This window comes from Salmo salar, chromosome ssa07 (assembly GCF_905237065.1).
Source record: "Salmo salar chromosome ssa07, Ssal_v3.1, whole genome shotgun sequence".
In the NCBI taxonomy this organism is placed as follows: domain Eukaryota; kingdom Metazoa; phylum Chordata; class Actinopteri; order Salmoniformes; family Salmonidae; genus Salmo; species Salmo salar.
This window is the reverse complement of record NC_059448.1, coordinates 21192538-21264626: the sequence shown is the minus strand read 5'-3', so window position 1 is coordinate 21264626 and position 72089 is coordinate 21192538. Positions and strand designations below refer to the sequence as shown.

The 72089-nt window shown below is 43.4% G+C and overlaps 3 protein-coding genes across 4 annotated transcripts; 1 reads left to right on the top strand and 2 right to left on the bottom strand.

The window, feature by feature from the left end:
• Positions 1–2837: 2837 nt before the first annotated feature.
• LOC123743749 (uncharacterized) lies at positions 2838–8345 on the bottom strand. Its single transcript, XM_045721715.1, has 19 exons — positions 8207–8345; positions 8066–8121; positions 7855–7944; positions 7474–7601; positions 7116–7259; positions 6944–7015; positions 6671–6847; positions 6342–6438; positions 5915–6138; positions 5582–5735; positions 5286–5497; positions 4979–5096; positions 4600–4805; positions 4390–4507; positions 4114–4283; positions 3491–3588; positions 3266–3381; positions 3039–3183; positions 2838–2932 (listed from the first exon to the last, which is right to left on the bottom strand). The coding sequence occupies exons 1-19, from the start codon at positions 8227–8229 to the stop codon at positions 2926–2928; spliced, it is 2355 nt and encodes a 784-aa protein (XP_045577671.1). The 5' UTR covers positions 8230–8345; the 3' UTR covers positions 2838–2925.
• A 29353-nt stretch (positions 8346–37698) lies between these two features.
• On the bottom strand, positions 37699–42992 carry LOC123743748 (uncharacterized). 2 transcript variants are annotated; one of them, XM_045721713.1, is made up of 18 exons: positions 42831–42992; positions 42696–42751; positions 42485–42574; positions 42136–42263; positions 41905–42048; positions 41722–41793; positions 41467–41643; positions 41147–41243; positions 40734–40957; positions 40403–40556; positions 40109–40317; positions 39839–39956; positions 39468–39673; positions 39254–39371; positions 38985–39151; positions 38224–38306; positions 37994–38107; positions 37699–37774 (listed from the first exon to the last, which is right to left on the bottom strand). In XM_045721713.1, the coding sequence occupies exons 1-18, from the start codon at positions 42851–42853 to the stop codon at positions 37768–37770; spliced, it is 2187 nt and encodes a 728-aa protein (XP_045577669.1). In that variant the 5' UTR covers positions 42854–42992; the 3' UTR covers positions 37699–37767. The 2 variants fall into 2 exon arrangements, with proteins under 2 accessions (XP_045577669.1, XP_045577670.1); XM_045721714.1 differs by lacking the exon at positions 41722–41793.
• An 18614-nt stretch (positions 42993–61606) lies between these two features.
• On the top strand, positions 61607–67119 carry LOC106608796 (uncharacterized). Its single transcript, XM_014206944.2, has 19 exons — positions 61607–61750; positions 61836–61891; positions 62013–62102; positions 62356–62483; positions 62698–62841; positions 62942–63013; positions 63110–63286; positions 63520–63616; positions 63820–64043; positions 64223–64376; positions 64461–64672; positions 64862–64979; positions 65153–65358; positions 65451–65568; positions 65675–65844; positions 66369–66466; positions 66576–66691; positions 66774–66918; positions 67025–67119. The coding sequence occupies exons 1-19, from the start codon at positions 61728–61730 to the stop codon at positions 67029–67031; spliced, it is 2355 nt and encodes a 784-aa protein (XP_014062419.1). The 5' UTR covers positions 61607–61727; the 3' UTR covers positions 67032–67119.
• Positions 67120–72089: the final 4970 nt, after the last annotated feature.

Sequence of the window (72089 nt, the reverse complement as noted above, 5' to 3'; positions counted from 1 at the left end):
GCTATGAGCGCATCACGGAGGTACTGATCATACTGGACCAAAATATAAACGCAACATACAATTTCAAAGATTTTACTGAGTTAGTTCATATACGGAAATCAGTCCATTGAAATAAATTCATTAAGCCCTAATCTATTGATTTCACATGAATGGGAATGCAGATATGCATCTGTTGTTCACAGATACCTTTTAAAAAAGTAGGAGCGTGAATCAGCAAACCCATCAGTATCTGGTGTGACCACCATATGCCTCATGCAGTGTGACACATCTCATAGAGTTGATCTGGATGTTGATTGTGGCCTGTGGAATGTTGTCCCACTCCTCTACAATAGCTGTGCGAAGTTTCTGGATATTGGAGGTAACTGAAAGCGCTGTCGTACACGTCAATCCAGAGCATCCCAAACATGCTCAACGGGTGACATATCTGGTGAGTATGCAGGCCAAGGAAGAAATGGGACATTTTCAGCTTCCATGAATTGTCCACAGATCCTTGCGACATTGGGCCGTGCATTACCATGCTGAAACATGAGGTGATGGCGGCTGATGAATAGCATGACAATGGGCCTCAGGAGCTCGTCACAGTATCTGCGCATTCAAATTACCATTCATATAATACATTTGTTTGTTGTCCGTAACTTATGCCTGCCCATACCATAACCCCACAGCCACTCTGTTCACAACGTTGACATCAACAAACCACTCACAAGATGTCTACCATCTGCCCAGTTCATTTGAAACCTGGATTAATCCGTGTGAAGCACACATCTCCAGCATGCCAGTGACCGTTGAAGGTGAGCAATTGCAGTCGGTTACAACGCCAAACTGCAGCCAGGTCAAGACCCTGGTGAGGACTACAAGCATACAGATGAACTTCCCTGAGACTGACAGTTTGTGCAGAAATTCTTCAGTTGTCTAAACCCACAGTTCCATCAGTCGTCTGGGTAGCTGGTCTCAGATGATCCCGCAGGTGAAGAAGCCGGAGGTCCTGGGCTGGCGTGTTTACACGTGGTCTGCGGTTGTGAGGCCGGTTGGACGAACTGCCAAATTCTGTAAAACAACGTTGGACGCGGCTTATGGTAGAGAAATGAGAACGTTCTGGCAACAGCTCTGTTAGACATTCCTGCAGTCACCATGCAAGTTGCACACTCCCTCATAACTTGAGACATCTGTGGCATTGTGTTGTGACAAAACTACACATTTTAGAGTGGCCTTTTATTATCCCCAGGGGTTTAATCAGCTTAGACATACCACAGCTGTCCGGTGGATGGATTCTCTCAAAGGAGAAATGCTCACTAACATGTAAACACATGTGCACAAAACCAGAGAAATAAGCTTTATGTGCATGGAAAGTTTCAGAGATCTTTTATTTCAGCTCATGAAACCAACACTTCACATGTTATTTTTATTGTTCAGTTACAGTCCCTATACCCACAATGTCTGAAAAAGTGGGTAAACTGCCTGCCCTCTCAGCAGAGGCAATTTTACACAAACACATGCCAAACAGGTAGCCTACATTCAATATAATATGAGTTCAATCAAAACGTTGACACCCTAGTTCATGAGCTGTCCATAAGTAAGGAGTTGAATGCCTGGACTCGTCCCCGATTATGCGACCGAACACTACCTTTCCTTACATTATGTAATTAAGCATTTGATTGCATTAGAAAATTGAACTTACAATTCCTGGATCTCTGAAAATGCCTACGGTCACATTTGTCTCACTTTGAGAAGAGTTCTCATGTGCACAAATCCAAAAATAATGTATGCCTATGACATTGCAAAATCAAATGCTTTTAACCAAAAGTAAACTACAGGCCTACCATTGTTGGATGAGTATTGGTGTCTAGCTGTCTGGAGCAATTTGACCAGTCAAATGTGATATTCTGATTATCAAAGCAACTATGCCGTGACTCAAGTAGCCTGTTGATGACAATTCCATCAATGAACAAGCTGGAACAACGCCAACTTCAAAGATTTTAAATTGGCTGATGCACTTCTACCAGGATATGACTTGTGCCACCTGTAGTAGTGCAATGTAGACCTATGCCACTGTCTGATGGGACCAGTTACAATTTAGCATTTCAGTCACATGCAACTTCACACTGGCTAATGCATTGTATAAGGTCAGAATTGGGGTACCTGTTATTAACAGCCTTATAGCATCCAGGTACAATGTATATAACTTGACAGTGTATGAGCCATAAATTCTAGGCATAACCAATTGGTTAGACACTCATGACAAGTGAAATTCTACACATTCTAGCAACCACCTTATGAATTCTCACTGAAGACATTGAAATAACATGAAGAGAAGCAGCAATAGCCTTTCATGGTTCTCTATAGCAAATATGCTCAGCTATGCAGGCCATGTGCCATTTCAAGTTAAATACTAGAAAAAAAATAATGTCTACAGAGGCTTTATACGTTATAGAATGATTAAGGGGGAATCTGTAGTTGAGCCATTCATTTTTAGAATATAACTTAATGCCTTGAGCTTTCTTTACTGAATTTCTAGTAACACTAGCCTCAACATGGTTAATTATTTTGATCTCACGGTCATGCCTTGCTGCCAAAATGCAGTCTATGAATCCGAGTGCTTAAATTAGTCAAGCCCCATCCTGTAGCAGTTGACTAAAAGTGGCAGGGTGGACATGGTTAGAACTGCTCATCACCCCTTAAAGGCCAACATGCATTGAAAGAGATTGAGATTAGTTATTCAAACATGTCACACACAGCATTTACCTAGCCAACTTAGTGTATGCAAATAAAGTCCTCACTTGTGATACAATACCTGAAACTGGATGGAGCCACATCCCATACCAATCAGGACAAGGTAATGATTGTAAGAAAATATTTATTAAATACCAGACTTATTTATATTCAAAAATAACACCGCAATCCCTCCCAATTCAGTCAGTGGTTTCATTAGTTCCTGTGGAGAGAATAAAATAAAGTTAGGCCTCATCTAGAACAGACTTCTCCATATCATACCATTGTATGGAAGGTGACTGGGGTCTGGGCCTAAGTGGTTAATTTACCGGTTGAAGACTTTGACATATTTAGCCCTAGGGTGGATGCCAGGCATTTCCCTCCCAGGACTCAGGCCTGTGTTGGAAGTAGCTGTGGACGTCAATGGTCTTCTGGTGGTGGTTAAGGTAGTGGGTGGAAAGGTGGGCTGAAATACTTTGATTGGACAGAGAGTCAGGTGTAAAAAGCTGTAGCAGTTTTACCACCCTCTTTAGCTGCACGACAATAGAGCACTTACTTTTTACAGGAACTCTAGTCAAGATGGTGCCAACTCCTGGAGAGTCTGCGTCAAACCGCCAATATGCAAACAGCTTGTATAGGTCACTCAGTGGATAGACACACCGCACTGTCACCCTAAAAAGAGAACTGAACATTAAAGCCGCAAGTGCCTGTAGTGAGAGTTAATAACTAAGGTGAATATTTATGTCAACCAATGAGGCAATAGATTAGTGAAGTCACGTACACAGAGGCAGTATCCCTGGTTTTGACTGGTTCTGTCGCAGATTGGATCGTGTGCTCAACGTTGATCTCATTTTCGTAGGTGACGTGCTGATGGTCAACCTGGAAGACAACAGGACGTCACAAGCCTGAATGTAATTCAATGACAATTAAACTGTTGCAAGCCATGTCTAAAAACTAATGTTGTTCCCTTGTCAGGCCTCATGAGAAACAGACATCGGTGAAAGTCTGAATATTTAAAAATTCAGCCTTTATGCTGACGGATTGAGATGGAGGCTTGCTAATCTCATGGACCGATTCTGCGCATGAACCAATGACGGGATGGAATGCATTGATAACAGCAGTAGTTCCGGTGTTTGTTTTTCTTGCAGATTGTTTGGCCGCATCAGGATAGGGGGCGAAAGCGGTGCTTGAACGATTGATGGTAAACATGTGAAATTAGGGGGACTTTAGCTGAGACGTCACACTAGAAGTGGCAATGTCTAAGACGTATGTACCCAGAAAGCAAGTTCAGTTCTGGGTTACCAGATAAGACGCTGACTGGAACTTTTATTTGAAGTAGTCACTGGTAGGGCCAGTCACTTGATCCTTTTAATGATTAAAATGTTATGGGTTAGACAGTTATACCTGGACCCTGGTACCACAGGTATGGAGTCCAAAGCTAAAGAGAACCCTGGTGTCATCTGTCTCTTGAGGCCTGCAGGTAGAGTCCAGGAGGAAGGTTGCGTTGGGTTCAGCTCCAGGGATGGCCAGAGCCACATCAGTAACCACTGTCAGCACCCCTTCAGTGGAACACACTAGAGAAAGTTGTTAGAGCTGGGCTAGAACAAAGGGAATGAGCAACACCATAAACAGTCAGGCAATAAATTAAGCTGCAGGCAAAGTTGAGGCACTAGTAGTTACCTATGACCTCAGTAGTCTGGAAGAGACAAGCCTTGGCCAAGGAACTCGTCACCTCCAAGGTCTTGGGAAGTCTTGAGTGAATTTCAAAAGAGCCGTAGAACTGCTTCAAATTGATGTCCTGGAGAAAAAAAAGGTACATTTTAAATCAATATAACGCCTACTTTACCCAACGACAAGTCAGTTTAAGCACTTGCCCAATGAGCATCTCACCTTATAAGTGTAGCCAACAGAGAAGAGGGGCACTTCCAGGGTCAGACTCTTGCTGTCATTCTGCATGATGTAGCCCCGCTTGGCTGCCAGATTTGGGGTCAGAAGGTAAGGGCCAACACCCACCTCCCACAGGTAATCAAATGGCTTATGGCCCATAAGGAAAGTGATGCTTTCCTCATTGCAGACACCATTGAAGAAGGGAGGAACTGGTGAAGAGAAGAACGGCCCAATAGTGCCAAGATAACATCAGGGGTAAACAGTGGTAGATCCCTGGGCTGCATCCACATTAGGCAGTGGTCAGAACCAGAAGGCTAGGAAGACCATCGTGAGGAATGTCACTTCCAGCCCAGGTCTCTTAATAAAGTTCAATTCAACTTACAGACATCATTGAACTGAGCCACAACTGAGGCCAAGTAGTAGTAGGGCTCCTCTTGAGGCAGGATGACCAAAGTGTAGTTGATGTCCAATGAGAACTGAAGAAGCCCCTCGGTAGAGTACTATGGATATGAACACTCATTGAGAAACAAATTCTTACATCAACATACTAGGAGTGAATCTCAGGTCCCCAAAACCCATTGCACAAAGTTTGAGGGGAGGAACCGTGGATCTCCTCCAATGAGAAGTCATGAGGAAATGCTGAGAAACCACAGTAGTTCATTAAAGAGTAAATATAAATTGTTCTTTACCAGCTTGTGAACAACAGCATCCTCAAATGGCACCCTGAGAATGTAGGCATGTAGGGTACTGTCAGGCTGGGGGACCATGGTTATGACGAGGCCACTTTTTTTCGCCTCTAGTATGGTGAAGTTCTGACCATTGAGCTTCACAGCCACCAGGTCAACATCGTAGGAGAGGTTCCCCAGGTACACAGTAAACACACGATCCTCAAGGACTGTTTCTGTGGTGGGCGAAGGACAGGGTCTTTAGCAACCATGACCATGGAGCTGAAGAGCCACTTTGGATTGGCTAGTAGAACTCTTACGGTTAATGATGGAGAGGTTCTGGATCAGAAGGGGGGTGTTCATGGGCCTGTGGAGGCGGAGTCTGGTCTCCACACCACAGTCATCAAGAAAGATTTGTTCATAGTAGAGACGGACCACATAGAACTCATGGTACATGTTGTCCATCACAAAGCTCTGGAAGAGTTGAAACCGTTATGAAGCATCTGCCATTAGGTTATATGCTACAAAGAAGAATATTGAAAATGTGTACAGAGGACATGAGTAACTGAAGCCATTTGCAGCTTCCCTACATCAGAATACAAGGTAAACTTCTGCATGTTAATGGTCAGATGTGGGCCTAGTATGCTAATGACTTTTCTGTATCCTCCGGCAGCGTTGAAGGGGATGCTGATCTGGACGGTGGTGTCACTGATGTCCAGGCTGTAGCCTCGCTCTGCTGTGATGGGCTCATCCAGGAGCTGCCCATCCACCCCCATTGTGATCTTGCTGCTCTCCAACCCAGAGAGGCCAGAGACCAGCGGGGACAGCAGAGTGGGGGTCTGCCAGACCAGCTGCACCCCATCATACATCCCTTCATCTGGATAGAGATTACAAGTGTTAGGACCCAATGAGCAACTCTTCCTTACCAACTGTGTGATCAAAACATCTCACTGATCTGAAATAACTTCATAGGTGAAAGTAGTATTTGCTGAATTGAGCCATCACTATTGCTTAAGACTATCCAGTCCCTTCAGATCTGAGCCTTGATTATGTGGGGGATGATATTTCCCTGGAACTTACTAGTGCTGCACGCAACAATCCAGTCCACCATCATTACCACCCATCTCTGCCTGGAGAACAGTATGGGATGGACCACCTCCACCAATGAGCCATTCACCTGGAATTAAAGAATGGATGAAGTGTCCTTGCCAACAGTACGAAAGGGGGCATTTCAGTAGCCCAAATAAGTGGCTTCCTTCCCATCCTGCATAACCAGGTTTGAAACGTTAAGCAATATAAGACCCTCTCGGAATAGAGCCGCCACTCTAGGTAGTTAATGTCAAATTAAGCAAGCCTGAAGACACACCCAAGACAAAGGAAGCCATTGAACAGGACATTTAAATCCTCACCATGGAGACAGACCCCATGACAGACCGTGGTGTGTAGGGTGAGCGGAACACCAGCCTGCCCTGGGTGAGGTGGAACACGTAGCCCAGCTCCCGAGCCTCTGAGAAGGACATGGGAATCAGCTCCTGCCCCTCCTGCTGGAACATCACCTGCCAGGTAGACGTGGCAGAGCTGTGGGCCTGATGGGGAACAAGAGACAGGGCAGGCATGGTGGTATGGGGACAAACTGGTGCAGCTCATCTAATTGAGAATTTGCCAAATAGCCTTAAGCTTACTGTAGCAAGGGCAGCAGTCCAGGCATCCGTTGTTGTACCATATAGACAGGACACATCACTCCTCATTGACACCTACAGGGTAACATAACAGATCACTCTCCTATAAGAATACACAAGCCCACCTCAACCTTAAAGAGCCCTGGATACACATTCTAGATCCATGTATCAGTACCTCCATATAGTTCTCCTCACAGCTGACTTCTCTGGGTGACCAGGGTAGAGGGAGGGAGCAGGTTGCATTCACAGTGTAGGTCGTTTCCACTCCACTCGCAGCAGTTATGATCAAGTTAAAGCGTAAAGTGAACAGCTCATCATCCTAAGACACAAAAAGCAAGACCTTCAACAGATACCTGGTAGCAATTTAACTAGAAAATATCTTTCAAAAGCCCTTCCCATGGGCACAGATAGCAATTCAATGTCTACTCCACATTGGTTCATTGTCATTTCATTGAAATGGAAATGTTGATTTATCCAGTGAGCCCATGGGGTGAGGCTTTGACAAGACTACAATGCACAGAAAATATATGGACCTGGTTGTCAGTGTGGCAGGAGAAGTAGGAGGCTCTGAGCTCAGCATGGCCAGGCAGAGGGAGGATACTGAACATGTAGCCACACTCTGACCCATACTGCTTAGTGATGGGGTGAACACCATCAGCATCTAGTTGGGGGTAAAGGACTGGGTCAAATCAAATGATTTGAATATGCTCAAGTAGAAATCTAAATAAATATCAATTTCTTCTTAAGTGGTCAGACAGGCACAGCAAGAGACTGAAATATACTGCAGGGAGAGACTTCCTGTCAGCACCAGCTACCAAACACTGGCCAAGACATGTTGAGATGCCAAGTTCATGAGCTGACCAAACCTGATTTCAGGCCCATTTGGCATCAGATAAGGTTAAAAGGCTACTTACCAACCGCTTCAAAGCGAGGTTCGTTCCCAGCAAATGAGAGTTGCGTTGTCACTAACAGGTATCGATCCCGACATGCAGTCTCAATGGCCCCTATATAGACACACAAGGTGAGAATCTGAAGGGTGGAAGCTATTTGATTCTGGCCAACGAGTAATACCAGTGTTCTATAACTTGTATAAAAGGCTAATCTGACCCAATTTAAGTTTCTTACCTTTTGGAAGGTCAGAACATCTTACACTAGGCCATACAGACAGGAGTATAAATACTCTAAGAAAAGCATAAGCACAGGTCAACATAGTGTGCCAGCATCAAAACACTTAATCAAAACATTTAAGCCCACCACCAAACTTACCCCAACCAAAACCCAAAAGCCATTGCTCCGTAGAAGTGTCTAACCCTAGCCAGGAACAGCTAGTAAACTACACCTGCTAGTTAACACAACATCAACTACCACGTGCTGACAGTATCCTAGACAAAACAACAGTTGATGAGTAGCATGTTTTCTCTCTGGCACTTTTATATGGGGGTGGTGCTGTGATTGAGGTAAATAATTAGCTAATTGGGTCACATGGTTGGCCAGCTTGCCAGAGCCTAGGGCTCGCAGCAAAATAGTCTGAACTGGATTCCTCTCCTCATCTTCTCTCCTTCCCCCTTTCTTAGGATGTGTTTTCCATCTCCACTGAACAACAATATAAACAGATCATGTAAAGTGTTGGTTCCATGTTTCATGAGAAATAAAAGATCCCAGACATTTTCCATTCGCACAAAAGGCTTATTTCTATCAAACTTTGTGTACAAATTTGTTTACATCCCTGTTAGTGAGCATTTCTCCTTTGCCAAGATAATCCATCCACTTGACAGCTGTGGCATATCAAGAAGCTGATTAAACAGTATGATTATTACACAGGTGCACCTTGTGCTGGGGGCAATAAAAGGCCACTCTAAAATGTGTCACAAAACACAATGCCACAGATATCTCAAGTTTTGAAGGAGTGCAATTGGCATGCTGACTGCAAGAATGTCCACCAGAGCTGTTGCCAGAGAATTGAATGTTCATTTCTCTACCATAAGCCACATCCATCCGGCCTCACAACCACAGACCACGTGTACGACGTTGTGTGGGCAATTGGTTTGCTGATGTTAACGTTGTGAACTGAGTGCCCATGGTGGCGGTGGGGTTATGGTATTGGCGGCATAAGCTACAGACAACAAACACAATTGCATTTTATCGATGGCAATTTGAATGCACAGAGACACCGTGACGAGATCCGTTGTAGTGCCATTTATCCACCGCCGTCACCTCCTGTTTCAACATAATAATGCACAGCCCCATGTCGCAAGGATCTGTGCACAATTCCTTGAAGCTGAAAATGTCCCAGTTCTTCCATGGCCTGCATACTCACCAGACATGTCACCCATTGAGCATGTGTGGGATGCTCTGTGTTCCAGTTCCCGCCAATATCCAGCAGCTTCGCACAGCCATTGAAGAGGGGTGGGACAACAGCCTGATCAACTCTATGTGAAGGAATTGTGTTGCGCTGCATCAGGCAAATGGTGGTCACACAAGATACTGACTGGTTTTCTGATCCACCCCCTACTTTTTTAAGGTATCTGTGACCAACTGATCCATATCTGTATTCCCAGTCATGTGAAACCCATAGATTAGGTCATAATTGATTTATTTTAATTGACTGATTTCCTGTAACTCAGTAAAATCTTTGTTGCATTTATATTTTTGTTCAGTATACATAGTCTATGATATATTTATACGTGTCATTTCATATTCACGGTACAGATTAATCCTTCACTATGGCTGCGTTTACACAGGCAGCCCAATTCTGATCTTTTTTCCACTAATTGGTCTTTTGACCGATCACAGATATTTTCACATCAGATCTTCTTCAGAGCTGATCTGATTTGTCTCAAAAATATCAAAATTGGGCTGCCTGTGTAAACGCAGCCTTTTTGGTAAGTTTAGTGACCCAAGTTATATTTTCACTTGGCAATGGGCTCATTTTATGAAATACATTCAGTTGGGATTTTAACCAACTTCACAAATTTGCAAACATATTTTATTGGGCATTCAACAGAGCATCTTCCCTGTAGCAGAAATCAAAGCTCCCATCCCAACTATCGCCACACCCACATACTGCCCACTGCCCTGACCTATGTTGGAGACTAGTGTATTAAATAGGCAGCAGAGGTTAGAGGGCAAAGGTTGAGTTGACAGGGTGCTCAATAGAGACAGTGACGGTGTCATTGGCAGGGTAGGGACACTGAATGGTCAGCCTGAAACAAAACACAATTGTTAAGAGAACTGAACATTTTAATGTTAGTGTGTAAATAGTGTGTGTGCGTGCATGCATGTGTGTTACCTGTAGGGATAGTGTGGATGAGGCCCTCCCTCACCCTCCCTTTGGCAAATCAGACCATGACTATCTACCTGCATCCTGTTAACAAACAAAATCTCAAAAACAGGAAGTACCAGTACCAGGAAGTACCACTTCACTCAGAGCAAAGCTCAATACAGAAGTTGTCCGTTGAAGCAGACACAAGGCTACAAGACTGTTTTTCTAGTACAGACTGGAATATGTTCTGGGATTCATCCAATAGCATCAAGGTGTTTACCACATGTTATGAGAATTATGTTCTCAATGTTAACTTCAAGTAAAATACTCAGTCTGCCACCCAGAATGTGTAAGATTCTGGTTGAATAACACAGACGGAGGCCCAGCTTACAAGAATCAGAAGTGTTTATTCACGAGGGCGCTCTGAAGTCCATGGTACAGAGACATCATTATATACCAGGCTCCGTATTTACGCACACACATACACTCAAACATTAAGGCCCAGATCTCTTAACACTGTAGATCATTACCCAGCCGACAGTTTCATTCCTCTGAGATTAGGGAAACCTTGAGGGGGACTCCCTCTCATATCTTAAACCCTCAGAGTTCAAGCTAGGGCAGGTCAACCACAGTTTAACAGTTCTTAGTGTTTACTAAACACACAGACACATTCTTCTCTTATCCTAGTCCAACCTCGTTAGGCTTAACCCTTTAGTTACTCATTCTACATGCTACATAGACCATATCCCTAATAGTTAAGTCTCAGGGTAGAATTATTTAATCATTACATTCAAACATAAATCCCTTTACAATCCACCCCTAATGACTAAATAATACACTCTGATACATCGACCTCTATATGGAAACAAATGTTACATAAGACTAAACAAAACCAATACATGTATTTACATTCGATACACATCAATGATTGTCCCAGGCCTACATCCAATTCTAACTCTTCCGGTTAGGATTTTTATCATAATTGTCATGAAAGGAACAATCAATCTAAACATTGAAGATTGGCTCCTCGTAATTGAATGAATCCTCCACCAGGGTCGGCTGCATGCATTTGTCGTCCCACTGGTCTGACCTTGGGATCGGTCCGTATCTCACCATCTGTTGCGTCATTGATCTCTCCAGAGTCCTATTAATCGAACCACTCACACAGGGAATCAGAAAACAACCACTCACCAATAACACTCATACAGGTGAAAACAGCCCATAACACAGTGATTCCAACATTTCTCCATTTCCCAAACATACTATCGAACCACCCTGTCAGGGAAGTCTCCACCCCAGAGTTCTCTGCTAACTTATTTGCCAATGTGGTTAAACCAGCCAGGGCCTTGGTCACTGATCCATCTGGAGCTTTGTTTTTTGGGATGAAAGTACAGCACATTGACCCGAATATCACACACACACACACACACACTGTGGTAGCTAATTTCTGCATTACCAAATGAGGATAGTTAAACACACCAGTCCGAGTTAACTACATCTTTAATACTTAACCTGTTGGGGCTAGGGGGCAGTATTTTCACGGCTGGATAAAAAAACGTACCCGATTTAATCTGGTTACTAATCCTACCCAGTAACTAGAATATGCATATACTTATTATATATGGATAGAAAACACCCTAAAGTTTCTAAAACTGTTTGAATGGTGTCTGTGAGTATAACAGAACTCATTTGGCAGGCAGAACCCTGAGACATTTTCTGACAGGAAGTGGATACCTGATGTGTTGAATTACCTTTAAGCCTATGCCATTGAAACACACAGGGGTTGATTAATGTTTTGGCACTTCCTATTGCTTCCACTAGATGTCACCAGCCTTTACAAAGTGTTTTGAGTCTTTTACTGTGAGATCTGACCGAACAAGAGCCATGGAACGGTGATGGCCGATTAGACTCTGGCGCGCGAGTTCATGTTGGGTACCCTCGTTCCAATACGTTATAAAAGAGAATGCATTCGTCCACCTTGAATATTATTCATGTTCTGGTTAAAAAAGGCACTAATGATTTATGCTATACAACGTTTGACATGTTTGAACGAACGTAAATATATTTTTTCCCCTCGTTCATGACGAGAAGTCCGGCTGGCTTAGATCATGTGCTAACAACACGGATCTTTTTGGATATAAATGATGAGCTTTTTTGAACAAAACTACATTCGTTATGGACCTGGGATTTCGGGAAGTGACATCTGATGAAGAGAATCAAAGGTAATGGATTATTTACATAGTATTTTCGATTTTAGATCTCTCCAACATGGCCGTTTGTCTGTATAGCAAAGCATATTTTTCTGGGCGCAGTGCTCAGATTATTGCAAAGTGTGATTTCCCAGTAAGGTTATTTTTAAATCTGGCAAGTTGATTGCGTTCAAGAGATGTAAATCTATAATTCTTTAAATGACAATATAATATTTTACCAATGTTTTCTAATTTTAATTATTTAATTTGTGGTGCTGACTTGACTGCCGGTTATTGGAGGGAAACGATTTCCTCAACATCAATGCCATAGTAAAACGCTGTTTTTGGATATAAATATGAACTTGATAGAACTAAAAATGCATGCATTGTCTAACATAATGTCCTAGGAGTGTCATCTGATGGAGATTGTAAAAGGTTAGTGCATCATTTTAGCTGGTTTTATGGTTTTGGTGACCCTGTCTTTGAATTGACAAAACATTACACACAGCTATTGTCAATGTACTCTCCCAACATAATCTAACTTTATGCTTTCGCCGTAAAACCTTTTTGAAATCGGACAATGTGGTTAGATTAAGGAGATGTTTATCTTTCAAAGGGTGTAAGATAGTTGTATGTTTGAAAAATTAGAATTTTGACATTTATTTGGATTCAAATTTGCCGCTCTTGAAATGCACCTGCTGTTGATGGAGTGCACCACGGGTGGCACGCTAGCGTCCCACATAGCCCCAAGAAGTTAACATATGTTAGAGTAAAGTATTGACATACGTAACTTCGGTATTGAATAATAAAAAAACATACCCGATTTAATCTGGTTACCACTCCTACCCAGTAACTAGAATATGCATATACTTATTACATATGGATAGAAAACACGCTACATTTTCTAAAACTGTTTGAATGGTGTCTGTGAGTATAACAGAACTCATTTGGCAGGCAAAACCCTGAGACATTTTCTGACAGGAAGTGGATACCTGATGTGTTGTATTACCTTTAAACCTATCCCATTGAAAAACACAGGGGCTGAGGAATATTTTGGCACTTCCTATTGCTTCCACTAGATGTCACCAGCCTTTACAAAGTGTTTTGAGTCTTCTGGAGGGAGATCTGACCGAACAAGAGCCATGGAACGATGATGGCCCATTAGACACCTGGCGCGCGAGTTCATGTTGGGTACCCTCGTTCCAATACGTTATAAAAGAGTATGCATTCGTCCACCTTGAATATTATTCATGTTCTGGTTAAAAAAGGCCCTAATGATTTATGCTATACAACGTTTGACATGTTTGAACGAACGGAAATATATTTTTTCCCATCGTTCATGACGAGAAGTCCGGCTGGCTTAGATCATGTGCTAACAAGACAGAGATTTTTGGACATAAATGATGAGCTTTTTTGAACAAAACTACATTCGTTATGGACCTGTGATACCTGGAAGTGACATCTGATGAAGAGAATCAAAGGTAATGGATTATTTACATAGTATTTTCGATTTTAGATCTCCCCAACATGACGTCTAGTCTGTATCGCAACGCGTATTTTTCTGGGCGCAGTGCTCAGATTATTGCAAAGTGTGATTTCCCAGTAAGGTTATTTTTAAATCTGGCAAGTTGATTGCGTTCAAGAGATGTAAATCTATAATTCTTTAAATGACAATATAATATTTTACCAATGTTTTCTAATTTTAATTATTTAATTTGTTACGCTGACTTGACTGCCGGTTATTGGAGGGAAACGATTTCCTCAACATCAATGCCATAGTAAAACGCTGTTTTTGGATATAAATATGAACTTGATACAACTAAAAATGCATGCATTGTCTAACATAATGTCCTAGGAGTGTCATCTGATGGAGATTGTAAAAGGTTAGTGCATCATTTTAGCTGGTTTTATGGTTTTGGTGACCCTGTCTTTGAATTGACAAAACATTACACACAACTCTTGTAAATGTACTGTCCTAACATACTCTAAATTTATGCTTTCGCCGTAAAACCTTTTTGAAATCGTAAAACGTGGTTAGATTAAGGAGATGTTTATCTTTCAAAGGGTGTAAAATAGTTGTATGTTTGAAAAATTAGAATTTTGACATTTATTCGGATTCAAATTTGCCGCTCTTGAAATGCACCTGCTGTTGATGGAGTGCACCACGGGTGGCACGCTAGCGTCCCACCTAGCCCTAACAGGTTAAGATACTTTTGCAAACGTACTTGACCTTCAATAATGCACTCTCTCGAATAAACCATTGAACAAGGTGATTACACAATGGCTACAGGGATCTTTTATAGCAACGATACACCCCCTTCAACGTACATTGACAAACCACAGATACTTAGTAACAGTTCACAAAGGTTAGGTTTTGTATGACAGATATCCATAAAACACAACAGACAGTAACTGCTATGTCAACAGGATTAATGGTATAGCCCAGTATCTGGTCTCCTTAGAACCGTACCTCCCTGGTACTGTATTGAACAGAACTATTTCATCCAATGGCATATATCAATTGTCAAATCTAGATACTCCCATCTCAAGCAAACCCCCTCTTGACCCTACTCCTGGACAGGCTCACTGGAGGGAGTGAGCCTCTAGGCCATATAATATCCCAGGATAAGTGCGAGATCTAACAGAGGACATACAAGGGTCCAGACACTGCCATAATCCTCCCCACAATAAAGAAAAGGAGGGAGTGACTTGCTCACAGACATTGTGGAGACAAGTCATTGGTTCCCCATTAATCACGCCATCCCTTCACATGGTTTAAGAATAAGTAAAGACACATTCCCATGACGACAAATCTGACCTCTCCCCTCTCTGGGCCCCAAGTGTCTGAGCCCCGGCTAAGGTAGACATGCAACTGAAAAGACACCAGAGTCCAATGGACACTTTCTAATGACAAGTACCTCAAATAAGCATATTATACTAATAAAACATCTTAATTATCTATGTTACCCAACTAATTCTGATTCGTCCACGACAACACACACACACACACCTCCCTTCTCAGCCAGTAACATATCCAATGCTATTCTATTCTGCCAAGCCATCAAACTAGTGACCTCCATCTGTTCTGCTAATCCTTTTATCGCATCTCTAGTATAGTTGATGAAGCGCTGTTGATTATAATAGATATCATTTATCCAATCCACATTCTTATTTAAGGTGGACCACCAGAAAACACTTGATTCTAACCCTGCTAATATTTGGTTTCTTGCTTTAAATTCACCTGGCACCCCTCGTGGAACCCCAATAATATCAATGTATACTCTATCGTCGAAGGACCCTGACGGAGCACTCCTCTCTCTTCTACCTTGCTCTAGGTCTTTGTGTTGAATAAGGGTGAAAGGCATGCCTAACTGTACTAATGCACCAATACCTGTCCAATTCACAGGTAAATTCGGCCACAGTTTCACTCCCCCACACAAGATTGGCTTCTCAATCTTACTGAAGTCCTCGGATCTCAACCATCCTGTCAGATCCCTCAGTCTCATCAGTAGTAACATTTTCAGTCCTGTTACATCTTGCCACCTCCCCCACGTCTCTCCCATGATTATTGTACCGGCCAAAGAGTAATAGTCTCCTCCTGCCACTACGAAGGGGGGAAGCCTAGATCTTATAGGCACATAGCTGTACTGATCTACATTATCTGTATCCCTATCATTGTCAGGCTTTCCTGCTTTCAGGAAAAGCTTTTCCATACACGTTACCCCTCTAGGTGAATTAGTTCCCTCAAGTGGGAATGGTGTAGTCGTTAATTGGGGTTTGGCTGTTCCACAGGCATAACCTTCTTCCTTAGCCATAGACCTTGCTGTATATTGGATCCACTCCATCCATACATTTATATCCGCGAACCCTGTTTCTACCTCTATAACTTCGTTAAGATCTGTAGTTTGAACTATCCTCACCGGTCCTTGATTCTGAATGACTCCCCGTGGGATGTCCATTTTATCAGGGGTATTGCTTGTATCCTGGCTAGTCGTAGAACCATCTCCTATTTTGACCTCTGCTACCCTGAATGGTACCATAGTGTCATCCAAGGGCTGGTCAAATCCCACATACCATAACCCAAAATCCTCTTGCTTTACGCCTTTAATGGTAATTCGTACCTTTAACCTGTTAGGGCTAGGGGGCAGTATTGACACGGCTGGATAAAAAACATACCCGATTTAATCTGGTTACCACTCCTACCCAGTAACTAGAATATGCATATACTTATTACATATGGATAGAAAACACCCTAAATTTTCTAAAACTGTTTGAATGGTGTCTGTGAGTATAACAGAACTCAAATGGCAGGTCAAAACCTGAGAGATTCCTTTACAGGAAGTGGCCTGTCTGACCATTTCTTGAACTTCTTTTCCATCTCTATCATTTACTAAGGATCTCTGCTCTAACGTGACACTTCCCACGTCGTCCATAGGCGCTCAGAGCCCGGGAAAAAACAGAATGTCGTCATTCCAGCCCCAGGCTGAAACACATTATCGCCTTTCTCAAGTGGCCGATCAAGGGACACTGGGCTTATGCGCCTGACCCGACCGCCCCCGCCTTTGGGATTTTTTCCTCTGTTTGCCGAAAAGGAGATTCCCTGTCGGAATATTATCGCTTTTCTACGAGAAAAATGGCGTAAAAATTGATTTTAAACAGCGGTTGACATGCTTCGAAGTACGGTAATGGAATATTTAGAATTTTATTGTCACGAATTGCGCCATGCGCGCGACACTTCTTTACTATTTCGGAGAGTGTCTGGAACGCACGAACAAAACGGCGCTATTCGGATATAACGATGGATTATTTTGGACCAAACCAACATTTGTTATTGAAGTAGCAGTCCTGGGTGTGCATTCTGACGAAGACAACAAAAGGTAATCAAACTTTTATAATAGTAAATATGATTATGGTGAGTGCTAAACTTGCCGGGTGTCTAAATAGCGAGCCCGTGATGCCTGGGCTATGTACTTAGAATATTGCAAAATGTGCTTTCACCAAAAAGCTATTTTAAAATCGGACATATCGAGTGCATAGAGGAGGTCTGTATCTATAATTCTTAAAATAATTGTTATGCTTTTTGTGAACGTTTATCGTGAGTAATTTAGTAAAATTTTAGCGAATTCCCCAGAAGTTTGCGGGGGGTATGCTAGTTCTGAACGTCACATGCTAATGTAAAAAGCTGGTTTTTGATATAAATATGAACTTGATTGAACAAAACATGCATTGTATAACATAATGTCCTAGGGTTGTCATCTGATGAAGATCATCAAAGGTGAGTGCTGCATTTAGCTGTCTTCTGGGTTTTGGTGACATTATATGCTGGCTTGAAAAATGGGTGTCTGGTTATTTCTGGCTTGGTACTCTGCTGACATAATCTAATGTTTTGCTTTCGTTGTAAAGCCTTTTTGAAATCGGACAGTGTGGTTAGATTAACGAGAGTCTTGTCTAACCTGTTAGGGCTAGGGGGCAGTATTGACACGGCTGGATAAAAAACATACCCGATTTAATCTGGTTACCACTCCTACCCAGTAACTAGAATATGCATATACTTATTACATATGGATAGAAAACACCCTAAATTTTCTAAAACTGTTTGAATGGTGTCTGTGAGTATAACAGAACTCAAATGGCAGGTCAAAACCTGAGAGATTCCTTTACAGGAAGTGGCCTGTCTGACCATTTGTTGAACTTCTTTTCCATCTCTATCATTTACTAAGGATCTCTGCTCTAACGTGACACTTCCAACGTCGTCCATAGGCGCTCAGAGCCCGGGAAAAAACAGAATGTCGTCATTCCAGCCCCAGGCTGAAACACATTATCGCCTTTCTCAAGTGGCCGATCAAGGGACACTGGCTTATGCGCGTGACCCCGACCGCCCCCGCCTTTGGGATTTTTTCCTCTGTTTGCCGAAAAGGAGATTCCCTGTCGGAATATTATCGCTTTTCTACGAGAAAAATGTCGTAAAAATGGTTTTTAACCTCTATGGGCTAGGTGGGACGCTAGCGTGCCACCCGTGGTGCACTCCATCAAAAGCAGGTGCATTTCAAGAGCGGCAAATTTGAATCCGAATAAATGTCAAAATTCAAATTTTTCAAACATACAACTATTTTACACCCTTTGAAAGATAAACATCTCCTTAATCTAACCACGTTTTACGATTTCAAAAAGGTTTTACGGCGAAAGCATAAATTTAGAGTATGTTAGGACAGTACATTTACAAGAGTTGTGTGTAATGTTTTGTCAATTCAAAGACAGGGTCACCAAAACCATAAAACCAGCTAAAATGATGCACTAACCTTTTACAATCTCCATCAGATGACACTCCTAGGACATTATGTTAGACAATGCATGCATTTTTAGTTCTATCAAGTTCATATTTATATCCAAAAACAGCGTTTTACTATGGCATTGATGTTGAGGAAATCGTTTCCCTCCAATAACCGGCAGTCAAGTCAGCGTCACAAATTAAATAATTAAAATTAGAAAACATTGGTAAAATATTATATTGTCATTTAAAGAATTACAGATTTACATCTCTTGAACGCAATCAACTTGCCAGATTTAAAAATAACCTTACTGGGAAATCACACTTTGCAATAATCTGAGCACTGCGCCCAGAAAAATACGCGTTGCGATACAGACTAGACGTCATGTTGGGGAGATCTAAAATCGAAAATACTATGTAAATAATCCATTACCTTTGATTCTCTTCATCAGATGTCACTTCCAGGTATCACAGGTCCATAACGAATGTAGTTTTGTTCAAAAAAGCTCATCATTTATGTCCAAAAATCTCCGTCTTGTTAGCACATGATCTAAGCCAGCCGGACTTCTCGTCATGAACGAGGCGAAAAATATATTTACGTTCGTTCAAACATGTCAAACGTTGTATAGCATAAATCATTAGGGCCTTTTTTAACCAGAACATGAATAATATTCAAGGTGGACGAATGCATACTCTTTTATAACGTATTGGAACGAGGGTACCCAACATGAACTCGCGCGCCAGGTGTCTAATGGGCCATCATCGTTCCATGGCTCTTGTTCGGTCAGATCTCCCTCCAGAAGACTCAAAACACTTTGTAAAGGCTGGTGACATCTAGTGGAAGCAATAGGAAGTGCCAAAATATTCCTCAGCCCCCGTGTTTTTCAATGGGATAGGTTTAAAGGTAATACAACACATCAGGTATCCACTTCCTGTCAGAAAATGTCTCAGGGTTTTGCCTGCCAAATGAGTTCTGTTATACTCACAGACACCATTCAAACAGTTTTAGAAAATTTAGGGTGTTTTCTATCCATATGTAATAAGTATATGCATATTCTAGTTACTGGGTAGGAGTGGTAACCAGATTAAATCGGGTATGTTTTTTTATCCAGCCGTGTCAATACTGCCCCCTAGCCCTAACAGGTTAAACAGCGGTTGACATGCTTCGAAGTACGGTAATGGAATACTTAGAATTTTATTGTCACGAATTGCGCCATGCGCGCGACACTTCTTTACTATTTCGGATAGTGTCTGGAACGCACGAACAAAACGCCGCTATTCGGATATAACGATGGATTATTTTGGACCAAACCAACATTTGTTATTGAAGTAGCAGTCCTGGGTGTGTATTCTGACGAAGACAACAAAAGGTAATCAAACTTTTATAATAGTAAATATGATTATGGTGAGTGCTAAACTTGCCGGGTGTCTAAATAGCGAGCCCGTGATGCCTGGGCTATGTACTTAGAATATTGCAAAATGTGCTTTCACCAAAAAGCAATTTTAAAATCGGACATATCGAGTGCATAGAGGAGGTCTGTATCTATAATTCTTAAAATAATTGTTATGCTTTTTGTGAACGTTTATCGTGAGTAATTTAGTAAAATTTTAGCGAATTCCCCGGAAGTTTGCGGGGGGTATGCTAGTTCTGAACGTCACATGCTAATGTAAAAAGCTGGTTTTTGATATAAATATGAACTTGATTGAACAAAACATGCATGTATTGTATAACATAATGTCCTAGGGTTGTCATCTGATGAAGATCATCAAAGGTGAGTGCTGCATTTAGCTGTCTTCTGGGTTTTGGTGACATTATATGCTGGCTTGAAAAATGGGTGTCTGATTATTTCTGGCTTGGTACTCTGCTGACATAATCTAATGTTTTGCTTTCGTTGTAAAGCCTTTTTGAAATCTAGCCCATAGAGGTTAAACAATACTTCCCTTGCTCCGGATTACAGTCAAAGACCCTGATTTTTACTATGCTCCCTCTGCTTCTATATTGAGTGTGTGGATTGACATAGCCCTCTCTCTCTCTGTGTGAGCTATGACCTGCTTCCATGAGTTACATGGGGATCTACATAGATATCTTCCCCATGAAGTCAGAATCCTAGATTGCCATGAGGTTAGGGACCCTATTCGGTCCACATAGAACTCAACCGACACATCCTTTCCTAACTCTACTCTCACTTCCTTTTTATCCAGATTAACCTGTTAGGGCTAGGGGGCAGCATTGACACGGCTGGATAAAAAACATACCCGATTTAATCTGGTTACCACTCCTACTCAGTAACTAGAATATGCATATACTTATTACATATGGATAGAAAACACCCTAAATTTTCTAAAACTGTTTGAATGGTGTCTGTGAGTATAACAGAACTCAAATGGCAGGTCAAAACCTGAGAGATTCCTTTACAGGAAGTGGCCTGTCTGACCATTTGTTGAACTTGTTTTCCATCTCTATCATTTACTAAGGATCTCTGCTCTAACGTGACACTTCCCACGTCTTCCATAGGCTCTCAGAGCCCGGGGAAAAAACAGAATGTCGTCATTCCAGCCCCAGGCTGAAACACATTATCGCCTTTCTCAAGTGGCCCATCAAGAGACACTAGCTTATGCGCGTGACCCCGACCGCCCCCGCCTTTGGGATTTTTTCCTCTGTTTGCCGAAAAGGAGATTCCCTGTCGGAATATTATCGCTTTTCACGAGAAAAATGACGTAAAAATTGATTTTAAACAGCGGTTGACATGCTTCGACGTACGGTAATGGAATACTTTGAATTTTATTGTCAGGAATTGCGCCAAGCGCGCGACACTTCTTTACTATTTCGGATAGTGTCTGGAACGCACGAACAAAACGCCGCTATTCGGATATAACGATGGATTATTTTGGACCAAACCAACATTTGTTATTGAAGTAGCTGTCCTGGGTGTGTATTCTGACGAAGACAACAAAAGGTAATGACATTTTTATAATAGTAAATATGATTATGGTGAGTGCTAAACTTGCCGGGTGTCTAAATAGCGAGCCCGTGATGCCTGGGCTATGTACTTAGAATATTGCAAAATGTGCTTTCACCAAAAAGCTATTTTAAAATCGGACATATCGAGTGCATAGAGGAGGTCTGTATCTATAATTCTTAAAATAATTGTTATGCTTTTTGTGAACGTTTATCGTGAGTAATTTAGTAAAATGTTAGCGAATTCCCCGGAAGTTTGCTGGGGGTATGCTAGTTCTGAACGTCACATGCTAATGTAAAAAGCTGGTTTTTGATATAAATATGAACTTGATTGAACAAAACATGCATGTATTGTATAACATAATGTCCTAGGGTTGTCATCTGATGAAGATCATCAAAGGTGAGTGCTGCATTTAGCTGTCTTCTGGGTTTTGGTGACATTATATGCTGGCTTGAAAAATGGGTGTCTGATTATTTCTGGCTTGGTACTCTGCTGACATAATCTAATGTTTTGCTTTCGTTGTAAAGCCTTTTTGAAATCGGACAGTGTGGTTAGATTAACGAGAGTCTTATCTTTAAATGGCTGTAAAATAGTCATATGTTTGAGAAATTGAAGTAATAGGATTTTTAAGGTTTTGAAAATCGCGCCACAGGCTGGCAGTGGCTGTTACGTAGGTGGGACGAATTCGTCCCGCCGGTCCCATAGAGGTTAAGTGACCTTTTGTACTTTAGTAATACAAAATCATCATCTTCTACCTTATGGGTCAAGTTAACACCTTCTGGCTTCGAGTGGTTCATGGTGTATTAGGAATATGGCTCCCACAATCAGACAGCTCAGACTGATCAGTACCCCTGTAAAGCCCCACCCCTTCCCGGAGAACATATCATTGGCTAGAGGTCAACCCATACTTTCACTTCTATGAATGCACACAGTGAGGATCGGGCGGGTTAGGGAATCTTCGTTAGAGAGGTAACCCCCAAACCTTATTGGTATTCGGTTCTTCTCCTAACTCTGTGATTGTTCGACAGTGTCAGTGTGTCTTACCCTCCTGCAATGTGTGATATGAACCCAGGTAGCTCTTTCAGCTATTCTTACGGCGAAGGCTGTCACCAGGAGTACTTGGTATGGTCCCTCCCACTGTGGGTGCTTCCAGTCCATTTTCTTTAGTGATTGGACCCAGACCCAGTCTCCTGGTTGGATTGAGTGAATCACCTTCTCCTGTAATTCACCTGTTGGACACAAAATCTTGGACATACGGCTTTGGTTAACCTCTGGACGGGGGACGGACATCCAGCGAAAAATCCTATCGCCATTTGCATAACAAAATATATATATATTTTTTCAAATATAGGACTATTTTATATCGTTTAATAGATACACCTCTCCTGAATCGAACCACGTTGTCCGATTTCAAAAAGGCTTTACAGCAAAAGCAAAACATTAGATTATGTTAGAGAAGTATATCGTAAAAGTAGCCACATAGCCATTTTCCGACCAACCACATGCATCACAAATAACCAAAAAACAGCTAAATGCAGCACTAACCTTTGACAATCTTCATCAGATGACACTCCTAGGACATCATGTTACACAATACATGCATTCTTTTGTTCGATAAAGTTCATATTTATATATAAAAACAGCATTTTACATCGGCGCGTGACGTTGACTAACTATTTTCCCTCATAAGCGTCCGGTGAAACAGCGCTACAATTTACTAAATTACTATTCGAAAACATTTTTAAAATGTAATATTGTCATTCTAAGATTTATAGATTAGCATCTCTTGAAAGCACCTGCAATGCCAGATTTAAAAATAACTTTACTGGGTAATCACACTTTGCGATAAAAGGGGATGCGATACTCAGAAAAATAGGCTACCGTTACAGGTCAGCGCCATCTTGGAACAATCGCATATCAAATCTAGTCTTGTATACTATTGTCAATAATCCCTTACCTTTGACTATCTTCATCAGAAGGCACTTCCAGGTATCCCAGGTCCACAACAAATATATTTTAGTTCGAAAAAGTTAATCCTTTATGTCCCAATAGCTTGTTGTTGTTAGCGCGTTCTGAAGGCTGCTCCAAAAGTACCGTCGTTCGCGGGACTTCTCTCTCAACAAAATGCATTTTTTTTTATTTAGGTTCGTTCAAACATGTCAAACGTTGTATAACATAACTCTTTAGGGCCTTTTTCAACCAGAGCTCCAATAAGATTCAAGGGGGACGGTTGCATTGTCTTTCTAAACTTTTCGAAAGGGGAGGGTAGCCAGGGGCACCGGCGTCATAATGGTGATGGCCCTCTCCATGTGACCACTTTCCACAGACTCTCATTCTGTCAGTTTTCACAGTAGAAGGCTCAAACCACTTTGTAAAGACTGGGGACATCTAGTGGAAGCAATAGGAAGTGCTCAATGAACCATAGCTCACGGTGTGATTTATAGGCAAAGTGATGAAGTTGAGTCCGCAATTCAGAATTCCACATCCTGTTACGATCTGTCTCGGGATTTTGACTGCCATATGAGTTCTGTTATACTCACAGACACCATTCAAACAGTTTTAGAAACTTTAGGGTGTTTTCTATCCACAAGTATTAATTATATGCATATCCTAGCTTCTGAGTTTGAGTAGAAGGCCGTTTAAAATGGGCACAATTTCATTTCAAAAATCGCTGTAGCGCCCCCTATCCTAGGCGACCGTCAAGAGGTTAACAAACAGTCTTCTCATGTGTTCTGCTAGTATATCTTCAACTTCTATGTCTACCCGTTCTGGTCTCTCTAACTCTGGCATTTCTATATGGTCTCCCTGATTAGCTGAAATGCAATCCATTGCTTGAAGAAATAGATCCTAGTAAACCAACTCTAGGGATAATATCTGGACCTAATATTTTAGCTACCATAATCGTGTCCGCCAAGTAAGTTGGGAACACTTTACCCATTTACTATTCTTATCTATTATTGCTAAACACCCTTCTTTCCCTCACTTTGGAATAGGTTATAACATATATCAATGAAGTCCATTTTTAATTGTTGGAATGGATATTTTTCCTGGGGTGTATTCTCCCAGTGGTGCTCTTCCTCTACCTTGATGATTATTCTATGCACAAATAACATATCTTGTACAATTATTTTTTTTCAAGTAATTGTAATTCCGTATGTAACGAAGTGTTTCCTAATTATTTCCATCATCCCCCCTGTTGATACATGGCTTTGCCCACGTATCAATATTGCTGCATATCTGAACAATGACTTCGGTAGTATGGGTAACTTATCCCTGTACCAAATCCCATCTGTATAGACCGCTCCTAACTTTTCCCATTTTGAAATCTCCTTAACCTGTTAGGGCTAGGGGGCAGTATTGACACGGCTGGATAAAAAAACATACCCGATTTAATCTGGTTACCACTCCTACCCAGTAACTAGAATATGCATATACTTATTACATATGGATAGAAAACACCCTAAATTTTCTAAAACTGTTTGAATGGTGTCTGTGAGTATAACAGAACTCATTTGGCAGGCAAAACCCTGAGACATTTTCTGACAGGAAGTGGATACCTGATGTGTTGTATTACCTTTAAACCTATCCCATTGAAAAACACAGGGGATGAGGAATATTTTGGCACTTCCTATTGCTTCCACTAGATGTCACCAGCCTTTACAAAGTGTTTTGAGTCTTCTGGAGGGAGATCTGACCGAACAAGAGCCATGGAATGATGATGGCCCATTAGACACCTGGCGCGCGAGTTCATGTTGGGTACCCTCGTTCCAATACGTTATAAAAGAGTATGCATTCGTCTACCTTGAATATTATTCATGTTCTGGTTAAAAAAGGCCCTAATGATTTATGCTATACAACGTTTGACATGTTTGAACGAACGGAAATATATTTTTTCCCCTCGTTCATGACGAGAAGTCCGGCTGGCTTAGATCATGTGCTAACAAGACGGAGATTTTTGGACATAAATGATGAGCTTTTTTGAACAAAACTACATTCGTTATGGACCTGTGATACCTGGAAGTGACATCTGATGAAGAGAATCAAAGGTAATGGATTATTTACATAGTATTTTCGATTTTAGATCTCCCCAACATGACGTCTAGTCTGTATCGCAACGCGTATTTTTCTGGGCGCAGTGCTCAGATTATTGCAAAGTGTGATTTCCCAGTAAGGTTATTTTTAAATCTGGCAAGTTGATTGCGTTCAAGAGATGTAAATCTATCATTCTTTAAATGACAATATAATATTTTACCAATGTTTTCTAATTTTAATTATTTAATTTGTGACGCTGACTTGACTGCCGGTTATTGGAGGGAAACGATTTCCTCAACATCAATGCCATAGTAAAACGCTGTTTTTGGATATAAATATGAACTTGATAGAACTAAAAATGCATGCATTGTCTAACATAATGTCCTAGGAGTGTCATCTGATGGAGATTGTAAAAGGTTAGTGCATCATTTTAGCTGGTTTTATGGTTTTGGTGACCCTGTCTTTGAATTGACAAAACATTACACACAACTCTTGTAAATGTACTGTCCTAACATACTCTAAATTTATGCTTTCGCCGTAAAACCTTTTTGAAATCGTAAAACGTGGTTAGATTAACCTCTTGGGGCTAGGTGGGACGCTAGCGTGCCACCCGTGGTGCACTCCATCAACAGCAGGTGCATTTCAAGAGCGGCAAATTTGAATCCAAATAAATGTCAAAATTCAAATTTTTCAAATATACAACTATTTTACACCATTTGAAAGATAAACATCTCCTTAATCTAACCACGTTTTACGATTTCAAAAAGGTTTTACGGCGAAAGCATAAATTTAGAGTATGTTAGGACAGTACATTTACAAGAGTTGTGTGTAATGTTTTGTCAAGTCAAAGACAGGGTCACCAAAACCATAAAACCAGCTAAAATGATGCACTAACCTTTTACAATCTCCATCAGATGACACTCCTAGGACATTATGTTAGACAATGCATGCATTTTTAGTTCTATCAAGTTCATATTTATATCCAAAAACAGCGTTTTACTATGGCATTGATGTTGAGGAAATCGTTTCCCTCCAATAACCGGCAGTCAAGTCAGCGTAACAAATTAAATAATTAAAATTAGAAAACATTGGTAAAATATTATATTGTCATTTAAAGAATTATAGATTTACATCTCTTGAACGCAATCAACTTGCCAGATTTAAAAATAACCTTACTGGGAAATCACACTTTGCAATAATCTGAGCACTGCGCCCAGAAAAATACGCGTTGCGATACAGACTAGACGTCATGTTGGGGAGATCTAAAATCGAAAATACTATGTAAATAATCCATTACCTTTGATTCTCTTCATCAGATGTCACTTCCAGGTATCACAGGTCCATAACGAATGTAGTTTTGTTCAAAAAAGCTCATCATTTATGTCCAAAAATCTCCGTCTCGTTAGCACATGATGTAAGCCAGCCGGACTTCTCGTCATGAACGAGGGGAAAAAATATATTTCCGTTCGTTCAAACATGTCAAACGTTGTATAGCATAAATCATTAGGGCCTTTTTTAACCAGAACATGAATAATATTCAAGGTGGACGAATGCATACTCTTTTATAACGTATTGGAACGAGGGTACCCAACATGAACTAGCCCGCCAGGTGTCTAATGGGACATCAACGTTCCATGGCTCTTGTTCGGTCAGATCTCCCTCCAGAACACTCAAAACACTTTGTAAAGGCTGGTGACATCTAGTGGAAGCAATAGGAAGTGCCAAAATATTCCTAAACCCCTGTGTTTTTCAATGGGATAGGTTTAAAGTCAATACAACACATCAGGTATCCACTTCCTGTCAGAAAATGTCTCAGGGTTTTGCCTGCCAAATGAGTTCTGTTATACTCACAGACACCATTCAAACAGTTTTGGAAACTTTAGAGTGTTTTCTATCCATATATAATAAGTATATGCATATTCTAGTTACTGGGTAGGATTAGTAACCAGATTAAATCGGGTACATTTTTTTTATCCAGACGTGCAAATGCTGCCCCCTAGACCCAACAGGTTAAGGAGATGTTTATCTTTCAAAGGGTGTAAAATAGTTGTATGTTTGAAAAATTTGAATTTTGACATTTATTCGGATTCAAATTTGCCGCTCTTGAAATGCACCTGCTGTTGATGGAGTGCACCACGGGTGGCACGCTAGCGTCCCACCTAGCCCATAGAGGTTAACTGGTGCTCTAGTTTGACAGTTCTGTAATACTGTTTTGTCTATGTTCACTTCTTTTAACAACTACTGTTTAAATGGCTTTGGTTTAAGACTGGCCTTTTTTGCTTCCTCATCTGCCTTCCTGTTGGTCTTGCTAATTTTATCTGTTCCCTTAGAGTGCGCTTCATACTTATAAATAGCTATCTTTTCTGGCAGCTCTACCACATCTAATAAATTCAAAATCAACTGGGCTTGTGTAATAGGTTTACCAGAAGTGGTTACCATTCCCCTTGTAACAGAATCCTCAACTACCCGTACTGCCCCCCCCCACTCTAAATCACTCCTTATAGTAGCTGAGTCTATATAACATTCTTCAGTCATACCTCGGGGCTGCTTTCTTCACCAAAACATTGGAGAATTGCATTGTGCATCTCTTTCTCTAATTACACCCCCCTCTAACAAGTCCTCAAAGGTGGGAGTAATCTTTTTTATGTCCTCGGCTTTTCTGTGGGGGTGACAGCCATATTCAACAGGTTATCTAACCATTCTGTGTCACTTCTATCCTCTACTCCTCCTGGCCCCCCTCCTTTCTCCCTACTACTTCCAAACCATCAAGGTACCAGCAGTGCAGGGGAGGACTTCTCTGTCTTCCCACAAACTATCTGTCTGTCGCTCTCTTCTTATCCTGATATGGATAGGGGGCAATATTTTCACAGCCGGATGAAAAAACATACCCGATTTAAACTGGTTACTACTCTTGCCCAGAAACAAGAATATGCATATTATTAGTAGATTTGGATAGAAAACACTCTGAAGTTTCTAAAACTGTTTGAATGGTGTCTGAGTATAACAGAACTCATATGGTAGGCAAAAACCTGAGAAGATTCCAAGCAGGAAGTGTAGGATCTGAGAAATGTAGTTCTTTCTAGTCCCTTTCGAAACTACAGTATCTGTGCTGTTACGTTGCACTTTCTAAGGCTTCCATTGGCTGTCTAAAGCCTTCAGAAAGTGGATTGAGCCTTCTCCTGTCTCTGGGCAGAGTTTAGGAGCTCAGTTACTGAGTGGTCTGCCTGAGGACAAAGAGATTGGATATGCGCGTTCCCGCGAGCACGCTGTTTTTTCTTTTCCTCCTTGAATGAATACACTATTGTCCGGTTGGAATATTATCGCAATTTTATGTTAAAAATACCATACAATAGATTTTAAACAGCGTTTGACATACTTCTAAGTACGGTAATGGAACATTTTGACTTTTCGTGTCTCGAATTGCGCTCGCGCGTTACCCTTTGGATAGTGACCTGAACGCACGAACAAAACAGAGGTATTTGGACATAACTATGGATTATTTCGAACAAAAACAACATTTCTTGTGGAAGTAGCAGTCCTGGGAGTGCATTCTGACGAAGATCAGCAAAGGTAATTGTCACGCCCTGACCAGGTGAACTCGGGTATTTTGGGTCAGGGTGTGTCATGTTGGGTATTTTTCCTTGGTTTGCTTTCTATGTTTGCGTTATAGCCTTGTGTTAGCTCTATGTGGGTTATTTCTATGTTGGGTTCTGTCGATTCCCAATCAGAGACAGCTGTCGCTAGTTGTCTCTGATTGGGATCACATTTAAGTTCCTTTTTCCCCACGCTGTTTGTGGGGTGTTGTCTCTTTGTTTTTGAGCAGTTAACGTATCAGCATTTTCTTGGTTTTGTGTACGTGTTTATTTCAGTGTAAAGAATAAACATGTGTTCGCTCCCAGCTGCGTTTTGGTCCGCTTCCTCATCACCCGACGACGATCGTTACAGTAATACAATGTTTCTAATACTAATTCTGAGTTTAGGTTGCCCCAAACTTGGGTGTCTGAATAGCTCGCCGTGATAGCTTGCCGTGATGTACTCAGAATATTGAAAAATGTGCTTTCGGCCGAAAAGCTATTTTAAAATGACACAGCGATTGCATAAAGGAGTTCTGTATCTATAATTCTTAAAATAATTGTTATTTATTTTGTCAACATTTATGTTGAGTATTTTTGTAAATTCACCGGAAGTTTTTGGTGGGAATACATTTTCTGAACATCATGCGCCAATGTAAAAAGCTGTTTTTGGATACAAATATGAACTTGATTGAACAAAACATACATGTATTGTATAACATAATGTCTTAGGAGTGTCATCTGATGACGATCAAAGGTTAGTGCTTCATTTAGCTGTGTTTTGGGTTTTATTGACATATATGCTTGCTTGGAAAATGGCTGTGTGGTTATTTTGGTCTATGTACTCTCCTAACAATCTAATGTTTTGCTTTCACTGTAAAGCCTTTTTGAAATTGGACAACGTGGTTGGATTCAGGAGAGGTTTATCTTTCAAATGTGGTAAAATAGTCGTATGTTTGAAAAATTGAAATTATTGGATTTTTGAGGTTTTTGTATTTCGCGCCATGCGATCCCATTGGCTGTTGGCTAGGGGTTCCGCTGGCAGAACGCCTAGATGTAAGAGGTTATAACAGTCAGTATCAAATATGGGTTGTTTCCAAATATTGACTAAATGTCTCCCTGTTGGCTCTCATGGATATTTAGAAAAATCAACATGTCTCTAGTAGTAATCTCTGAGATTATTCCATAGCTACTTTATAAACTTATTCAACAACAAAATATAATAATACTATTATATCAATTTCACAGCCCTGTTGTGTTAAATTTAATACACTGCCTTCTCATGTGCTTAAATTACTAATTTGTCTAAGAACTCTTAACTCTATCATAATTATCAATTACACAAATTACCTTAAAAATCAGTATTACAAATGACCTTAAATTTACTATCCAAATGGCCCTCCCATGAGGCTGATCAGACCACAAAGGAACGCCATGATAGAGTTCAAAAGTCATACCACCCCTTCACTGAAGTGTTTGTTACTTTCATAGACAAATTAAAGTTTACTTAAAACTCAGAAAATAAAACTTCTAAAATTCCATGTGTGTATACTCCTTTAAGATATCGTGGCTCTAGGAAACTTTCCTAAGAGAGACGATGAAGCACTCATTTTCCCAGAGAAATAAAAACAAACACTTGGTCAGCATTCATTATACTACACTGATTCAGAAACCCAAAAGTTAACTACAAACAAAACCTAATAATAATTCCACTGTACTCAAATCATTAATTTTAAACTTCCTAAATGGTTATGTGTACTTAATTGAACATGCGCTACCCTTGGATACAATACTGTACTTCAAATTTATGAAACTTCCCTACTTAACATACTCCTTGACTAGTTTGGCCCAAGCTTGCTTTACAACCTTAAATCCCCTTCAGTCTGTCTGCAAACAGGCTCTCAAAGTGCTTGATAGGACTACCATGCCATTAGACCCACACAACTGTGATTGATGTGCACTGTCCCTGTAAAATAAAATTAACTCAACCTGCAATTCGCGTCACTGACCTGACGTTGTTCCACGTAACGGAAACAGATTATGTTAGAATACATTTACTTCCTGTTCAATTCACTGGTGTTACTAAACAATCAAACCAAGAATCAATAACCAGAAACTTTTACGATTCAACTATCCAGACCCGAATCACTTACAGCCAATATATAGCCCAGCGAGCGCGACTAACTCACCTATTCTTTCCAGTAGGCAAAATATAACCCCTACTCAAACAATGTTCTGCCTTACCTCTATTGTAAGATTAAAACATGTGTTACAACTTTCTCCTCTCTTTCGGCTTCACACGTATGAAATGTCTACGACTTTAAAAGTACCATGTAAATCGCCAAATGTATAAAATACTTCATTCAACTCCTTTCAACTAAAAAACACATGTCGGTGGGTACTACTCTATCGCAATCACCTATCCGCTCATTATAATCCATTAGATTTAGGTAACTGTCTCTTCCTTGATTCAGTTATTTAAATACAACTCCCATTCTCTATATGTCCTCGCAGCAGGCCATTTAGACAGACAACAGACAACGTACTTTATCGAATTCGTCTTTCAATTTAAACTAAACAAGCTATCAAAACGTTCAGTTTATATCTTAAACACTAACAACCGTATCTTTCCAGGCAAAACATACCAACAGTTGGGTCTCCCGCATGGTAGGAAAGTATTCTACCTCTGAACCACCAATGCTATTGCTAAGTGTGGCAATTTCGGTGGTTTTGACCTACTCGGTCACAATGTTTACAGGGAGCCTTACCTTCTCAGGCGAAATGCTCTGTTTTATTGCAATTCGAACACTTTCTATGGTCTGGTTCCATCCAGTTTCTACTCTCCCTGTTTCCCCTTCTTCTGACAATCTCGGTTTTTATGGCCTGTTTTGTTACAATATTTACACGGTTCCTCACAATCCCTTGCATAATGCCCCGACTTCTGACAGTTGAAACATGTATTTTCATTATTCCTATCCATTTTTTTCTTGAACACAGTTACCCGATAGTTACTGTTAGATGCTCAAACTCAACCGGTTCACTCTTTTTACAGTCTCGGTGATTATGGCCTACTTTATTGCAGTGTTTACACGGTGCCTCACAATCTCTAGCGAAATGACCCGGTTTGTTACAGTTATAGCATCTATCCCCTTTTCTCGACTTTCTCAATAAGTTTGCTAAATCCTGTTCTCCTTTCTGTGTCTCTGTGGGGGCCTTCGGAGTCCTCTCCGTCTGAGAGGATTTACTACTCATGTTCGTTCAATTACTATTGTTGTTATTCTGCTTCTCCTCACAATCTGTGTGCGTTCTATTACTCTCTATGTGTGTGCTTTCTATCGTTATTATCCTTAACCTATGTTGATAAATACATACCGTTAATCTTTCCTAGAATTTTAGAATAATTATTTGTATGAATCCTGATATATTATTTAAATCTCACACGTATACGACCATAAGTTATACTTCTTTTTATGTCGTTCCTTGCGACTTTTGACGGTTCAATATATCTCTTACACGCAAATAATTCTTATTCTGTGTGTGCTTTTAAAACTCTGATTCAATTACTTCTGTGAATTCCTTACCTACTGTTAATTTCCTCTAGGATCTTAGAATAATTATTTTTATGACTTTTGATAGATGATTAGGTCTCATATGTATACAACAATAAACTATTTACCTGAGGTTGTAAGGCCCTAGTCAACAGCCCATGTTTCCGTTGTTCCTTATGGCTTTTGACTGATCAATATATCTCACACGCAATTATCTTCTTAACCCCGTGGACATTTCCAATGAGTATTCTATTTACCTTCTATGTGTATGTGCTTCTACTCTCTTACTCAATTGCTACCGTCTTTTTCTAATGTATATTCTCACAATCTATGTGCATGTCTTCTTTCTTTTTTTACAGTGGTAAATACCTTGTCATTATGGCTTGTATAATATATCCTTGATCAGGTTTAACAAATCGTTCTCTTAGATCTCAATATTAGCTAGTTTACACTGGTAGTGCAGATACCCTGTCATTTCAGACAAAGTCACTGAGGACTTAACAATTCCTAGGTGGCTTCTACTCCCAATTCCTATCTTCCAATTGCATAGAATACTACCTATATCAGGGTTCTCTACACAACATTCTAAAGATAGGTCACCAGGTTAGAATGCGCAATCAGATCTAGAGGTCAATGTCCAAACCACACAAGAATCATTAAAAAATTACCTTAGGAAGACAGGGACAGATTTTGGGATTCGGCTCAAAGGACCAGTTGTTATGAGAATTATGTTCTCAATGTTAACTTCAATTAAAATACTCAGTCTGCCACCCATAATGTGTAAGATTCTGGTTGAATAAGACAGACGGAGGCCCAGCTTACAAGAATCAGAAGTGTTTATTCACGAGGGCGCTCTGAAGTCCATTGTACAGAGACATCATTATATACCAGGCTCCGTATTTACGCACACACATACACACAAACATTAAGGCCCAGATCTCTTAACACTGTAGATCATTACCTAGCCGACAGTTTCATTCTTCTGAGATTAGGGAAACCTTGAGGGGGACTCCCTCTCATATCTTAAACCCTCAGAGTTCAAGCTAGGGCGGGTCAACCACAGTTTAACAGTTCTTAGTGTTTACTAAACACACAGACACATTCTTCTCTTATCCTAGTCCAACCTCGTTAGGCTTAACCCTTTAGTTACTCATTCTACATGCTATATAGACCATATCCCTAATAGTTAAGTCTCAGGGTTGAATTATTTAATCATTACATTCAAACATAAATCCCTTTACACCACATCAGTCACGGGCTTTATCAATAAGTGCATAGATGACTTCGTCCCCACAGCGACTACGTGAACGAATCCAAACCAAAAAAAACATGGATTACAGGCAATATCGGTGCTCTGCTAAAGGCTGTAGCTACTGCTTACAAGAAAGCCCGCAACAACCTCCGATGAGACAAACATGCAAAAGGACAATATAGGAGGAAAGTGGAATCCTATTAGACCCGGATCTCACTCTCCGTGGCTGACGATAGTAAAGCTTTTAAAAGGTTTAAAACTCACAAGGCCACCGGGCCAGACGGAATACCAGTGAGCGTTCTTGGAGAATGTGCAGATCAGCAAGTGTCTTCACTGACGTTTCCACTCTCTCCTTGTCCCAGTCGTTAATCCCAACATGTTTCAAGTTACCACCATTGTCCCTGTTCCCAAGAACTCCAAGGTAACCTGCATGAATATCGCCCTGTAGCACTCATCTGTAATTATGAAGTTCTTTGAAAAGGCTGGTCATGACACACATCAACACCATTCCTAGACACCCAGAACCCACTCCAATTTTCATATTGCCCCAACAGTTCCACAGATTACGCAATCTCAAATGCACTTCACAATGCCCTCTCCAACCTGGACAACAGGAGATACAACTGTGAGAATGCTGTTCATAGACTACCATTCATAGACTGATGGGCCAGCCCCAGGTGGTGAGGGTAGGCAACAACATCTCTGCCACGCTCTGTTGGTGGGCAAAAGCAGTCTTGGCTCTGGGGAGAGAGGAACCTGCCAGTAACCACTGCAGAGGTCTAGTGAGGAGAGCTAGGAGGACATCCTAACCAGGTTCAGTGACTCATCGATACATAATATAGGGTATGACTCCTTCCAGGTTACCGCATTCAGCCGCTTGTAGTCCGCACAAAACCTCAGCTTATCCCCCTTCTTAGGAATCATGACTATAGGTGCCGCCCAGGGACTGCCTGAGGGCTCAATGAAGTCTGCCCACTGCATCTCCAATGGCCTTGTCTGCTGCCTCCTGGTGTGCCAGTGGGATATGGCTGGGATGCGTCTTGACGTGCCGAGCTTCCCCTCGTGCTGCACCAGAATCTGACTCACCTCTTCACTCAGAGCAAAGCTGTCTCTGAATTCCAACAGCAACGGCTGTTCCTGCTGCTCTGGGTCAAGACCATCACAGTTCCTCTCCCATCTCTCTCTCACTGCGGACAGTGTCCTCTCCTCTCCCATCTGGGGTGGCACAGGCTCACAGAGGGACGTTTCATGGAGGTAGCTGGGGAAAGTAACACACAGATGGGGGAGGGGGGGCTGTGAAGAGCTGCACAGTTGTGGGCTTGAACCGAGTCCAACCTGGTACAATGTCCGGCCTCACCAGGGTTACTGTGGACTCAGTGTCCACCAGGGCACGGCACCCCCTCCACAGTGACAGCGAAGTGACAAAAGTCCCCAACACAAGTCCGGCCCACCACAACAACAGGCTCCAGGATCCTCATGAAGTAGTCTGCTTCTGGGGGAGGTGGAGCCTGGCGATGGTGGGGTTTTGGAAAGAGCCAGGGGTCAGCGCCGCCCCATCTATGCGGACCCCAAGCAATATCCCTGAGCTCTGTGGGACATGGGGTAATCCCTGCGCAGATGGCCTGGCTGGCCACAGCCCCAGCAGACCATGTGGCCAGAGCGTGTGCTGCATGCTGTCTGTAGTTTAATAGAACAATTGAGTTTAGTTATTTTCACGCAGGCTTTTCCAGCTCTGGGCTGCTCTGCACCACAGCCCACACAGTGGGTGTACTGTATCGACACACCCCCACTGAAGCTCCAGCCCACACAACCTCCCTCTCCAAAGTAATCTTCAAGGCTTTCTGTAATGAATCAAACACGACAGTGTCTAGGGTTTACCGAGAATGGTGCGACCCCCCCCCCCCCCAAAAAAATGTTTTATTCAGCTGCAGTCCTGTAGGCAAAAGGGTGGGGAATGGAATTATTATATTTTTTTCAGTGGAGGGGGGGGGGGTGTCTTGGTTGAGGGGCAGCTCTCTGGGAACTATGGGAGGGGGGTGGATCTTGGGGGCCGGTAGCTGATGGGGTCCCGAACCAGCAACCTGTTTCTTGGCCTTGTGGGAGATCTATCAATGTGCCCTTGATTAGGGCGTTGACCCTGGTTGCTTCTGTGGGTCACTCTGGAAGACAGCTGATGTGATGTTGAGCAGCTTCACTGTAAGTAGATATCATTTTTTTATTGAATATTACAACAAAAAAAATAAAGAGTTGTGCAAGCTAATATGCAGGCCACAAACTGGCAAATAACGGTGCAGTACAAAAGTGGTGTGCAAAATGGCATCTCGGAATGCACAACTCATCAGTGCGTGTCAACGATGGGCTATTGCAGCAGACGTCCACACCGGGTCCCACTCATATCAGCTAAAATTAAGAACTGGCTCCAATGGGCATGCAATCACCAACACTGTACAATTGAGGAGCAGAAAAACATTGCCTGGTCCGACAAATCTAAGTTCCATCATGACGGCGGAGTCCCCATTTGGCTTAAGTAGCATGAGTCAATGGCCTCATCCTGTGTTGACAAGTGGTGTAATGGATGTTTTCCCGGCACACGTTAGGGCCAACACCGTTCACCTGATGACCGAGGTCAGCCTGCAGGCGCCCAGCCTGCCACAAGGAGTCACTAGAGCGCGATGAGCCAAGCCAAACCCTCCCCCGGACGATGCTGGGCCAATTGTGTGCAACCCTATGGGACTCCCAATCACGATCAAACCCAGGTCTGTAGTAGCGCCTTAGACGGCTGCACCACACAGGAGGCCCCTTTAGCGGGCTCTTGTTTGCATCCATGTCCTGTTCCTTGTAAGAGGTAGATTAGCCTTTAGCCCAGCACTGATATTGTCTGCAATCCATGGTTTATTTTGGATACGTTCGTAGTCACGCCAAGAATCAGACAGTATCAACGTCACCGTCAGTCCGCCCACTGGAATCGACACCCATTCCATCCACCTAGCAGACTTGAGCCCTGATGCCCTTGCCTCAGCCAGATCTGATGTCCGTCCACAAGCATTCCGGTGATCCTCCACTCAGGCCACCTTAAACATTGTCCCTTTTCACTGCTAGGCTAATCCACATTGCCAGCCACCGTTGTCCAGTAGTGCAATTTGTTCACCAAATGTAATGAGCAAAATGTCCACAAGTTGAAAATGAATGACAACCTGTTATTTAACCTGAATGCAGAGGCTACAGTAACCCACAAACACCCTAAAGAAACAGCACTGTCGTCAGGACTAGAGATAAAAGAAAAGGCGTGTCATAACTTGCAGTGCCCCTCGTCAGATTTACATCTACCCCAGTTTAGGTTGGTACCATAAGAGTCCTGTTAGAAGTTGAATGGTGGGGTGCCCACCTGTTTAATTGCCTCTTAAAGCAACAGGTTTTTACAGGGGCAGTGATCAAGTCATTTCATTACCATTTCTGTAATGTAGGATCTTTGAGACACTTTACATAAGTAGTAGTCTTCCAATTCATTCAAACACAACACATTTTACCAGTCCACTTAAACCCTGTTTCCACTGGCACTTACAGGGCCAAATAGCTTGCTCCCTGGGTTGACTTTAAAGTGTTAACCAATTAGTATTCACTTGGATATAATCCCCAAACTGAAACCACATCCCATCCCCATCAGGACAAGCTACAGAGATTTGCAAAATTATATTTATTAAGAGATTTACACTCAATACTCTTAACAGCATTCACGCCAATTCATTAGTTCCTACGGAGAGAGGAAAAAAGGTTGGGTCAGTGTGAAGTGTAACACCATGCTAGTCAGTCATAAAATTGTGTTGTGACTGGTGTGGGCCTAATAGTTCATTTGCCAGTTTAGGATGGCTGGCAAGCATTTCTCCCAGGAGTCACTCCTGTTTTGGAGGGTGAAGGTATAATGGTGGGCTGAAATAATTTGTGGACAGAGTCAGGAGTATTGAACACTTACTTCACAGGAACTCTAGTCAAGATGGTTCCAAATCCTGGTGAGTCTGCTTCAAACCGCCGATACGCAAACAGCTTGTATAAACCACTCAGTGGATAGACACACCGCACTGTCACCCTAACGAGAGAACAATTGTACATTAAAGCCACAAGTGCCTGTAGTGTATTGTACATTTGTTTCAATAAATGAGACAGTAAATTATTAGTGAAGTCATGTACACAAAGGCAGTATACCTGGTTGAGACTGGTGCTTCCACAGATTGGCTCGTGTGCTCAATGGTAATCTCATTTTCGTAGGTAAGGTGCTGGTAATCAAACTGCACCACAAGAAGTCAAAACAAACCCCAATTTAATAATTCAACCATTAACCTGTTGAAAGCCATGTCTTAAAGCTTACGGTTGTTCCCTTGTCAGGCCTCATGAGAAATCAAGACAGTATAAATCTGAATATTAATTTAAATAGTCGGCCTGTATGCTGAAAGTTCTTGAGTTAAAGCAGAGTTTCCCCAAACTCTGTCCTGGGGCACAATTTTCCCTGGCATTACAGATTCAAATACCAACTCAGCAAGCTTTGAATCAGCTGTGTAGCGCTTAGGTTAAAAAATAAAAGTACCAAGGGCCCTAGAATAAAGTTGGGGTACACTGAGTTAAGGCACACTAACCACTTGGACCAATTCTACAGATACAGGATAACTAGATGCGGTTATTCTGGTGTTCAGATTAAGATATGGGGCAAGGGCAGTGCTTAAACAAGTTAAATTAGGGGGGGCTTCAGCTGAGTCCTTTGGCAAGAGTGGAGGCTTCAAACCAAAAATCCCAATTTCTAACACTTATGACCCAGAACTAAAATCCGCAGCTGACCAATGTAGCAAGATTTTAGTTATGGGTTAAGATGGATGACCACTAGAACTTTAATTTTAAATACCCATCACTGGCAGAGCCAGACACCTGATTGCATTTATGATTCTAATTCTATGGGTTGGACAGTGCTATACCTGGACCCTGGTTCCACAGGTGTCGAGTCTAAAGCTAAAGAGAACCCTAGTGTCATCCATCGCTTGGGGCATGCAGGTGGAGTCCCGGAGGGAGGTTCTGCTGGGTTCAGATCCAGGGATGGCCAAAATCATAGACACCACTGTCATCACACCTTCAGTGGAACACACTGGAGAGAGGAAGGCCTGTTAGTGCTGATCAATCCTATAAAAGCATCCCCAGGCAAAAGCAATCGAAGCTGCAGGTCATTATGTGACACCCAAATATTTACCTATGACCTCAGTGGTCTGGAAGAGACAAGCTTTGGCCAAGGAACTCTTGACCTCCAAGGTCTTGGGAAATCTTGAGAGAATTTCAAAAGTGCCACGGAACTGCTTCAAATTGATGTCCTGAAATAAAAATTAAAGACAGGTATATTTTAGGTCCATATAACTCCTAATTTACCCAACAAGTTGGTTTAAGTGCTTGACCAATGAGCATCTCACCTTATAAGTGAAGCCAACAGAGAAGAGGGGCACTTCCAGGGTCAGACGCTTGCTGTCATTCCGCATGACATAGCCTCGCTTGGCTGCCAGATTTGGGGTCAGACGGTAAGGGCCAACACCCACCTCCCACAGGTAGTCAAATGGCTTATGGTCCATCTGGAAACTGATGCTTTTCTCATTGCAGACACCTTTGAAGACCGGAGGAACTGAAGAAAAGGCAGGCCAAATAGTTTAGTCAAAAGTGCCAAGATGACGTTAGGGGTAAACATGGGGAGGTGTATAGTGGTTGGTTGCTGGGCTGCGTCGTCTGAACCAGAAGACTAGGAATACCATTGTGCAGCGCAGGTCTCTTATAGTTGAAGTCAACTTACAGACATCATTGAACTGAGCCACGACTGAGGCCAGGTAGAAGTAGGGCTCCTCCTGAGGCAGGATGACCAAAGTGTAGTTGATCTCCAACGAGTACTCGAGAAGCCCCTCTGTAGGGTACTATGGACAGGAACACAACACTCAAGAAATAGTACAAAAGCCTTCATTTCACCTCTTAAAACTGTAGGAGAATATTGAGGCAAGGAACCCCTCTTCTCCAATGTTGAGGAAAAGCCAAGAGACCCCAGTAGCCAATATCATTGCATCTTTACCAGCTTGTGAATAACGGCGTCAAATGGCACCCTTAGAATGTAGGCATGTAGGGTACTATTGGGCTGGGGGACCATGGTTATGACGAGGCCACTTTTATTCGCCTCTGGTATGGTGAAGTTGTGGCCATTGAGCTTCACAGCCACCAGGTCAACATCGTAGGAGAGGTTCCCCAGGTACACAGTAAACACACGATCCTCAAGGACTGTTTCTGTGGTGGGAGAAGAACAGGGTCATTAGCAGCCATGACCATGAAGCTGAAGAGCCACTTCGGATTGGCTAGTAGAACTCCTTACGGTTAATGATGGAGATGTGCTGGATCAGAAGTGGTGTGTTCATGGGCCTGTGGAGGCGGAGTCTGGTCTCCACACCACTGTCATCCATGAAGGTTTGTTCATAGTAGAGACGGACCACATAGAACTCATGGTACATGTTGTTCATCACAAAGCTCTGGAAGAGTTGAAACCGTTATGAAGCATCTGCCATTAGGTTATATGCTACAAAGTAGAATATTCAAGGTGTACAGAAGACATGAGTGACTGAAACCATTTGCAGCTTCTCGGCATCAGAATACAAGGTAAACTTCTGCACGTTAATGGTCAGATGTGGGCCTAGTATGCTACTGACTTTTCTGTATCCTCCGGCAGCGTTGAAGGGGATGCTGATCTGGACGGTGGTGTCACCGATGTCCAGGCTGTAGCCTCGCTCTGCTGTGATGGGCTCATCCAGGAGCTGCCCATCCACCCCCATTGAGATATTGCTGCTCTCCAACCCAAAGAGGCCAGAGACCAGCGGGGACAGCAGAGTGGGGGTCTGCCAGACCAGCCCCGCCCCATCATACATTCCTTCATCTGGAAAGAGGTTATACACATATGCGTTAAGACTGATGCACACTTCCTGGTTTAGGGATCAATCAGTGCAGTGATCTGAAATTACTTTATAGGTGAAAATGGTCACTAGATTGAGCCATCACTATTGCTTTAGCCCATCCAGTCCTCTGAACCTTGAATGGTAAGGGCTGATATGTCACTGAAACTTACCAGTGCTGCAAGCAACCACCAAGTCCACCATGATGACCACCCATCTCTGCCTGGAGACCAGTATTGGATAGACCATCTCAACCAACATACCATTCACCTGGAATTAGATAATGATTTGGTACCTGCTAACAATACAGTATGAAGATAGCTTTTCAGTTATGTAAATAAGTATAGTATTCCAGCCTAAACAAGTTAAAATATAAGAGATCCTACAGGAAAGCATGACCCCACCCATCAAGGCATTTCATGTAATTTGAGATGGGAAAGCCTCACCACAATTTAGATATACCCAAGATAACTGCATCCATTTAAATCCTCACCATGGTGACAGATCCCATGACAGAACCTGGCGTGTAGGGTGAACGGAACACCAGCCTCCCCTGGGTGAGGTAGAATACGTAGCCCAGCTCCCGAGCCTCCGAGAGGGACATGGGAGTCAGCTGCTGCCCCTCCTGCTGGAACATCACCTGCCAGGTAGACGTGGCAGAGCTGTGGGCCTGACGGGGGAACAAGAGACAGGGCATGCATGGTGGAGCTCATCTAATTGAGAATTTGCCAAATACCCTTTAGCTTACTGTAGCAAGGGCAGCAGTCCAGTTATCTGCTTTAGTACCAGGTAGACCAGACACGTCACCCCTCACTGACACCTACAGGGGAATATAGCAGACCATACTCCTATAAAAAGGTTAAGGATAGTCTAGGCCAGCATCGGCACAAATATAACCCTGGATGCACAGTCTAGAGCCATGTATTAGTACCTCCATATAGTTCTCTTCACAGCTGACTTCTCTGGGGGACCAGGGTAGAGGGAGAGAGCAGTTTGCATTCACAGTGTAGGTGGTTTCCACTCCCTTCGCATCAATTGTGATCAAGTTGAAGCTAAAAGTGAACACCTCATCGTCCTAAAATACAAAAAGACCTTAAAGATATGCAAAAAGTGTGAAAAACCCTTGGAGCTTTGAAAAGACAAAACATGTGGTGATATGAACCTGGTTGTCAGTGTGGCAGGAGAAGTAGGAAGCTCGGAGCTCAGCATGGCCAGACAGAGGGAGGATACTGAACATGTAGCCACACTCTGACCCATACTGCTTAGTGATGGGGTGAACTCCATCAGCATCTTGTTGGAGAAATATGCTCAAGTCATTAAGTTGAAATTGTATTTCTTCCTAAGTGGTCCAACAGCACAGTGAAAGACTGAAATATACAGCAGGGAGAGACTTCCTGTCAGCACCAGCTACCAAACACTGGCCAAGACATGTTGAGATGCCAAGTTCATGAGCTGACCAAACCTGATATTCAGGCCCATTTGGCATCAGATAAGGTTAAAAGGCTACTTACCAATCGCTTCAAAGCGAGGTTCATTCCCAGCGAATGAGAGTTGGGTTGTTACCAACAGGTATCGATCCCGACATGCAGTCTCAATGGCCCCTATATAGACACACAAGGTGAGAATCTGAAGGGTGGAAGCTATATGATTCTGACCAACAATTCATACCAGTGTTCTATAGCTTGTATAAAAGGATAATCTGACCCAATTTAAGTTTCTTACCTCTTGGAAGGTCAGAACATCTTACACTAGGCCATATAGACAGGAGTACAAATACTCTGTAAGTAAAACATAAGCACAGGTCAACACATGTGTCAAAACACTTACAAAAACATTTATGCCCGTCACCAAACTTACCCGAACCAAAACACAAAAGCCATTGAGCAGTAGAAGTGTCTAACCCTAGCCAGGAACAGCTAGTAAACTACACCTGCTAACTAACCCAAGCTAACATAAACCATGTGCTTGCACTATCCTGGACAAAACAGCAGTTGATGAGTGGCACCTTCTCTCGCTGGCACTTGTATATAGGAGTGGTGCTTTGCTTGACCAATTGCAAGCTTTCTGGAGTTAATGTGCAGGTAATTCATCTGATAATTGGGTCACATGGTTAAGGGTGCATCTCAATTGTCTAAAGTGGATTCCTCTCCTCATCTCCTCTCATTCCCCCTTCTTAGGACATGTTTTCCATCTCCATCGTCTTTAATTTATATTTATACATATCATTTCATGTTCTTGGTACAGATAAATCCTTGACTTTGGGGAATCAGCTTAGTGACCAAGTCCAGTGTTATATTTTCACTTGGCAATGGGCTCATTATATGAAAAACATTAAGTAGGGATTTTAATAAACTTCACAGATTTGCAAACATGCTTATATTTTTTAATGGGCATTCAACAGAACATCTTCACTGTAGCACACCCACCACTGCCACATACTGCCCTGACCTCTGTTGGAGGCCTCTCTTTGAGTGCATTTCAGTGAATGCCAAACCACCTCCTCACCCCTACCAACTCGCTCTGAGGGCCCTCCATTGTCACGCAAACTCACAAAGGTGACTTCCAGAGAGTGCTGAGTGGATCAATAAATCGATCAACTTCGGGACACACTCCTGACTTGAATGATGCAATTAATGTTCCACATTTATATAATAAAACCAGCATGAAATTAAAATGAATAAATCCCCCTGTTGTTTTACAAAATATAAACATCAGTAACAGTTAAACATTCATTGGGGATGTATTTCGATGGCAGGGTATCGACACTGGATTGTCGGCCTGAAATAAACAAAATAGTTTATAGAAATATACATTTCAATAGTGGGAAAAGAGAGAGAGTGTGTGTGTGTGTTTACCTGTAAGGGGAGACTCTTGGCGGTACCGCACCTGGTTCTCATACACTAGGGAATGTCCCTCAACCTAGGTGAGGTAGAACATGTATGATTGAGTTAACACATAACATGTAACATGATGAATCATAGGGATGTAACAATTCAGCCATACGCATCGTTCCCGATTGAAATGTTTAAGATACGAGTGCATCCCCAACGATATGACCCCAACGTTAAAAATAAACGTGTGAATCAGCGATTTGTATCATATTTCTTTATTTCTACCTTCCGAAAATACCTCATATTTTGTGACAACTGATGCACCTCTCCTTCAGTGACGAACAAAGCATGTAACTCTGTTGACAGTCATTGATTTACAAGTCATTTTGCAATCCGAACAATCCCAGGCAATATCAGTAGCCTAGTCAAACCATTCTCTAAAACGTACCATTCCTCTATCGTATCACATGTATTTACTAGATACATATTGTATTTAAATGTCTTGAAAGGGAAATATGCACATCCCTAATGAATCAACATGTGTTAGCACACCAAGGTTATTATAGTAAACTAAAACTGAAACTAAAACTAATCGTGAAAAAATGATGGGGGGGGGGGGGGGGGGGTAAAGTCTAACGGGGTTTCCAATGGGGTTTTCAAGCTCCAAATTAAGATTTACTTTATAATGGAAAGGTAGACTCAGTGAGATGACGTTGCCATGAGCAGCACCACAGATATTGGGTGCGTTTGAGTGGTAAAGCAACCGACTGTAGACGAAAGTCGAGGAGTGAATTCGGGGGAGGTGCATTTGCAACTGACGACAGTTAGACACTAATGTGGTATTCCAACAGCAAGGCTCAGATCAACATGGCAGTATTGCCACTGTTTATAAAATGTTTTCTTTATAAAGTTTGAAATAAACATGTATCCAACCCCCATATCACACACTCACAAACTGAAATCATAATATAAAATTGTGTGTACACATTTTACAATCAATTAGTGAGAGCCTCAAATGTCATTTATTTATCTACTGTACACATAAATCACAACAAATTGGTTCCTGTTTCAGTCATGTCTTTGGTCACGTTCACGTGGGTCCATCAAAAACACCCTAATGATTGGTTGACAATAAAGCCTCCAACAATGCAGGCAATGGCTGCAGAATGAAGTTGGTGAGGAGCAACTACAGAAACTTGTAGTCAACTGCAGTCAAAACTTCATGACCTTTGATCACACCATTTTTATTCCCAGAATGCAACACACTTTGAAAGGCGGTGACCAACGATGGTCACAGACTTTCGCATTTATGGAAGATTTTGTTCTCACAGTCACACAGAGGCTGCAGTCCTTACACATAATTTTTACCCCCTCAGCCCTTGCGCTAGCCACTTTCCCTCAGTGGAATCTCTGTCGAAAGTTTGATTGTCATCTTAAGTGGAGGTCCAATTCACTTACGTTGCCTGCCTCCGCCTTCGATTTAGCTTGAGGGAGCGAGTGAACAACTTTGGTCACTTGTGGGGTTGATATGACCCACAATTCAATGCGAACTGTAGCCACATCAAACTCTGGTGGCCGCGAAGTGTCGAATTTAATTAACAAGTCTGCAATTTTGGCACGTCAGAAAAAGGTGTGAAGCTACCTTGCTAAAAAATAGACATTGATTTTAACGTTGCTAAATTGTCTTAGTCTCGTAGTGAGGAACCTATAAAACATAGCTAGATTCATAAACATATTTTGGGGAATTCTGACATTTATTGGAATAGATGACCAAACTATAAAACTAGCTAGCCAGCAGTGGAGGCTCCTCAAAGGAGAAAGGGAAGCTAGCTTGCTAAAAAATAGACATTGATTTTAACGTTGCCAAATTGTCTTAGTCTCGTAGTGAGGAACCTATAAAACATAGCTAGATTCATAAACATATTTTGGGAGAATTCTGACATGTATTGGAATAGATGACCAAACTATAAAACTAGCTAGCCAGCAGTGGAGGCTCCTCAAAGGAGAAAGGGGAGGACCATCCTCCTCTGTGGATTTCATAAAAATGTAACGTTTAAAACATTTAAAAAGTGATCCCTTTTATATAAAACCATACTAAATATAATCACATGTCACCAAACAATTGACTACAACACACTGTTTTGCAAAGAAGGTCTACAGTAGCCTCAACAGCACTCTGTAGGGTACGACCATGGAGTGGCAGAACAGCTAGCTTCCTTCCTCCTCTGGGTACATTGACTTCAATACAAAACCTAGGAGGCTCATGGTTCTCACCCCCTTCCATAGACTTACAGAGAAATTATGACAACTTCCAGAGGACGTCTTCCAGCCTATCAGAGCTCTTGCAGCATGAACTGAACAACATGAAATGTTGTCCACCCAATCAAAGGATCAGAGAATTAATCTAGTACTAAAAGCATAAGCTACAGCTAGCTAGCATTGCAGTGTATAAAATGTGGTGAGTAGTTGACTCAAAGAGAGAGAAAGACAATAGTTTAACAGTTTTGAACAAATTAATTTCTTCCAAAATGAAGGAGAAACAAGAGAGAAATAGAGAGAGCTTTGTATTTTTTTTCAGCTTCAGTTTCACTTACTTAGCTAGAAAATGCAGCTAGCTAGTTTAGCCTACTGAAACACCCTGCTCAAACAGAGGGATGCTATGTTAGCTAGCTGCCTATGACTATCCAACACAACACTGGAACTTTTCCAAGTAAAGGTAAGCTTTTGGTATTACTAATTTATTGCCATCGGGGCCCACCGGTGTAACTGCTTACTGACTGTACACTAACGTTACTCCATGATTGTAGCGGGTTTACTAACTCGTTAGTTCTATTAGCTATGCTGACTATGACGTTACTTTAGCTAATACGATGACAATGATGTAGGCTGTGTGTAGCGGTTTGGTTTGGAAAGGCTTTTTTGCCTGGTCACATACAGCTGATGTGTTGTGCATTGAAGTCCACAAGGGAAGGGACAAATTGAGAGGAGAGCGCATAGAAGGAATTCAACGTGGCTGCTGTCGTGTCTTTGGGGTACCATTAAACTGAAGATATGTTTATCAATTAGCTCCCTGTAATTATTATCACGCGATTAAACTGATTAATCGTTTAATTGTAATTAACTAGGAGATCGGGGCACCAAGGAGAATATTCAGATTAAAGCTATAATTTTCCTAATATAACTTTCCTGTACTATAATATTATATTCTATTATAGTATAGGCCGATTATCTTCTGGTTTAAATGGTGTATTTTACCTTTAGTCCAGTCTCATTCCAAACGTCATAAATTGTTGTATCTGCACGAACCCAGTCTTTACTAAAATCATCCATACATCAATTGTCTTAAAATCATTTATTTACTACACTAAGTAATTAACAGAAAACATAAACAGTAATTATCGTCACAAAGGATTGGTAGAGGAATGTGCCCTTGTGGGCTAAACAGGCAGGTCGGCCTGTTGAACAATGGGTCATAAACGGTCAGCTGAGAAGTTACACAGAGTTCATTAATATTAACAATAGACAATTGAAGGCTCACTCATTCGGGAACAATTGCAATCAATATATATTTACGCTCAGTGTGTCGTCGTTCTTTGTTGGAGAGTTCGGTTCTGTTGGAGAGTCTCTCTCTCGGTTAGAATGGATCTTTCAAAGCGACATTCATTAATGTCGTTATAGAATGGATGTTTCGTTGGTCTTCGCGTTCGATGATATAATTTACTTAGCTGCAGACTAATAATTAATATCAAAGACTTGTTCTTATTCTGTCGGTCTCGATAGTCTAAAAGTTAACCACGTGGTATAGTTCACTTTCAGTAGAGTACTTGGATGGTCAAACCTATGGGCCAACTCGCAATGGAGTGGAGGCCTGGTCTGTGGAAATGTAAATCAGGGGGTGTTTTATAGTGCCCATCGAACAGGCTTGTCAAATGACGCCTGGTCCTGTATGTGTCCCTGGGGCGTGCCTATGACTGAGCTAGACTTGGTTACAGAAATACAATTCTATCACATTAACATCAGTACAATAGCATCTCACTGTATTATAAAAGCTTTATCCTTATTAATACATTCTATCCACCCATTATGATGCAAGTCTCAAGCTGATGCTATTATATAAACAGTTTTATGGTAATATGGCTATATTGTCTCTTCTGAGTATCACAAAATTGTACCAAGCGGATCAGTTCGTAGCTGGATTCTTCACCAATCTTCCATACCTTCTCCAGAACACAAAATGTCGCTTGGCTCTCCAATTCTATGAGTTGGAAAAATTTCCTGTGTCTCTCTATGGGCCATGTGGCCAGAGACTCTCCTGGAATTTTAGAGTTTTTACAACCCTTTACACACAGGGTGGATTGGGGGGAAGATAGGTTGGGTGGTGGTGCAAAAGGGAGGGGGTCAACTGTCCTCCCTGTACCAAAAGAGGCCAACGTCATGACACTGCTATGAAAGTGAAATGTGTTTACACGTGATCAGGGGTGTATTCATTCCACCGATTCTGTTGAAAACGTTTCCTGGAAGCAAACGGAACAAAACAGGGATAGACATACCTAAATTTGTCTAATAGAAACTCTCGTTTGCAACTGTTGGACTAATGATTACACCCTAGATCAGCTAGATGCAGGCAAGAGTGTGCAAGGTGGTATTGAATGTCACTGTCTGTCCAAGTGTCACTGTCTGCCGCCTCAAATTTGTCTCTCGACCTGTGTGCACTTACGTTGTAAACTTTAATTCATAGGCTAGGTTGTAGCAACCTCATGATGGGTATAGGGAAAATTTGAGTATCATGTTTAACTTCGCACTTCAACGCTCCTGGTTGTTGCTGAAATTGACCCATCTATAATTGATCCATCTCACTGAGTCTACCTTTAAACCTACCCTTTGACCTGTCCCATCACCTTATGCATTAGCGCCCCACAGTGGAAAGAAGTGACATCCCAAAAAACACAAAAACTGTCTCCTAGCCTCCTACGCATACGCTTCTTTCCGTACCTAACACTAAAACTGAAACTGAATAATATAAAAACGAATTATAAATGTTTTATAAAACTTAAACTAAATAAAAACGAGTAAAGCGGATCTGAAAGCTAACTGAACTAAATCAAATGTAAAAAATAATCTTAAAACGACTATAAATAAAAACGAATATAAAAACACACAACTATAATAACCTTATAGCGCACACTCAGGTTGCTGTGGTACCACAGTAATCCAGGGAGAAGTTGAATAGGGCCCTGACGCTGTCCGTCTCTTCGGGGACACAGCTGAGGTCAAATATGGTGGTGCAGTTTGGTTGGGTGGGCGGGATCGTACCTGTCAGTCATTATCACCATCCTGGTAAGCACACTGGAAGTCAAGAGTTCAAGGATCGGTTTTAACAGTGTTTGAATGAGGTCACTTCGGTCATTATTTTCAGTAGTATACCACACGTGTGTGTGTGTTACGCAGTAGCTCCCTGACAGGGAAGGTGCAGAGCTGGATAAGGCTGTCCTCCACTCTGAGTGTGTAAGTTCACCACACTAACCTCCACCTTGCATACTCAGTTCCTACAAGGGGATGCAGCGAGAGAGAAAGGAGAGGTTTTCATAATGAAAGCATCCCCTGCATTGACTTAGATGTAAAGAAAAATCATATACATGTTTTAAATATATTTATCAAATAACTTTTCCCTAATGGTATGTTTAAGCTCTCATAATACTCAACAAATGCTTATATACTCTCTGATTCACAAATTAATTCTTAATTCATCCAACAGAGTGTACCAAGATCTCTGGGGCTTTAATGAGATTGAGATTAGGAATCACTTGAATTAATTACAGATTAAAAGACCCACAATAAGGCTGGTTAAGACAAGTTTCCAAAGCCTACATATCGCATTCAATCCAACAGTTGGATGCCCCCTCAAACGCGTAGTGAGGGTATTGTAGGTGAGTTTCATAGCTACAGCCAATAGGTGGCGCCACATCACCATTTTCCTTGCTTTCATATTAACATTTGACAAAATATGAAACTCACAAAGTGTGTGTGTGCACACACACGCGTGCACCTTAACGTGTGTGTTCCCTCGGCTCCAAACGGAACGCTGACCTCAATCATCATGTCCCCTCTCATTGATCACACACTCACTCAGGGCAAGCGTCTCCACCCCTATCCTCATGCCCATGTCCCTGAACCGCCCATGGACCAGGGGGTAGAGGACATGGGGGACAGGCCAGAGCAGGTGGGACCCATCCACTGTCGCCTCATCTGGTGGAGTTGAGAGAGGGCGGGATAGATGGAGGAGGAGAGGAGGAAAGAGAGGTAGGGATAAGGAGATTTTCAAAAGAAGGCATGGAAGATAGGAACCCAGTCAAAACTAGCACTTAGACAGAAAACATGGACTGACTAATAGAGCAGGCCATTGAGGCATCAATGGCAAGGACCTTCCCTTGATGTGGGTACAAGAATGTGGCATTGACCACCTCCAGCTCCACCCCTTTGTCCTGTTTGTGCATAGATCCTGCCAAGAGGCAAAAAAACAGAGTTACTCCATCTCTAACCGTATACATTAAAGCACACACAAAGTGAGCACCATAAACCCCCTGCCTACATAGAAATAACCTCTGACCTTGATGGTGTAGGAGAGGGATGAGGAGTAGGGGCAGCGGAGGATGATCCTGGAGCCTGAATCAGAGATGTGGTAACCCAGGGCACTGGCCTCCGTCATGTGCCTGGGTCTATACTCCTCCTGCGGTTGGCCTGGCCTGTGAACATCATGTTCCTATCTCCCACCTCCTCCTTCGTCAGCTCAGATTCTAACACAGCTGGGACTGGTCGCTTAATGGAAACCTTGGGTCCATAAAGGTAGCCTAGTGGTTAGAGCGTTGGACTTGTAATCGAAAGATCAAATCCCTGAGATGACAAGATAAAAATCTGTCGTTCTGCCCCTGAACAAGGCAGTTAACCCACTGTTCCTAGGCTGTCATTGAAAATAAGAACATGTTCTTAACTGACTTGCCTAGTTAAATAAATGTAAATAAAAAATGATATTATATTGTGGTCTGATGGTCCTGTAAGTCACCTCTGTGTAGTTCTCCTCAGACGAGCTCCCGGCTACCCTAGGGGCACTGGGGAGAGCAGTGGCACAGGACGGGGTACCGCTACGTCACTCCCATCTACCTGCCGGGTCATCAGCCACCACCTTGGACTGAAATCCGAGTCCCCCTGTGGTAACAGACACACAAAGAGATATTATTAAATAAATCAAATGTTATTGGTCAAATACACATATTTGGCAGGTGCAGTGAAATGCTACAACAGTGCAGTAATACCTAACAATACAAAACACTCAAACCCAAAGAATAAAAAGAAAGAAATTAAGAAATATCAGAACGAGCAATGTCAGAGTTAGGAATATAAATATATATGTATATGATGGTGTGTATAGACATTATGTATATGAATAGAAAAGGTGTGTACAGCAGTAGTTATACAGGATGAGCCTTGATTAGAATACAGTATATAAATATTTTATTTTCATTTATTTTATTTCACCTTTATTTAACCAGGTAGGCAAGTTGAGAACAAGTTCTCATTTACAATTGCGACCTGGCCAAGATAAAGCAAAGCAGTTCGACAACATACAAAAACACAGAGTTCCACATGGAGTAAAACAACATACAATCAATGATACAGGAGAAAAAAAATAAGACTATATACAATGTGAGCAAATTATGTGAGATAAGGGAGGTAAAGGCAAAAAAGGCCATGGTGGCAAAGTAAATAAAGTATAGCAAGTAAAACACTGGAATGGTAGATTTGTAATTTGAAGAAAGTTCAAAGTTAAAATATAAATAATATGGTCCAAAGGAGCAAAATAATAAATAAAATAAATAAATACAGTAGGGGAAGAGGTAGTAGTTTGGGCTAAATTATAGATGGGCTATGTACAGGTGCAGTGATCTGGGAGCTGCTCTGATAGCTGGTGCTTAAAGCTAGTGAGGGAGATAAGTGTTTCCAGTTTCAGAGATTTTTGTAGTTCGTTCCAGTCATTGGCAGCAGAGAACTGGAAGGAGAGACGACCAAAGGAGGAGTTGGCTTTAGGGGTGACCAGAGAGATATACCTGCTGGAGCGTGTGCTACAGGTGGGTGCTGCTATGGTGACCAGTGAGCGGAGATAAAGGGGGACTTTACCTAGTAGGGTCTTTTAGATGACCTGGAGCCAATGTGTTTGGCGACGATTATGAAGCTAAGGCAAGCCAACGAGAGCGTACAGGTCGCAGTGGTGGGTAGTATATGGGGCTTTGGTGACAAAACGGATGGCACTGTGATAGACTGCATCCAGCTTGTTGAGTAGGGTATTGGAGGCTATTTTGTAAATGACATCGCCGAAGTCGAGGATTGGTAGGATGGTCAGTTTTACGAGGGTTTGTTTGGCAGCATGAGTGAAGGATGCTTTTTTGCGAAATAGGAAGCCAATTCTAGATTTAACTTTGGATTGGAGATGATTGATGTGAGTCTGGAAGGAGAGTTTACAGTCTAACCAGACACCTAGGTATTTGTAGTTGTCCACAAATTCTAAGTCAGAACCGTCCAGAGAAGTGATGCTGGACAGGCGGGCAGGTGCAGGCAGCGATTGGTTGAAGAGCATGCATTTAGTTTTACTTGTATTTAGGAGCAGTTGAGACCACGGAAGGAGAGTTGTATGGCATTGAAGTTCGTTTGGAGGGTTGTTAACACAGTGTCCAAAGAAGGGCCAGAAGTATACAGAATGGTGTCGTCTGCGTAGAGGTGGATCAGAGATTCACCAGCAGCAAGAGCGACATCATTGATGTATACAGAGAAAAGAGTTGGCCCAAGAATTGAACCCTGTGGTACCCCCATAGAGACTGCCAGAGGTCCGGACAGCAGGCCCTCCGATTTGACACACTGAACTCTATCAGAGAAGTAGTTGGTGAACCAGGCGATGCAATCGTTTGAGAAACCAAGGCTACTGAGTCTGCCGATGAGGATGTGGTGATTAACAGAGTCAAAAGCTTTGGCCAGGTCAATGAATACGGCAGCACAGTATTGTTTCTTATCGATGGCGGTTACGATGTCGTTTAGGACCTTGAGCGTGGCTGAGGTGCACCCATGACCAGCTCTGAAACCAGATTGCATAGCGGAGAGAGTGCGGTGGGATTCGAAATGGTCGGTAATCTGTTTGTTGACTTGGCTTTCGAAGACCTTAGAAAGGCAGGGTAGGATGGATATAGGTCTGTAGCAATTTGGGTCAAGAGTGTCACCTCCTTTGAAGAGGGGGATGACAGCAGCTGATTTCCAATCTATGGGAATCTCAGACGACACGAAAGAGAGGTTGAACAGGCTAGTAATAGGGGTTGCAATAATTCCGGCAGATAATTTTAGAAAGAAAGGGTCCGGATTGTCAAGCCCAGCTGATTTGTAGGGGTGCAGATTTTGCAGCTCTTTCAGAACATCAGCTGAATGGATTTGGGAGAAGGAGAAATGGGGAAGGCTTGGGCGAGTAGCTGTGGGGGGTGCAGTGCTGTTGAATGCAGTAGGGGTAGTTAGGTGGAAAGCATGGCCAGCCGTAGAAAAATGCTTATTGAAATTCTCAATTATAGTGGGCTTATCGGTGGTGACAGAGTTTCCTATCCTCAGTGCAGTGGGCAGTTGGGAGGAGGTGTTCTTATTCTCCATGGACTTTACAATGTCCCAGAACTTTTTAGAGTTTGAGTTGCAGGAAGCAAATTTCTGTTTGAAAAAGCTAGCCTTGGCGTTTCTAACTGCCTGTGTGTATTGGTTTCTAACTTCCCTGAAAAGTTGCATATCGCGGGGGCAGTTCGATGCTAATGCAGAACGCCACAGGATATTTTTGTGTTGGTTAAGGGCAGTCAGGTCTGGGGAGAACCAATCTGTTCCTGGTTCTAAATTTCTTGAAAGGGGCGTGCTTATTTAAGATGGTGAGGAAGGCATTTAAAAAAAAAAAACAGGCATCCTCTACTGACGGGATGAGGTCAATATCCTTCCAGGATACCAGGGCCAGATCGATTAGAAAGGCTTGCTCGTTGAAATGTTTCAGGGAGCGTTTGACAGTGATGAGTGGAGGTCGTTTGACCGCTGACCCATTACGGGTGCAGGCAATGAGGCAGTGATCGCTGAGATCTTGGTTGAAAACAGCAGAGGTGTATTTATGTCACGATTCCCACCGACGGTGGCGCCCCCTCCTGCTCGGGTGGCGCTCGGAGGTCGTCGTCACCGGCCTATTAGCTACTACCGATCCCTTTTTGGTTTTCCCTATTTTTGGTTTTGGGCACCTGTGGCCAATTAGCTATTAGAGGGGGTGTTTAGTTCAGCTGGCCCGTCTGTTGTTTGTGCGGGATTAATTTGTGTTCATTGACGAAGTGTTGTTCGTCGGCTTTACCTAGTCGTCTATTTTTTATTTTATTCCCTATGGTTGGGAACTTTTGTTTATCCTGTGTGATTAAAAACACCACTCCCTGTGTTCGCTGCTTCCTGCGCCTCATTCCTCCTACCCGACTACCGAAGCCGTTACAGAATCCCGCACCACTGAAAAAGGCATGGAATCAGCGGGAATCAGCGGGCACTCCTCTTCCCTCGATGGAGGAACGTGTGCTTCACCACACTACGGTCCTACACCGCATCGGATCAGCGATGGACCAGATGATGGAGAGGATGGACCGATGGGAGAGAAGTGGAATCCTCTCTCCACCTCCACCTCCTCCGATACAGCCACCTTCGTCTCCCACTACGTCTGGCTCTGGCGCGCTTCGTTTGACGCTCCCAAGGGAGTACGATGGTGCGATGGCTGGGTGCCAGGGGTTTTTGCTCCAGCTTGAGCTGTACCTGGCCACCGTCAGACCTGCTCCCACAGGAGAGGAGAGCGTGAGTGCCCTCGTTTTCTGCCTGATGGGCTGGGCTCTGGAATGGGCTAATGCGGTCTGGAAGAGCCCAGACTCGGCGAGGGACCACTATCCAGAGTTCACCCGCCGCTTTCGGGCCGTGTTCGACCAACCTCCAGAAGGAAGAGCGGCGGGTGAACGGCTGTTCCACCTCAGGCAGGAGACGAGGAGTGCTCAGGACTTCGCGCTGGAGTTCAGGACCTTGGCTGCTGGGGCGGGGTGGAACGACAGGGCCCTCATAGACCACTACCGCTGCAGTCTCCGGGCGGACGTCCGCAGGGAGCTGGCCTGTCGGGACACAGCTCTGTCCCTGGACGAGCTTATAGACATGTCCATCCGTCTCGACAATTTGCTGGCTGCCCGCGGGCGTTCGGAGAGGGTCCTGCCCGTTCCACCCCCGTGCACCCCCGCCCCTACCCCTATGGAGGTAGGGGGGGCCGTGCCAAGGGGCACCGGAGGAGGTGGCTCCTCCTGCACCAGCTGTGGTTGGAGAGGACACACGGCCGACCGGTGCTGGAGGAGCCAGTCTGGGAGTCGAGAGGGCAGGCAGAACACTTCTCGGTCACCTCAGGTGAGTCAGAGTCACCCAGAGTCACCCAGAGTCACCCAGAACCCCCTGTTGGTCACGTGTTTTTACCTGTTTTGTTTACCAAATTGTTTCCCTCTTCCCAGCATAGGGCGCTAGTCGATTTAGGCGCAGCTGGGAACTTTATGGATCGTGGACTTGCCATCAAGCTGGGCATTCCGCGGGTGCCGTTAGATTCCCCCTTCCCCGTGCACTCCCTAGATAGCCTACCATTAGGGTCAGGGCTAGTCAGGGAGTCTACGGTGCCACTGGACATGGTAACGCAGGGGAATCATAAGGAACGCATTAGTTTTTTCCTTATTGATTAGCCTGCGTTTCCGGTGGTGCTAGGGGTCCCCTGGCTGGCTGGTCACAATCCCCGTATTTCGTGGAAACAGGGGGTTCTCCAGGGGTGGTCAGAGGAGTGTTCAGGGAGGTGTCTAGGAGTTTCCATAGGTGCCACGTCGGTGGAAAGTCCAGACCAGGTGTCCACCGTGCGCATTCCCCCTGAATACGCCGATTTGGCGATCGCTTTTTGTAAAAAGAGGGCGACCAAATTACCACCTCATCGACAGGGGGATTATGCGATAGATCTCCAGGTTAACGCTGCGCTTCCCAGGAATCACGTGTACCCCTTGTCACAGGAGGAGACGGAGGCTATGGAGACATATGTCACGGAATCCCTGGGACAGGGGTACATTCGACCCTCCATCTCACCCGCTTCCTCGAGTTTCTTTTTTGTGAAGAAAAAGGAGGGAGGTCTGCGTCCGTGCATTGATTACCGAGGTCTAAACGCTATCATGGTGGGGTTTAGTTACCCACTACCTCTCATCGCTACGGCGGTGGAATCATTTCACGGAGCACAGTTCTTCACAAAACTGGATCTCAGGAGCGCGTATAACCTGGTGCGTATCAAGAAGGGAGACGAGTGGAAAACCGCCTTTAGTACCACATCGGGCCATTATGAGTACCTCGTCATGCCGTATGGGTTGAAAAATGCTCCAGCCGTCTTTCAATCCTTTGTTGACGAAATTCTCAGGGACCTGCACGGGCAGGGCGTGATAGTCTAAATCGATAACATTCTGATATATTCCGCCACCCGCTCCCCGCATGTGTCCCTGGTACGCAAGGTGCTTGGTAGACTGCTGGAGCATGACCTATACGTTAAGGCTGAGAAGTGTGAGTTTTCCAAACGAGCCGTCTCCTTTCTGGGTTATCGCATTTCCACCACGGGGGTGGTGATGGAGTGTGACCGCGTTAAGGCCGTGCGTAATTGGCCGACTCCAACCACGGTGAAGGAGGTGCAGCGGTTCTTAGGCTTTGCCAATTACTACCGGAGGTTTATCCGGGGTTATGGCCAGGTAGCGGCTCCCATTACCTCACTGCTGAAGGGGGGGCCGGTGCGTTTGCGATGGTCGACAGAGGCGAAAGGAGCCTTCAAGAAGTTGAAGACGCTGTTCACCGACGCACCCGTGTTGGCGCACCCGGACCCGTCTTTAGCGTTCATAGTGGAGGTGGACACATCCGAGGCTGGGGTGGGTGCCGTGCTATCACAGCACTCAGGTACGCCATCGAAACTCCGCCCCTGCGCTTTCTTTTCGAAGAAGCTCAGTTCGGCGGAGCGTAACTACGATGTGGGGGACAGGGAGTTGCTAGCGGTGGTAAAAGCCCTGAGGGTGTGGCGGCACTGGCTTGAGGGGGCTAAGCACCCCTTTCTCATCTGGACCGACCACCGAAACCTGGAGTGCATCCGGGCAGCGAGGAGACTGAATCCACGTCAGGCGAGGTGGGCCATGTTCTTCGCCCGGTTTCGGTTTACCATCTCCTATAGACCGGGTTCCCTGAATACTAAAGCCGACGCGCTGTCCCGTCTCTATGACACGGAGGACCGGCCCATCGATCCAACTCCCATCATTCCAGCGTCTAGGCTGGTGGCACCAGTGGTATGGGAGGTGGACGCGGACATCGAGCGGGCATTGGTGTTGGAACCTGCGCCTGCGCAGGTGCCCGTGGGGGCGCATGTATGTGCCGCTCGGTGTTCGTGATCGTTTGATTCGGTGGGCGCACACGCTACCTACTGCGGGTCATCCTGGTGAGGCGAGGACAGTGCGGAGTCTAAGGGGGAAGTACTGGTGGCCCACCTTGGCTAAGGACGTGAGGTCCTATGTCTCTTCCTGTTCGGTATGTGCCCAGAGTAAGGCTCCTAGGCATCTACCGAGAGGGAAGTTACAGCCCCTCCCCGTTCCACAACGACCATGGTCGCACCTGTCCATTGACTTCTTGACAGATCTTCCCCCCTCTCAGGGGAACACGGCGATTCTGGTGGTTGTGGATCGGTTCTTTAAGTCCTGCCATATCCTCCCATTGCCCGGTCTCCCTACGGCCCTGCAGACTGCGGAGGCCCTATTTACCCACGTCTTCCGGCACTACGGGGTGCCGGAGGACATTGTCTCTGATCGAGGTTCCCAGTTCACATCCAGGGTCTGTAGAGCATTTATGGAGCGGCTGAGTGTCTCGGTCAGTTTGACCTCCGGTTATCACCCTGAGAGCAATGGGCAGGCGGAGAGGGTGAACCAGGAGGTGGGCAGGTTCCTGAGGTCGTATTGCCAGGACCGGCCCCTCCGCGTGCCCTGCCGGAAGCTGGGGCCGCAGTGTGTGGGGCCCTTCAAAGTCCTGAGGAGGATAAACGAGGTGTGTTATCGGTTGAAACTCCCTTCCTATTACCGCATTAACCCCTCGTTTCATGTGTCTCTCCTCAGGCCGGTGGTAGCTGGTCCCCTTCAGGAAAATGAGGTGCCGGAGGTCCCTCCGCCCCCTCTGGACACCGGGGTCCCCGGCGTACAGCATTCGGGCCATTCTGGACTCTAGACGCCGGGCGAGGGGCCTGCAGTACCTCATGGACTGGGAGGGGTACGGCCCGGAGGAGAGGTGCTGGGTGCCGGCGGAGGACGTCCTGGACCCATCCATGTTGAGGGATTTCCACCACCTCCGTCCGGATCGCCCTGCGCCTCGCCCTCCGGGTCGACCTCGAGGCCGCGCGTCAGGAGGGGGGTACTGTCACGATTCCCACCGACGGTAGCGCCCCCTCCTGCTCGGGTGGCGCTCGGCGGTCGTCGTCACCGGCCTATTAGCTACTACCGATCCCTTTTTGGTTTTCCCTTTTTTTGGTTTTGGGCACCTGTGGCCAATTAGCTATTAGAGGGGGTATTTAGTTCAGCTGGCCCGTCTGTTGTTTGTGCGGGATTAATTTGTGTTCATTGACGAAGTGTTGTTCATCGGCTTTACCTGGTCGTCTATTTTGTATTTTATTCCCTATGGTTGGGAACTTTTGTTTATCCTGTGTGATTAAAAACACCACTCCCTGTGTTCGCTGCTTCCTGCGCCTCATTCCTCCTACCTGACTACCGAAGCCGTTACAAATTAGAGGGCACGTTGGTTAGGATGATATCTATGAGGGTGCCAGTGTTTGCGGCTTTGGGGTTGTACCTGGTGCGTTCATTAATAATTTGTGTGAGATTGAGGGCATCAAGCTTGGATTGTAGGATGGCTGGGGTGTTAAGCATGTCCCAGTTTAGGTCACCTAGTAGCACGAGCTCTGAAGATAGATGGGGGGCAATCAGTTCACATATGGTGTCCAGAGCACAGCTAGGGGCCGAGGGGGGGTCTATAGCAGGCGGCGACGGTGAGAGACTTGTTTTTGGAGAGGTGGATTTTTAAAGTAGAAGTTCAAATTGTTTGGGTACAGACCTGGATAGCAGGACAGAGCTCTGCAGGCTATCTCTGCAGTAGATTGCAACACCGCCCCCTTTGGTCGTTCTATCTTGTCTGAAAACGTTGTAGTTAGGGATGAAGATTTCAGAGTTTTTGGTGGACTTCCTAAGCCAAGATTCAGACACAGCTAGGACATCCGGGTTGGCAGAGTGAAGTGAAGTGAAGTGGGTAAAACAGTATGTAAACATTATTCAAGTGACCGGTGTTCAATGACTATGTACATAGGGCAGCAGTCTCTAAGGTGCATGGTTGAGTACCGGGTGGTAGCCGGCTAGTAACAGTGACTAAGTTTCAGGGCAGGGTACTGGGCGGAGGCCGGCTAGTGGTGACTATTTAACAGTCTAATAGTCTAATGAATCTTACACATTCTGGCTGGCAGACTGAGTATTTTATTTGAAGTTAACATTGAGAACATAATTCTCATAACATGTGGTAAACACCTTGATGCTATTGGATGAATCCCAGAACATATTCCAGTCTGTACTAGAAAAACAGTCTTGTAGCCTTGTGTCTGCTTCAACGGACAACTTCTGTATTGAGCTTTGCTCTGAGTGAAGTGGTACTTCCTGGTACTGGTACTTCCTGTTTTTGAGATTTTGTTTGTTAACAGGATGCAGGTAGATAGTCATGGTCTGATTTGCCAAAGGGAGGGTGAGGGAGGGCCTCATCCACACTATCCCTACAGGTAACACACATGCATGCACGCACACACACTATTTACACACTAACATTAAAATGTTCAGTTCTCTTAACAATTGTGTTTTGTTTCAGGCTGACCATTCAGTGTCCCTACCCTGCCAATGACACCGTCACTGTCTCTATTGAGCACCCTGTCAACTCAACCTTTGCACTCTAACCTCTGCTGCCTATTTAATACATTAGTCTCCAACAGAGGTCAGGGCAGTGGGCAGTATGTGGGTGTGGCGATAGTTGGGATGGGAGCTTTGATTTCTGCTACAGGGAAGATGCTCTGTTGAATGCCCAATAAAATATGTTTGCAAATTTGTGAAGTTGGTTAAAATCCCAACTGAATGTATTTCATAAAATGAGCCCATTGCCAAGTGAAAATATAACTTGGGTCACTAAACTTACCAAAAAGGCTGCGTTTACACAGGCAGCCCAATTTTGATATTTTTTGACAAATCAGATCAGCTCTGAAGAAGATCTGATGTGAAAATATCTGTGATCGGTCAAAAGACCAATTAGTGGAAAAAAGATCAGAATTGGACTGCCTGTGTAAACGCAGCCATAGTGAAGGATTAATCTGTACCGTGAATATGAAATGACACGTATAAATATATCATAGACTATGTATACTGAACAAAAATATAAATGCAACAAAGATTTTACTGAGTTACAGGAAATCAGTCAATTAAAATAAATCAATTATGACCTAATCTATGGGTTTCACATGACTGGAATACAGATATGGATCAGTTGGTCACAGATACCTTAAAAAAAAGTAGGGGGGTGGATCAGAAAACCAGTCAGTATCTTGTGTGACCACCATTTGCCTGATGCAGCGCAACACATTTCCTTCACATAGAGTTGATCAGGCTGTTGTCCCACCCCTCTTCAATGGCTGTGCGAAGCTGCTGGATATTGGCGGGAACTGGAACACAGAGCATCCCACACATGCTCAATGGGTGACATGTCTGGTGAGTATGCAGGCCATGGAAGAACTGGGACATTTTCAGCTTCAAGGAATTGTGCACAGATCCTTGCGACATGGGGCTGTGCATTATTATGTTGAAACAGGAGGTGACGGCGGTGGATAAATGGCACTACAACGGATCTCGTCACGGTGTCTCTGTGCATTCAAATTGCCATCGATAAAATGCAATTGTGTTTGTTGTCTGTAGCTTATGCCGCCAATACCATAACCCCACCGCCACCATGGGCACTCAGTTCACAACGTTAACATCAGCAAACCAATTGCCCACACAACGTCGTACACGTGGTCTGTGGTTGTGAGGCCGGATGGATGTGGCTTATGGTAGAGAAATGAACATTCAATTCTCTGGCAACAGCTCTGGTGGACATTCTTGCAGTCAGCATGCCAATTGCACTCCTTCAAAACTTGAGATATCTGTGGCATTGTGTTTTGTGACACATTTTAGAGTGGCCTTTTATTGCCCCCAGCACAAGGTGCACCTGTGTAATAATCATACTGTTTAATCAGCTTCTTGATATGCCACAGCTGTCAAGTGGATGGATTATCTTGGCAAAGGAGAAATGCTCACTAACAGGGATGTAAACAAATTTGTACACAAAGTTTGATAGAAATAAGCCTTTTGTGCGAATGGAAAATGTCTGGGATCTTTTATTTCTCATGAAACATGGAACCAACACTTTACATGATCTGTTTATATCGTTGTTCAGTGGAGATGGAAAACACATCCTAAGAAAGGGGGAAGGAGAGAAGATGAGGAGAGGAATCCAGTTCAGACTATTTTGCTGCGAGCCCTAGGCTCTGGCAAGCTGGCCAACCATGTGACCCAATTAGCTAATTATTTACCTCAATCACAGCACCACCCCCATATAAAAGTGCCAGAGAGAAAACATGCTACTCATCAACTGTTGTTTTGTCTAGGATACTGTCAGCACGTGGTAGTTGATGTTGTGTTAACTAGCAGGTGTAGTTTACTAGCTGTTCCTGGCTAGGGTTAGACACTTCTACGGAGCAATGGCTTTTGGGTTTTGGTTGGGGTAAGTTTGGTGGTGGGCTTAAATGTTTTGATTAAGTGTTTTGATGCTGGCACACTATGTTGACCTGTGCTTATGCTTTTCTTAGAGTATTTATACTCCTGTCTGTATGGCCTAGTGTAAGATGTTCTGACCTTCCAAAAGGTAAGAAACTTAAATTGGGTCAGATTAGCCTTTTATACAAGTTATAGAACACTGGTATTACTCGTTGGCCAGAATCAAATAGCTTCCACCCTTCAGATTCTCACCTTGTGTGTCTATATAGGGGCCATTGAGACTGCATGTCGGGATCGATACCTGTTAGTGACAACGCAACTCTCATTTGCTGGGAACGAACCTCGCTTTGAAGCGGTTGGTAAGTAGCCTTTTAACCTTATCTGATGCCAAATGGGCCTGAAATCAGGTTTGGTCAGCTCATGAACTTGGCATCTCAACATGTCTTGGCCAGTGTTTGGTAGCTGGTGCTGACAGGAAGTCTCTCCCTGCAGTATATTTCAGTCTCTTGCTGTGCCTGTCTGACCACTTAAGAAGAAATTGATATTTATTTAGATTTCTACTTGAGCATATTCAAATCATTTGATTTGACCCAGTCCTTTACCCCCAACTAGATGCTGATGGTGTTCACCCCATCACTAAGCAGTATGGGTCAGAGTGTGGCTACATGTTCAGTATCCTCCCTCTGCCTGGCCATGCTGAGCTCAGAGCCTCCTACTTCTCCTGCCACACTGACAACCAGGTCCATATATTTTCTGTGCATTGTAGTCTTGTCAAAGCCTCACCCCATGGGCTCACTGGATAAATCAACATTTCCATTTCAATGAAATGACAATGAACCAATGTGGAGTAGACATTGAATTGCTATCTGTGCCCATGGGAAGGGCTTTTGAAAGATATTTTCTAGTTAAATTGCTACCAGGTATCTGTTGAAGGTCTTGCTTTTTGTGTCTTAGGATGATGAGCTGTTCACTTTACGCTTTAACTTGATCATAACTGCTGCGAGTGGAGTGGAAACGACCTACACTGTGAATGCAACCTGCTCCCTCCCTCTACCCTGGTCACCCAGAGAAGTCAGCTGTGAGGAGAACTATATGGAGGTACTGATACATGGATCTAGAATGTGTATCCAGGGCTCTTTAAGGTTGAGGTGGGCTTGTGTATTCTTATAGGAGAGTGATCTGTTATGTTACCCTGTAGGTGTCAATGAGGAGTGATGTGTCCTGTCTATATGGTACAACAACGGATGCCTGGACTGCTGCCCTTGCTACAGTAAGCTTAAGGCTATTTGGCAAATTCTCAATTAGATGAGCTGCACCAGTTTGTCCCCATACCACCATGCCTGCCCTGTCTCTTGTTCCCCATCAGGCCCACAGCTCTGCCACGTCTACCTGGCAGGTGATGTTCCAGCAGGAGGGGCAGGAGCTGATTCCCATGTCCTTCTCAGAGGCTCGGGAGCTGGGCTACGTGTTCCACCTCACCCAGGGCAGGCTGGTGTTCCGCTCACCCTACACACCACGGTCTGTCATGGGGTCTGTCTCCATGGTGAGGATTTAAATGTCCTGTTCAATGGCTTCCTTTGTCTTGGGTGTGTCTTCAGGCTTGCTTAATTTGACATTAACTACCTAGAGTGGCGGCTCTATTCCGAGAGGGTCTTATATTGCTTAACGTTTCAAACCTGGTTATGCAGGATGGGAAGGAAGCCACTTATTTGGGCTACTGAAATGCCCCCCTTTCGTACTGTTGGCAAGGACACTTCATCCATTCTTTAATTCCAGGTGAATGGCTCATTGGTGGAGGTGGTCCATCCCATACTGTTCTCCAGGCAGAGATGGGTGGTAATGATGGTGGACTGGATTGTTGCGTGCAGCACTAGTAAGTTCCAGGGAAATATCATCCCCCACATAATCAAGGCTCAGATCTGAAGGGACTGGATAGTCTTAAGCAATAGTGATGGCTCAATTCAGCAAATACTACTTTCACCTATGAAGTTATTTCAGATCAGTGAGATGTTTTGATCACACAGTTGGTAAGGAAGAGTTGCTCATTGGGTCCTAACACTTGTAATCTCTATCCAGATGAAGGGATGTATGATGGGGTGCAGCTGGTCTGGCAGACCCCCACTCTGCTGTCCCCGCTGGTCTCTGGCCTCTCTGGGTTGGAGAGCAGCAAGATCACAATGGGGGTGGATGGGCAGCTCCTGGATGAGCCCATCACAGCAGAGCGAGGCTACAGCCTGGACATCAGTGACACCACCGTCCAGATCAGCATCCCCTTCAACGCTGCCGGAGGATACAGAAAAGTCATTAGCATACTAGGCCCACATCTGACCATTAACATGCAGAAGTTTACCTTGTATTCTGATGTAGGGAAGCTGCAAATGGCTTCAGTTACTCATGTCCTCTGTACACATTTTCAATATTCTTCTTTGTAGCATATAACCTAATGGCAGATGCTTCATAACGGTTTCAACTCTTCCAGAGCTTTGTGATGGACAACATGTACCATGAGTTCTATGTGGTCCGTCTCTACTATGAACAAATCTTTCTTGATGACTGTGGTGTGGAGACCAGACTCCGCCTCCACAGGCCCATGAACACCCCCCTTCTGATCCAGAACCTCTCCATCATTAACCGTAAGAGTTCTACTAGCCAATCCAAAGTGGCTCTTCAGCTCCATGGTCATGGTTGCTAAAGACCCTGTCCTTCGCCCACCACAGAAACAGTCCTTGAGGATCGTGTGTTTACTGTGTACCTGGGGAACCTCTCCTACGATGTTGACCTGGTGGCTGTGAAGCTCAATGGTCAGAACTTCACCATACTAGAGGCGAAAAAAAGTGGCCTCGTCATAACCATGGTCCCCCAGCCTGACAGTACCCTACATGCCTACATTCTCAGGGTGCCATTTGAGGATGCTGTTGTTCACAAGCTGGTAAAGAACAATTTATATTTACTCTTTAATGAACTACTGTGGTTTCTCAGCATTTCCTCATGACTTCTCATTGGAGGAGATCCACGGTTCCTCCCCTCAAACTTTGTGCAATGGGTTTTGGGGACCTGAGATTCACTCCTAGTATGTTGATGTAAGAATTTGTTTCTCAATGAGTGTTCATATCCATAGTACTCTACCGAGGGGCTTCTTCAGTTCTCATTGGACATCAACTACACTTTGGTCATCCTGCCTCAAGAGGAGCCCTACTACTACTTGGCCTCAGTTGTGGCTCAGTTCAATGATGTCTGTAAGTTGAATTGAACTTTATTAAGAGACCTGGGCTGGAAGTGACATTCCTCACGATGGTCTTCCTAGCCTTCTGGTTCTGACCACTGCCTAATGTGGATGCAGCCCAGGGATCTACCACTGTTTACCCCTGATGTTATCTTGGCACTATTGGGCCGTTCTTCTCTTCACCAGTTCCTCCCTTCTTCAATGGTGTCTGCAATGAGGAAAGCATCACTTTCCTTATGGGCCATAAGCCATTTGATTACCTGTGGGAGGTGGGTGTTGGCCCTTACCTTCTGACCCCAAATCTGGCAGCCAAGCGGGGCTACATCATGCAGAATGACAGCAAGAGTCTGACCCTGGAAGTGCCCCTCTTCTCTGTTGGCTACACTTATAAGGTGAGATGCTCATTGGGCAAGTGCTTAAACTGACTTGTCGTTGGGTAAAGTAGGCGTTATATTGATTTAAAATGTACCTTTTTTTTCTCCAGGACATCAATTTGAAGCAGTTCTACGGCTCTTTTGAAATTCACTCAAGACTTCCCAAGACCTTGGAGGTGACGAGTTCCTTGGCCAAGGCTTGTCTCTTCCAGACTACTGAGGTCATAGGTAACTACTAGTGCCTCAACTTTGCCTGCAGCTTAATTTATTGCCTGACTGTTTATGGTGTTGCTCATTCCCTTTGTTCTAGCCCAGCTCTAACAACTTTCTCTAGTGTGTTCCACTGAAGGGGTGCTGACAGTGGTTACTGATGTGGCTCTGGCCATCCCTGGAGCTGAACCCAACGCAACCTTCCTCCTGGACTCTACCTGCAGGCCTCAAGAGACAGATGACACCAGGGTTCTCTTTAGCTTTGGACTCCATACCTGTGGTACCAGGGTCCAGGTATAACTGTCTAACCCATAACATTTTAATCATTAAAAGGATCAAGTGACTGGCCCTACCAGTGACTACTTCAAATAAAAGTTCCAGTCAGCGTCTTATCTGGTAACCCAGAACTGAACTTGCTTTCTGGGTACATACGTCTTAGACATTGCCACTTCTAGTGTGACGTCTCAGCTAAAGTCCCCCTAATTTCACATGTTTACCATCAATCGTTCAAGCACCGCTTTCGCCCCTATCCTGATGCGGCCAAACAATCTGCAAGAAAAACAAACACCGGAACTACTGCTGTTATCAATGCATTCCATCCCGTCATTGGTTCATGCGCAGAATCGGTCCATGAGATTAGCAAGCCTCCATCTCAATCCGTCAGCATAAAGGCTGAATTTTTAAATATTCAGACTTTCACCGATGTCTGTTTCTCATGAGGCCTGACAAGGGAACAACATTAGTTTTTAGACATGGCTTGCAACAGTTTAATTGTCATTGAATTACATTCAGGCTTGTGACGTCCTGTTGTCTTCCAGGTTGACCATCAGCACGTCACCTACGAAAATGAGATCAACGTTGAGCACACGATCCAATCTGCGACAGAACCAGTCAAAACCAGGGATACTGCCTCTGTGTACGTGACTTCACTAATCTATTGCCTCATTGGTTGACATAAATATTCACCTTAGTTATTAACTCTCACTACAGGCACTTGCGGCTTTAATGTTCAGTTCTCTTTTTAGGGTGACAGTGCGGTGTGTCTATCCACTGAGTGACCTATACAAGCTGTTTGCATATTGGCGGTTTGACGCAGACTCTCCAGGAGTTGGCACCATCTTGACTAGAGTTCCTGTAAAAAGTAAGTGCTCTATTGTCGTGCAGCTAAAGAGGGTGGTAAAACTGCTACAGCTTTTTACACCTGACTCTCTGTCCAATCAAAGTATTTCAGCCCACCTTTCCACCCACTACCTTAACCACCACCAGAAGACCATTGACGTCCACAGCTACTTCCAACACAGGCCTGAGTCCTGGGAGGGAAATGCCTGGCATCCACCCTAGGGCTAAATATGTCAAAGTCTTCAACCGGTAAATTAACCACTTAGGCCCAGACCCCAGTCACCTTCCATACAATGGTATGATATGGAGAAGTCTGTTCTAGATGAGGCCTAACTTTATTTTATTCTCTCCACAGGAACTAATGAAACCACTGACTGAATTGGGAGGGATTGCGGTGTTATTTTTGAATATAAATAAGTCTGGTATTTAATAAATATTTTCTTACAATCATTACCTTGTCCTGATTGGTATGGGATGTGGCTCCATCCAGTTTCAGGTATTGTATCACAAGTGAGGACTTTATTTGCATACACTAAGTTGGCTAGGTAAATGCTGTGTGTGACATGTTTGAATAACTAATCTCAATCTCTTTCAATGCATGTTGGCCTTTAAGGGGTGATGAGCAGTTCTAACCATGTCCACCCTGCCACTTTTAGTCAACTGCTACAGGATGGGGCTTGACTAATTTAAGCACTCGGATTCATAGACTGCATTTTGGCAGCAAGGCATGACCGTGAGATCAAAATAATTAACCATGTTGAGGCTAGTGTTACTAGAAATTCAGTAAAGAAAGCTCAAGGCATTAAGTTATATTCTAAAAATGAATGGCTCAACTACAGATTCCCCCTTAATCATTCTATAACGTATAAAGCCTCTGTAGACATTATTTTTTTTCTAGTATTTAACTTGAAATGGCACATGGCCTGCATAGCTGAGCATATTTGCTATAGAGAACCATGAAAGGCTATTGCTGCTTCTCTTCATGTTATTTCAATGTCTTCAGTGAGAATTCATAAGGTGGTTGCTAGAATGTGTAGAATTTCACTTGTCATGAGTGTCTAACCAATTGGTTATGCCTAGAATTTATGGCTCATACACTGTCAAGTTATATACATTGTACCTGGATGCTATAAGGCTGTTAATAACAGGTACCCCAATTCTGACCTTATACAATGCATTAGCCAGTGTGAAGTTGCATGTGACTGAAATGCTAAATTGTAACTGGTCCCATCAGACAGTGGCATAGGTCTACATTGCACTACTACAGGTGGCACAAGTCATATCCTGGTAGAAGTGCATCAGCCAATTTAAAATCTTTGAAGTTGGCGTTGTTCCAGCTTGTTCATTGATGGAATTGTCATCAACAGGCTACTTGAGTCACGGCATAGTTGCTTTGATAATCAGAATATCACATTTGACTGGTCAAATTGCTCCAGACAGCTAGACACCAATACTCATCCAACAATGGTAGGCCTGTAGTTTACTTTTGGTTAAAAGCATTTGATTTTGCAATGTCATAGGCATACATTATTTTTGGATTTGTGCACATGAGAACTCTTCTCAAAGTGAGACAAATGTGACCGTAGGCATTTTCAGAGATCCAGGAATTGTAAGTTCAATTTTCTAATGCAATCAAATGCTTAATTACATAATGTAAGGAAAGGTAGTGTTCGGTCGCATAATCGGGGACGAGTCCAGGCATTCAACTCCTTACTTATGGACAGCTCATGAACTAGGGTGTCAACGTTTTGATTGAACTCATATTATATTGAATGTAGGCTACCTGTTTGGCATGTGTTTGTGTAAAATTGCCTCTGCTGAGAGGGCAGGCAGTTTACCCACTTTTTCAGACATTGTGGGTATAGGGACTGTAACTGAACAATAAAAATAACATGTGAAGTGTTGGTTTCATGAGCTGAAATAAAAGATCTCTGAAACTTTCCATGCACATAAAGCTTATTTCTCTGGTTTTGTGCACATGTGTTTACATGTTAGTGAGCATTTCTCCTTTGAGAGAATCCATCCACCGGACAGCTGTGGTATGTCTAAGCTGATTAAACCCCTGGGGATAATAAAAGGCCACTCTAAAATGTGTAGTTTTGTCACAACACAATGCCACAGATGTCTCAAGTTATGAGGGAGTGTGCAACTTGCATGGTGACTGCAGGAATGTCTAACAGAGCTGTTGCCAGAACGTTCTCATTTCTCTACCATAAGCCGCGTCCAACGTTGTTTTACAGAATTTGGCAGTTCGTCCAACCGGCCTCACAACCGCAGACCACGTGTAAACACGCCAGCCCAGGACCTCCGGCTTCTTCACCTGCGGGATCATCTGAGACCAGCTACCCAGACGACTGATGGAACTGTGGGTTTAGACAACTGAAGAATTTCTGCACAAACTGTCAGTCTCAGGGAAGTTCATCTGTATGCTTGTAGTCCTCACCAGGGTCTTGACCTGGCTGCAGTTTGGCGTTGTAACCGACTGCAATTGCTCACCTTCAACGGTCACTGGCATGCTGGAGATGTGTGCTTCACACGGATTAATCCAGGTTTCAAATGAACTGGGCAGATGGTAGACATCTTGTGAGTGGTTTGTTGATGTCAACGTTGTGAACAGAGTGGCTGTGGGGTTATGGTATGGGCAGGCATAAGTTACGGACAACAAACAAATGTATTATATGAATGGTAATTTGAATGCGCAGATACTGTGACGAGCTCCTGAGGCCCATTGTCATGCTATTCATCAGCCGCCATCACCTCATGTTTCAGCATGGTAATGCACGGCCCAATGTCGCAAGGATCTGTGGACAATTCATGGAAGCTGAAAATGTCCCATTTCTTCCTTGGCCTGCATACTCACCAGATATGTCACCCGTTGAGCATGTTTGGGATGCTCTGGATTGACGTGTACGACAGCGCGTTTCAGTTCCCTCCAATATCCAGAAACTTCGCACAGCTATTGTAGAGGAGTGGGACAACATTCCACAGGCCACAATCAACATCCAGATCAACTCTATGAGATGTGTCACACTGCATGAGGCATATGGTGGTCACACCAGATACTGATGGGTTTGCTGATTCACGCTCCTACTTTTTTAAAAGGTATCTGTGAACAACAGATGCATATCTGCATTCCCATTCATGTGAAATCAATAGATTAGGGCTTAATGAATTTATTTCAATGGACTGATTTCCGTATATGAACTAACTCAGTAAAATCTTTGAAATTGTATGTTGCGTTTATATTTTGGTCCAGTATGATCAGTACCTCCGTGATGCGCTCATAGCTAACTTCTCTGGAGACTAGGGCAGAGGAGAGCAGGTTTTAGATATGGTGTAGCTTGTCTCCACTGTCATTAGTCATGAACAAGTTGAAGTTAAAGGTGAACACCTTCTCCTAAGAGGGTAGAAAAGCAGTGAGCCAACTTGCACCAAAGAAAATAAACAAAGATTTAAAAAATATATATAGTTAAAAAAATGGTGTGGTTGGAAACCCATGGGCTTATAGAAAACCACACCACAAAAAAAACTACACAATATATACACTACCATTCAAAAGTTTGGGGTCACATAAATGTCCTTGTTTTTGAAAGAAAAGCCAATTTTTTTTGTCCATTAAAATAACATCAAATTGATCAGAAATACAGTGTAGACGTTTTAAATGACTATTGTAGCTGGAAATGGCTGATTTTTAATGGAATATCTACATAGGCGTACAGAGGCCCATTATCAGCAACCAGCACTCCTGTGTTCCAATGGCATGTTGTGTTAGCTAATCCAGGTTTATCATTTTAAAAGGCTAATTGATCATTAGAAAACCCTTTTGCAATTATGGTAGCACAGCTGAAAACTGTTCTGATTAAAGAAGCAATAAAACTGGACTTCTTTAGACTAGTTGAGTATCTGGAGCATCAGCATTTTTGGGTTCGATTACAGGCTCAAAATGGTCACAAACAAAGAACTTTCTTCTGAAACTCGTCAGTCTATTCTTGTTCTGAGAAATGAAGGCTATTCCATGTGAGAAATTGCCAAGAAACTGAAGATCTGGTGCAATGTGTGGGAGTTGATGTAAAGAAGCTAGACGCAGCTGCTATGCTGAAGAAACATAATTGAATAGCAGGAAATAGCAAGGACAATGAGTACATTGTCGGGATAGAGAGCTAGGGGGCTACTAGGGGCAGCTGATATGCTGAGCCACTAATGTAAACAATGAGTACATTGGCCGGATAGAGAGGTGGGGACATGCAATACAATTGCCATCTCTGAGTAGGATGTCATGCCAAAGATTGCATTAGCTGAGAACATAGATACATTTGTGCCTTCTGACGTACCAATGTGAAAACGGATTTTTATATCTTAATGATAATAATCAACAATCAATAAGCCTTGACTAATCCCCAAGGTTTGTAAGACAATGGGTTAAATAATTAGGCAAGGACTCAGCTTTCTGCAAAAGGTTCATTCGGCTTTATTCATGAGAACGTTCTGCCCAACATACACAAAACATCTATTATATACCATTTACAGACACACATTACACACTAAGGAGAGTTCATTGTTCTTCCTCAGAACTCTCAACACCGTAAATTCTTACCCAGCTGACAGTTTTTAGTACTCTGAGATTAGGGAAACCTGGAGGGTTCAAGCTAGGTCAGGTCAACCACAGTTTAACAGTTCTTTATGTTTACTTAAACACACAGACCTCCATTTCTCTCTTATCCTCGTCAATCTCATGAGACTTATACTTAACACTTTAGTTACTCTTGCTACAGGCTATATATATCCATGCTACATAACTTCTAATTAATAATGGATTATTAATTCATTGACCTTTTATTAGATAATTCTCTTATCACAATGTCAGGAGGAAGCAGGAGGAAGGATGGTGGCAAATTGACCAACATGTGAAGCATATGCAATAAATGTATTATTTGTTGTATGTGATAGGGGGTTCTGCCACCATTGTAATCCAAACCGGAACAGATGTGTGCGTCATCAGGCGTAAACAAGCAAGAATCTCGGGTTGGAAGACAATGGTAGCGGAAGGGTTAAGGGAATGTACCCATATGCTGTATGTGCATAAAAGCAGAGCCGATGCTCAGGGAAGTTAGATGTTCTGCGGAACACCTCGGCTTTTGCTACTTTGTATTACAGCCTATATTGAATTCATAAATTCTTGTAAGAGTATTATATTCTTAAGACAATTTTCCACGACAAACGCTGTGCACTACTCCCTTCACACAACAGCGCAAACTGGCTCTAACCAGAATAGAAAGAGGAGTGGGAGGCCCCGGTGCACAACTGAGCAAGAGGACAAGTACATTAGAGTGTCTAGCTTGAGAAACAGACGCCTCACAAGTCCTCAACTGGCAGCTTCATTAAATAGTACCCGCAAAACACCAGTCTCAACGTCAACAGTG

Bases quoted from the DNA above. Each gene is read 5' to 3' on its own strand.
- LOC123743749 (XM_045721715.1), bottom strand. From the start codon at position 8,229: ATGGCTTTTGGGTTTTGGTTGGG. The intron at 6,439-6,670 runs GTGAGGATTTAA...CTTTAATTCCAG, and splicing joins TCATGGGGTCTGTCTCCATG to GTGAATGGCTCATTGGTGGA. The intron at 5,736-5,914 runs GTCATTAGCATA...CAACTCTTCCAG, and splicing joins CTGCCGGAGGATACAGAAAA to AGCTTTGTGATGGACAACAT.
- LOC123743748 (XM_045721713.1), bottom strand. From the start codon at position 42,853: ATGGCTTTTGTGTTTTGGTTCGG. The intron at 38,307-38,984 runs GTATAGCACTGT...CTTGTGGTGCAG, and splicing joins CCTGTGGAACCAGGGTCCAG to TTTGATTACCAGCACCTTAC. The intron at 38,108-38,223 runs GTATACTGCCTT...TTCTCTCGTTAG, and splicing joins GAAGCACCAGTCTCAACCAG to GGTGACAGTGCGGTGTGTCT.
- LOC106608796 (XM_014206944.2), top strand. From the start codon at position 61,728: ATGGCTTTTGGGTTTTGGTTGGG. The intron at 64,673-64,861 runs GTAAAGAACAAT...TCATATCCATAG, and splicing joins ATGCTGTTGTTCACAAGCTG to TACTCTACCGAGGGGCTTCT. The intron at 65,845-66,368 runs GTATAACTGTCT...GTTGTCTTCCAG, and splicing joins CCTGTGGTACCAGGGTCCAG to GTTGACCATCAGCACGTCAC.